General features: G+C 39.7%; 2 protein-coding genes across 3 annotated transcripts; both read right to left on the bottom strand.

The window, feature by feature from the left end:
* Positions 1 to 21,650: 21,650 nt before the first annotated feature.
* On the bottom strand, positions 21,651 to 32,138 carry LOC311066239 (LIM domain transcription factor LMO4). Of its 2 annotated transcripts, XR_014603040.1 has the most exons (6): positions 31,808 to 32,093; positions 29,976 to 30,198; positions 26,649 to 26,745; positions 24,137 to 24,286; positions 22,925 to 23,102; positions 21,654 to 22,247 (listed from the first exon to the last, which is right to left on the bottom strand). XR_014603040.1 is itself a non-coding variant. In XM_084087290.1 (5 exons), the coding sequence occupies exons 2-5, from the start codon at positions 30,188 to 30,190 to the stop codon at positions 23,094 to 23,096; spliced, it is 471 nt and encodes a 156-aa protein (XP_083943416.1). In that variant the 5' UTR covers positions 30,191 to 30,198; positions 31,808 to 32,138; the 3' UTR covers positions 21,651 to 23,093. The 2 variants fall into 2 exon arrangements, 1 of the variants encoding a protein (XP_083943416.1); XM_084087290.1 differs by having other exon boundaries at positions 21,651 to 23,102; positions 31,808 to 32,138.
* Positions 32,139 to 42,845: 10,707 nt separating this feature from the next.
* ccn1l2 (cellular communication network factor 1, like 2) lies at positions 42,846 to 52,481 on the bottom strand. Its single transcript, XM_084087288.1, has 5 exons — positions 52,170 to 52,481; positions 49,383 to 49,596; positions 48,350 to 48,685; positions 45,993 to 46,192; positions 42,846 to 43,391 (listed from the first exon to the last, which is right to left on the bottom strand). The coding sequence occupies exons 1-5, from the start codon at positions 52,248 to 52,250 to the stop codon at positions 43,086 to 43,088; spliced, it is 1,137 nt and encodes a 378-aa protein (XP_083943414.1). The 5' UTR covers positions 52,251 to 52,481; the 3' UTR covers positions 42,846 to 43,085.
* Between the last annotated feature and the right edge of the window lie 8,467 nt (positions 52,482 to 60,948).

Here is a 60,948-nt window from a genome sequence, read left to right on the forward strand (position 1 = left end):
TCACTCACAAAACCTTCGTTGTTCACTCTCAAAACCTTCTTGTTCACTTTCAAAAACTTTGTGTTCACTCACAAAACCTTCGTGTTCACTCTCAAAACCTTCGTGTTCACTCTCAAAACCTTCCCATTCACTCTCAAAACCTTCTTGTTTACTTTCAAAAACTTCGTGTTCACTCGCAAAACCTTCGTTGTTCACTCTCAAAACCTTCTTGTTCACTTTCAAAAACTTTGTGTTCACTCACAAAACCTTCGTGTTCACTCGCAAAACCTTCGTGTTCACTCACAAAACCTTGTGTTCAGTCTCAAAACCTTTGTGTTCACTCACAAAACCTTCGTGTTCACTCGCAAAACCTTCGTTGTTCACTCTCAAAACCTTCTTGTTCACTTTCAAAAACTTTGTGTTCACTCACAAAACCTTCGTGTTCACTCTCAAAACCTTCGTGTTCACTCTCAAAACCTTGTGTTCAGTCTCAAAACCTTTGTGTTTACTCTCAAAACCTTCCCATTCACTCTCATAACCTTCTTGTTCACTTTCAAAAACTTCGTGTTCACTCGCAAAACCTTCGTTGTTCACTCTCAAAACCTTCTTGTTCACTTTCAAAAACTTTGTGTTCACTCACAAAACCTTTGTGTTCACTCTCAAAACCTTCGTGTTCACTCTCAAAACCTTCCCATTCACTCTCAAAACCTTCTTGTTCACTTTCAAAAACTTCGTGTTCACTCGCAAAACCTTCGTGTTCACTAGCAAAACCTTCTTGTTCACTTTCAAAAACTTCGCGTTCACTCGCAAAACCTTCATGTTCACTCGCAAAACCTTCGTGTTCACTTGCAAAACCTTCGTGTTCACTCTCAAAACCTTCTTGTTCACTCTCAAAAACTTCGTGTTCACTCTCAAAAACTTCGTGTTCACTCTCAAAACCTTCGTGTTCACTCACAAAACCTTCGTGTTCACTAGCAAAACCTTCGTGTTCACTCGCAAAAACTTCGTGTTCACTCTCAAAACCTTTGTGTTCACTCACAAAACCTTCGTGTTCACTAGCAAAACCTTCATGTTCACTCGCAAAACCTTCGTGTTCACTTGCAAAACCTTCGTGTTCACTCTCAAAACCTTCCCATTCACTCTCAAAACCTTCTTGTTCACTCTCAAAAACTTCGTGTTCACTCTCAAAACCTTCGTGTTCACTCACAAAACCTTCGTGTTCACTAGCAAAACCTTCGTGTTCACTCGCAAAACCTTGTGTTCAGTCTCAAAACCTTTGTGTTCACTCACAAAACCTTCGTGTTCATTCTCAAAACCTTCGTGTTCACTCTCAAAACCTTCGTGTTCACTTGCAAAACCTTCCCGTTCACTCTCAAAACCTTCCCATTCACTCTCAAAACCTTCTTGTTCACTCTTAAAAACTTCGTGTTCACTCTCAAAACCTTCGTGTTCACTCACAAAACCTTTGTGTTCACTCTCAAAACCTTCGTGTTCACTCGCAAAACCTTGTGTTCAGTCTCAAAACCTTTGTGTTCACTCACAAAACCTTCGTGTTCACTCTCAAAACCTTCGTGTTCACTCTCAAAACCTTCCCATTCACTCTCAAAACCTTCCCATTCACTTTCAAAAACTTCGTGTTCTCACTCGCAAAACCTTCGTGTTCACTCACAAAACCTTCGTGTTCACTCTCAAAACCTTTGTGTTCACTCTCAAAACCTTCCTGTTCACTCTCAAAACCTTTGTGTTCACTCGCAAAACCTTAAGTGTTCAATCGCAAAACCTTAGTGTTCAATCGCAAAACCTTCGTGTTCACTTGCAAAACCTTCGTGTTCACTCTCAAAATCTTCGTGTTCACTCTCAAAATCTTTGTGTTCACTCGCAAAACCTTTCCATTCACTCTCAAAACCTACTTGTTCACTCTCAAAAACTGTGTTCACTCGCAAAACCTTCGTGTTCACTCTCAAAACCTTCGTGTTCACTCTCAAAACCTTCCCGTTCACTCTCAAAACCTTCGTGTTCACTCTCAAAACCTTCTTCTTCACTCGCAAAACCTTTGTGTTCACTCGCAAAACCTTAGTGTTCACTCTCAAAACCTTAGTGTTCACTCGCAAAACCTTAGTGTTCAATCGCAAAACCTTAGTGTTCAATCGCAAAACCTTCGTGTTCACTCGCAAAACCTTCGTGTTCACTCTCAAAATCTTCGTGTTCACTCGCAAAACCTTTCCATTCACTCTCAAAACCTTCCCATTCACTCGCAAAACCTTCGTGTTCACTCTCAAAACCTTCGTGTTCACTCGCAAAACCTTAGTGTTCACTCGCAAAACCTTAGTGTTCACTCGCAAAACCTTCCCATTCACTCGCAAAACCTTCGTGTTCACTCTCAAAACCTTCGTGTTCACTCGCAAAACCTTAGTGTTCACTCGCAAAACCTTAGTGTTCACTCGCAAAACCTTTCCATTCACTCTCAAAACCTTTCCATTCACTCTCAAAACCTTCCCATTCACTCGCAAAACCTTTGTGTTCACTCTCAAAACCTTAGTGTTCACTCTCAAAACCTTAGTGTTCACTCGCAAAACCTTAGTGTTCAATCACAAAACCTTAGTGTTCAATCGCAAAACCTTCGTGTTCACTCGCAAAACCTTCGTGTTCACTCTCAAAATCTTCGTGTTCACTCGCAAAACCTTTCCATTCACTCTCAAAACCTTTCCATTCACTCTCAAAACCTTCGTGTTCACTCTCAAAATCTTCGTGTTCACTCGTAAAACCTTCCCGTTCACTCTCAAAACCTTAGTGTTCACTCGCAAAACCTTAGTGTTCACTCACAAAACCTTCGTGTTCACTCTGAAAACCTTCCCGTTCACTCTCAAAACCTTCCCGTTCACTCTCAAAACCTTCCCGTTCACTCGCAAAACCTTCGTGTTCACTCTCAAAACCTTAGTGTTCAATCGCAAAACCTTAGTGTTCAATCGCAAAACCTTTGTGTTCACTCGCAAAACCTTCGTGTTCACTCTCAAAACCTTCGTGTTCACTCGCAAAACCTTAGTGTTCACTCGCAAAACCTTAGTGTTCAATCGCAAAACCTTTGTGTTCACTCGCAAAACCTTTGTGTTCACTCGCAAAACCTTCGTGTTCACTCTCAAAACCTTCGTGTTCACTCGCAAAACATTCCCGTTCACTCTCAAAACCTTCTTGTTCACTCTCAAAAACTTTGTGTTCACTCGCAAAACTTTCGTGTTCACTCTCAAAACCTTCGTGTTCACTCTCAAAACCTTCGTGTTCACTCGCAAAACCTTCGTGTTCACTCTCAAAACCTTCGTGTTCACTCGCAAAATGAAGTTCCTAAACGCAAGTTAGGGAGGAGTGAGCCCATCTAATCTTTCAATCAACAGCCTGAGTATATAAGCAGCTGCTTACCTCTCTCCAGCATCAGCTGTTCCAGTATCCCTCCACCTCCCCAAACTCCACCTTCATCTCAGGTACCTTGCCCTTCAATTATCATATCCTATACATTTAGCCACTGGGGGGGTATATCAGAGCTCGAGTTGAAGCTGCTTCATCGAGCCCCTCTTCAGTGGACAGCAAGCCAAATAAGTTTAACCTAATATCTTAAAGATTTTATGGGCAAACAAACTCGTTAAACCTTCTTGTTCACTCTCAAAAACTTTGTGTTCACTCGCAAAACCTTAGTGTTCACTCACAAGACCTTTGTGTTCACTCTCAAAACCTTCGTGTTCACTCTCAAAACCTTAGTGTTCACTCGCAAAACCTTAGTGTTCAATCGCAAAACCTTCGTGATCACTCTCAAAACCTTTGTGTTCACTTGCAAAACCTTTGTGTTCACTCTCAAAACCTTCGTGTTCACTCTCAAAACCTTTGTGTTCACTCTCAAAACCTTCCCGTTCACTCTCAAAATCTTTGTGTTCACTCGCAAAACCTTAGTGTTCACTCGCAAAACCTTCGTGTTCACTCCCAAAACCTTCGTGTTCACTCTCAAAACCTTAGTGTTCAATCGCAAAACCTTCGTGTTCACTCCCAAAACCTTCGTGTTCACTCTCAAAACCTTCCCGTTCACTCTCAAAACCTTCGTGTTCACTCTCAAAACCTTCGTGTTCACTCTCAAAACCTTCCCGTTCACTCTCAAAACCTTCGTGTTCACTCTCAAAACCTTCCCGTTCACTCTCAAAACCTTAGTGTTCAATCGCAAAACCTTCGTCTTCACTCTCAAAACCTTCCCGTTCACTCTCAAAACCTTTGTGTTCACTCTCAAAACCTTAGTGTTCAATTGCAAAACCTTCGTGTTCACTCGCAAAACATAATTTTTCCTCATCTCCCATGTCCCTTTAGGGGCTTTGTAACATTCACATATTTACACTGTGTGTTTCAGGTCTACAACAGCACTTTCTGAAATAACTGATACAGGCCACACAAACACATTTACAAGCATAATCGCTGAGGTAAGATGCACTACTGAAAGTTGAAAACCAAAAAGATCTCACACAGAGATACTGAAGTGACTGTTTATCAAGATACTCACAGATGTACACACACTCACTGAAGCAACAAACAAACCACGGTTTGACTGTTTAGAAAAGATGAAAGAGCAGGCGAGGTCAACGCGTTTATGATGGAGATTCTCCTGACCTTGCTAGATCTGTTCTTGTTTCCTTTATAAACACACACACACACACACACACACACACACTTACTGCCCCTATTGTCTGTGTGAGCAGGTGTGTGAACGATGATAACGAGAGAGATGAGCTGTGGTTCAGAGAGGTGGGGCTCCCTCAGAGGAGCTGTACTGGCATTTACATATATTACACACACACACACACACACACACACACACACACACACACACACACACACACTCTCACACACACACTCTCTCTCACACACTCTCTCTCACACACTCTCACACACACACACCTAACCCCAGCCCTGCCATTTCCAGCTTATAGAGAACATTATTCTGCAGTATCTCTGGTTTATCTAATCTGAGTCTGTTCTCTTTCTCACAGGCTCTCGGCTCTCGGGCCACGGGACCCTTCGCTCTCGGCCTTTTACTCTTGTCTGTTTCAGATACACCCCCGTCTGTGTCACACGCACCTGTGAACGCCTCAGCAAGAGTGTGTGTGAGTGTGTGTGTGTGTGTGTGTGTGTGTGTGTGTGTGTGTGTGTGTGTGTGTGTGACAGAGAGTTCGGAGGCCCCAGGAAGGGCTCGCTCCTCTTTTCAACTTTTTGTGAAAGATATCGCTCTCTAAAATGCCAAACCAACTGACATTTAACTACGAGAAGCGTCGACAGCAAAACACCTGACAAAACGTGTGTGTGAAAGTGGGCACTACAAAACTACTGAAGCTTTTAAAGGGTTAGTTCACCCAGAAATGTCATCATTTACTCACCCTCATGTCATTCAAAACCTCCTTCTTTCTATCTTTCTTTCTTCTGTGAAACAAAAGGAGATATTTTGAAGAATGTTCACACTCCTTTTTTCCATATAATAAAAGCAAAACTCTAAATCACTAAGCACTAAATTGCAAGTAAAACAATTGCCATTTGCTAGTTTTTCTAATAAATATATTACCTGCATGATGAAAATTGTTATTCACTAAAAATCTAATTTCTGCATACTCACTAATTGCGTTCTCCATCAATAGCCGCTTTTCCATTACCCTTCAAACTGCACAAACTGAAATTACGAATTGAAAATACGCCCAATGGAAACATGTCAATTTCGCAAAAACTCCCATTTATCGCAAAAAAGCGAAAAACCATTTTTACGTTCGCATGAGGTGGTTTTTCAGGCTATTCAAAAAAGGAATTTTTCACAAAACTGCGATGGAAGCATTTACAGGTCACCTGACATTCGTAAAAGTTGATCATTCTTTAAAGATGACGCTGTATGTTTATTCAGAAGAGACGTGTTCTCATAAAAGTCAAAAAAGACAAAAGTATTACAGGAATACTGGATTCTAAACAACAAAGAAATGGCAGAATTTCTCAAGAGCTTGAAGCAGAAGGAGGGAGAAACACTCATATGGGCCGCTCACAGTATAAGGGTCTTTCCTTGACATTAATGCTTGTATAACACATCTCCTTCCATTAATAATAATGGCTAGTGCGGCGGCTGATATATAAGTAAACCTCCTAACATCTGTTGCCATGATTTTTTATGAATGACTTATCGCTAGAGGAAAAAATTACATTTTAGTCGCATAACATCGGTTAATGTAAACGGCGTCATTTCGCAATCGTTTTTTATCGACATTTAGAAAATATTGCAAATGATATGTGCAAATCTGTAATGGAAACGCGGCTAATGATGTCATGCATCTTCACATATTGTATTCTAATGAGATTTGACAGATATTGACTTTTGAAATGAATTTGCAATTCACGTGTCTTCAGAAGACTTGCATTATAGTGAAAAATTCATATTACCTTATATATTATGGTGCTTTTTGTCTCCATTCGCTTTGGTTGTTTGGAAAAGAGCAGCGTGAACATCCTGCATAATATCTCCTTTTGTGTTTCATGGATGAAATGATATCCTACAGCATGACATTTTGCGTGAACTTCACCTTTAATAATCACAGAACTCAGACAAGGAGTGAGAGAAAGACACTAAAATAAAGTCTTCTAATTGTGAACTGAATCCTGGTGATATTCAGCGTCTTGAAACTGTAATTGTGTGCTCAGTTACTGATGTCAGCCTGCGTGTGTTTGTGTGAAGGTGTTTCTATCTGCATCTGTTCCTCTTCACAGGGTGCTAATGAACAGTCAAACCCACCTGGGCTGGAGGGATATAGATAGATGGATAAAGAGAGGGAAAACGAGAGTGCATGCAAGAGGACAGAAACTGGAGTCCTTTACAATTATAGTATGCGCTTTCACATGCCTCAGTTAGATGATGACCTCGCTAATGTCTGACCCGTCTTTCATGAATCAAGACAAAGAACTGGAATCTGATTGATTGAATCTGAACCTAACCCTAACCGTGTTTGAAGCAAATAAAAATAAAATAATATAGAAATAATATACCTTACTATTTTTTTTTTAAATTATTTAATTTTGTTATAATAATATAATATTAGAAATATAAAAATATGATATTTATTGAACATATTTGTCTTTTATCAGTGGGGTCTTGCTAGTATCTTTTTATAAAAGCAACTCAGTGGCAATGCAATACAGAAATGTTTACCACAGTTAAAGGGTAAAATCACTGTAAAGCATGACTTAATGCTTTAATATACTATATGTGGGAAGTTTGGTGGATTATTTTGTCCCCCAATACCGCATATGTTACATGTTAATCAACTTTCATGCCACATGGCTTTTCATGCATACATGTACCAGAATTAACACTCATTTATAATGAGAATACTTAATTTCAAAAAGCACTTGACAGTTAAATTCCCATGTCCCCAATTATGTTTTCTCAACTTTACTCTGAAGAAAAGGCTACATACTAATATTTCTAAATTAGCAATTTCGAGTATTAGGATTTGCTTATTCTGGTTGACATAGTAGGCTAAAACAAGAATAGGTAGGCTAAAACAAAAAAAATAAAATCTGTAAAACCATTAAATTAGTTTATGTCCCTCAAACTCCAGTCCACCCTGTTACTTTGGTGCTACTTAAAATGTAAAAAGCTTAAGCGTATATATACCCTAAATCATATGACTTGTTAGAAGTGACATCATTTCCTTGGAGGGAAAGAACAAAGTAAGAATCATGTCTGTCTCTCTCTCTCTCTCTCTCTCATGTTCTCTTTTTTCCTCATTTTTAGCACACTTTTCTAACAGAGTAAAACATGATATGTCCATGAAAATCCAGCTTTTAATGTTGTTTATATGTCTATGTGGTGTGTATGTGGTGTTTTTAATATGCTTTAAGACAAACCATGTGTAAATTCATAAGTCGACACCATTGCTGAGTAATTCTCCTTAAAACTGCAGTGAACCAAAGACAGTCTCAAAAACATGCTTTGAAATCGCTGGTGTTTCTGACGTCGCAAACTACCTTGTAACCAATCAGATCAACGTGTGATCGTCAGCGAGTGGATCTCTGAGCTGAGTGAGTGAGTGGAGGCGGGGCTCATTTGCATATTCATAGAACCACGTATACTAAATGAGGCAAGGGTGTCGAGTTACATTCAAGATATTAAAGGGCATGAAGACATTTTCACGATTTCATTTACACGATCACCAGTGAGAGTGCCTGGGATTACCATCAGAGGACACTCCACCACGGACAATACCACTGGGACTCATCACTTCGTTGGGACTCATCACTTCACCACACCGGCTCCAGCCCCAGAGCTCCGCCCAGTGCCTGCTGAGTTCACTCGAGCCCATGAACTCGTACCAGAGTCGGTGCCTCCCCGGCCCCTTGAACGGACAGCGCCTCTCTGCACTACCTCCTCCTCTCCACAGACCTGGCCCTCCACCCTGCCCCCTGGTCCGCCTCCGCTCCACCTCCTGTGACCCTGTTTTCCTGTACCCCTGTGCCCCTGTACCCCTGTGACCCTGTGCCCCTGTGCCCCTGTACCCCTGTGACCCTGTGACCCTGTGCCCCTGTGAACCCTGTGCCCCTGTACCCCTGTGACTCTGTACCCCTGTGCCCCTGTACCCCTGTGCCCCTGTGACCCTGTGACCCTGTGCCCCTGTACCCCTGTGACTCTGTACCCCTGTGCCCCTGTACCCCTGTGACCCTGTGACCCTGTGACTCTGTACCCCTGTGACCCTGTGCCCTTGTACCCCTGTGACCCTGTGCCCTTGTACCCCTGTGACCCTGTGCCCCTGTACCCCTGTGACCCTGTGCCCCTGTACCCATGTCCCTGTGACCCTGTACCCCTGTGACCCTGTACCCCTGTGCCCCTGTACCCCTGTGACCCTGTGAGCCTATTTTCCTGTACCCCTGTGCCCCTGTACCCCTGTGCCCCTGTACTCCTGTGACCCTGTGCCCCTGTGACCCTGTGCCCCTGTGAACCCGTGCCCCTGTGCCCTTGTACCCCTGTGACTCTGTACCCCTGTACCCCTGTGACCCTGTGACCCTGTGACCCTGTACCCCTGTGACCCTGTGACCCTGTGCCCCTGTGAACCCGTGCCCCTGTGCCCTTGTACCCCTGTGACCCCGTGACCCTGTACCCATGTCCCTGTTTTCCTGTACCCCTGTGCCCGTGACCCTGTTTTCCTGTACCCCTGTGATCCTGTGCTCCTGTGACCCCGTGACCCTGTGCCCCTGTTATTGTTTGGACTGATTACCCTGTGTTTATGATTTCTAGCCTGTTTTCTGGATTAAGTCTTTGGATTACCCTCTGTTCAATAAAACTGCATTTGGATCCTCAACCTTCGTGTCTCAGAGCAGTACGTGAAAGAACACTTCGCCACCAATGGATCCAGCAGTGGAAATCGTTAGTTTGCGGCAAGGGTAATCTGTCCCTCGAAAACCACATCCAGGACTTCTTAAACACTGCAAATTTCTCTGGCCTTCCTGACTATGTTCTCGTTGACTTCTTTTGTTAGGGACTCAATGATTATTACCAGACTAAGCTCATCCGTGATGGTCCTCGAGGGTCCCTCGTTGAATTTTTGATTATGCCTTGCTTTTGTGTGGTTCTTCCTTCACTGTTTTGGTGGGGTTGAGGAGGACATGTCCCCTAAAAGTTTTTTGGGGAGGGGCACCACACACCAAGATCCAGTGCCCACGGAGCTTGGCCCGCCACAGTCACCAGCATGCCCAGGTCTGCCTCTCCACTTCGTGTCTACCAAGCCTGAGCATGTTCACAAGATGGCCGCCTCCACGCCTGTGTCTGCGAACAAGATGGCCGCCTCCACGCCTGTGTCTGCGAACAAGATGGCCGCCTCCACGCCTGTGTCTTCGGACAAGATGGCCGCCTCCACGCCTGTGTCTTCGGACAAGATGGCCACCTCCACGACAGTGTCTTTGGACAAGATGGCCACCTCCACGACAGTGTCTTTGGACAAGATGGCCACCTCCACGACAGTGTCTTCGGACAAGATGGCCGCCTCCATGCCTGTGTCTTTGGACAAGATGGCCACCTCCACGACAGTGTCTTTGGACAAGATGGCCGCCTCCACGCCTGTGTCTTTGGACAATATGGCCGTCGCCACGCCTGAGCCCTCAGCCAAGATGGCCACCGCCACGATGTGCCCCTTCACCATCTACGATATTTTTCGATAAAAAACTTCGATAACAAATATGATACAAGCATAATTCTATTTAAGAATTAATTATGACATGACATGCTTGTAAAAATATATATATATATATATATTCTGCCTTATTGCTTAATAACAATTAACAATGTCACAAAACATACCTAAAAATGCAATTTCTTTCACTTTAACTATATAAATAATCAGGATAAAAATAAAAGATTATTACATGAATTAAAGTTTGATTGATTACAATAAGAATCGCGAGAACAGCTTTAGATCAGGCATAATACTGGTGTCCTAAGCTGGGACTTATCACTTCGCTGGGACTCATCTCTTCACCACACCGGCTCCAGCCCCAGAGCTCCGCCTGACCTCTTGCCTGTTTTCTGGATTACGTCTTTGGATTACCCTCTGTTCAATAAAACTGCATTTGGATCCTCAACCTTCGTGTCTCAGAGCAGTTCAAGACAAAAACGTTTAAATGTGTCATTTTGATGATCAAAGGTGAGTTTTAAGGGATAAAATAATTGACTACAGGGGAACTTTAAAACATCCACCCTGTTAAAGGGACAGTTCCCCCAAAAATTTGAATTCTGTCATCAATTACTCACCCTCAAGTTGTTCTTTCTTCAGCTGAACACAAAAGAAGATATTTTGAAGAAATTCTGTAACCAAACAGTTGATGGACCCCATTAACTTCCATAGTATTCGTTTTTTTTTTCCATACTATGGAAGTCAATGGGGTCCAACAACTGTTTGGTTACAGAAATTCTTCAAAATATCATCTTTTGTGTTCATCAGAAGAAAGAAATTAATTCAGGTTTGGAACAATGTAAATAATGACATATTTTTCATTTTTAAATCATCCCTTTAAGGTCCACCCTGTTACACATTGCATAGTAAAAATGTCATGGAAATATGAAATAAAATCTGTAAAAAAATTAATAAAAAAAAGTATTACTGGTTAACCAGTGAGCTTAACCAGTATGTTTTTATGACTGACAGACAGACGTTTTCTCCCTCTGACAAGACTGAAAAATAATTTAATTGAAATTTGAACAAACTGTAGGAATGACCCATGTACATTAATGTTCAATTAATACCAGTAGGTCTTTATTAATTACTTGTCTTGTTTACTTCCCTCACAGGGGAGAACGTACAGGATGACGCTCTGTGTCAAACTCTCCTGACAGTCTAGAGACGAATCTGAATCAACAACATCCTAATCGTGACCCGATACTTGGGAGTGCTTTGAAGCAGCCAATCTTTGTTCGCTGTAGTCGCTGTTAATGTTTTTTATTTAGCCAGGGTCCTCTGTTACACTGCCGTCTCTGGGGTTCATAGCAGCATCTGGTTCCCCGAGGGGAACGAGACGAGAACAGTGATTCTCCCGGGCCCTCGAACCGACACAACACTGACACTATCACTGTAAACCGTCCTAAATCAAGAGGGAAGTGGGAGAAAAAGATGGGCCAAAAATACTGGGATTGATGTTGGGAAAATTTGCCATGCTAGGTGAAGAGAGAGATATTTTAATTAATGCATTAGCTAATATGAAGTAACAATGAGCAATATAACTTCACAGCATTGATTAATCTTTGTTAATGTTAGTTAATAAAAACACTCTTCATTGTTAGTTTATATGCAACTTTTAATTTAAAAAATGTTTTTGTAAATGTTGAAGATTAATAAATGCTGCAGAAGTATTTTTTAGTGTGCATTCATGTTTACTAGTGTTGTAACTCATGCTAACAAATAAAACCGATAAACACTTCACAATAAGGTTCATTTGTTAACATTGGTTAATGAATTAACTAACATGAACTAACCATGAGCAATACATTTGTTACTGTATTTGTTCATCTTTGTTAATGTTAGTTAATAAAAATAAAGCTGTTCATTGTTTGTTCATGTTATAGTTCACAGTGCATTAACTAATGTTTTACTAATGTTGTATTAGTAAATGTTGAAATTAACATTAACAAAGATTAATAAATGCTGTATAAGTGCAGTTCATTATTAGCTCATGCAACATACTGAACTAATGAACCTTATTCTAAAGTGTTACCATAAAACCTTATTGCTACTGAAATTTTCATTGCAATTTTCATTAAAATGTGCAGTTTTTAATTTTCTTCAGCTTTATATCTGGACCTCCTGAATGTTGAATAGGCTAATTGTTTACATCTGTGTGCAAATATATGTATTTTACCCTAAAACCCTAAAATACATACTACCTAAGCTCTATAATGAGTTGATATCACATCAGTTTATGGATTTAAATTCATAATTGAGGATGTGTGCACATAAAAGGTACATAAAAAGTTGTTCCATGGCAGTCTGGGTACACAATTTTCTCTCACCCTCTTTGTAAGCGACTCCTCTGCCAGGCACCATGAAATGTAAGTAGCTGTTAATTTAATATGCAAATCACTTTGTTGTCAGTCTGAATGCATTTTCTAATTAAAAATGTGCCATCAATGTGAGTAAAAAGGATTGGGGGCTGGGGGCACGCAGAAGAAGAGAGGACGTGATCAAGGTCTGGTGTAATGAGATATTACAGGCAAATCAGCCCTTAAAGCGAGAGTTCAGTACAACATGGTGATCGGACTCTGTTAACAGGAACGGAAACTGGCGAGCAGGGCATCATGGGTAATATGGGTAATATAAAGGGCTTATGTTGTGCCTGTGGAAGCCAGCGCCGGTTTTGGACTCGAACTCGAGTAAACAGATATAAAAGCAGATAGTGTAGATGAGCAAAGGCATTGGAGATCTGTGTGCCATTTTTTTTTTAATCTTTTTTTTCTCCAAAATGTTTGCTTTTAGCGAAGAAAAAAAAAAGATTCAAAATAACGTCATTCACAAACATCACTAGGCAAAACCAGTAGTGTGAACGCCCATTAGTGACATAACCGCCAGCCACTTTAAAGTCATTTGAAATCAAAATGTACGTTTTTTTGGCTTTTAGTATGAATATCTTAACATTAAAGTTAGCTATAAGCTAGTTTGCTCCAAAACAATGACAAATTAACATTTAGAAGATATAAGCATTCAAAACTTACAGTCTCTCACTTCCGCCAATGTGGATAAACAATTTTGATGACATCACTCTGCACTTCAGCTTCTCATATTTTCGATTGGACGTCAGATTTTCTGTCCAATCAAATGCTCTCTAGAATCTGAAGCTCCGCCCCCTACATTATAAATAGACGCTGAAGCTGCGGCTGAAATCAGTCACTTGTTCACACATTTACTTTTTTCTACATAGTGAATATCACAAAGTGCACTAGGGGATAGGGAAAGTAAATATGAAATTCATACAGGTCAAGAGAGGACGTGATCAAGGTCTGGTGTAATAAGATATTACAGGCAAATCAATGAGAGTTCAGTTCAACATGGTGATCGGACTCTGTTAACAGGAACGGAAACTGGCGAGCAGGGCATCATGGGTAATATAATATAAAGGGCTTATATTGCGTCTGATGTTGTGCCTGTGGAAGCCAGCGCCGGTCTCGGACTCGAACTCGAGTAAACAGAGATAAAAGCAGATAGTGTAGATGAGCAAAGGCATTGGAGATTTGTGTGTCATGGATTGAAGGTTTAAGCCCCGTTCACACTACCAGCGAAACGCAGCGACAAAACGACATTTCAATAGCTGCGTTTCCATTACCCTTCAAATTGTGCAAATTGAAATTGCGAGCTGAAAATACGGCCAATGGAAATACGTCAATTTTGCAAAAACTCCCATATATCGTAAAAAAGTTTTTACGCTCACATGAGGTGGTTTTTCAGGCAATTCAAAAAAGGAATATTTCGCAAAACTGTAATGGAAACAGTTCACCGGCGTACGTAACAGAGGTCGTTCTTTAAAGATGGCGCGGTAGGCTATGTTTGGACAGAGGACAGAAGACGAGACCGAGTTCTGTATTAAACTCATAAAAGACAAAAGTATTACAGGAATACTGGATTCTAAACAACAAAGAAATGCCACAATTTAAGAAACACTCATATGAGCCGCTCTCAGTATAAGGGTCTTTCCTTGACATTAATGCTTGTATAACACACATACGTCTCCTTACATTAATAATAATGGCTAGTGCGGCGGCTGAGATATACGTAAACCTACTAACATCTGTTGCCATGATTGTTGGAACGACTTATCGCGATAGGAAAAAATAACATTTAAGTCGCATAACATCAATTAATGGAAACGCCGTCTTTTCGCAATAGTTTTTTATCGACATCTAGAAAATATCGCAAAAGATTTGCACAAATCTGTAATGGAAACGCGGCTAACGAGAGCTGGCGATTTCACGAGCGATGTCTAGTGACGTGACAAAGTTGAGATATGTTTAACTTTATGCAGATGAAGAGCAGCTTTCGTGAGCAACAACCAATAGGAGTGAAGTCAGTGAAGCGCACATCCAGTAGTCGATTGGTGGCAAGATGCATCAATTATTTAGTGGTCAGCAACTTTCCTAAAAAAAATTATGTTTTTATATGTCTGTAGCCTGGTTGCCAGCCGAACTTAGCCCCGCCCACAATATTTTTAGGTCGGGAAGAATTCTGACTAGAATCTGAGTATGACGACGTCAGGCTAATATGTCTGGTTCTCGTTGTGCTGACTCCGAGCCTGAATGGTATCGTGAACCCAGATAGACGGTGCTGCGTAACCCATCGGTTCTGCTCGCTCCGAACGTTTTCTGGCATGGGAGGCGGATGTGCTGATTCCACTTATATTTAGTCAGTTTTTCTCCAAAATGTTTGCTTTTAGCGGAAAAAAAAACCCTGATCCGGAATAACATCTGTGAAGTTTCAGTCCAGCTTCGGTTCAGAGACACGATACACAGAGCGGATCATGTGATCGAGTCGCTCAGACCAGAAAACGTATCAGACCCATTGAATTCTGCACAGAATGCTGTATTTTAAAGCGATATGGAGGAGATTAGGAGGAAACTGCGGCTCAACGGCTCTGGCCGAGCTGTAATATAAACTAAACGCTATTGGCTATTTCTAAAAAAGGGGAGGAGCTGTTCGATATTTCCCGCCCTGTCTTCCTGTTTCAGTGGAAATGACATCAGACATCAACACATGCTGCGCATTTCAAGGCACTTCAGTGGGCCTTAAAGGCACAGGTCATTTTAGTGAAAAATTTTGCATGCAAAAAAAGTCCCTTGTTTATTGTGTAGCAATGTACTGTATGAAGAACAACTCAAACTGAGTCACTTTCAAAATGCAGTTTTCTGTAGGTCAATTGAACATGAGAAATTTGCATTGTGAACTTTTTCACCCTCGTGAGAAGATTAAACCTGCCTACACCTAAACACCAGAAAAGTGCATTAAGAAAGCAAACTGGGTAATTTTATTTCATGTTGACAAATGTCCAAAAAACAACAGCTAAAAAACACTGAACAATAGTAAAGGTGCGTCAAAGTTACCGTTGTTCCACCAGTTTTCACGGGCATAATCCAGACATTTCAAAAGTAATCCACACGATTGAGAATTGTGTGAGGAAAAATATTTCCATAATGTGACCACACCATTTTGGACACGTTTCTTGCAGAATACTATGTTGTGACATCAAAACCATAACCATACTTTTACCATAAAGCATGATTTGTAAACTATATTCATTTTGACATTACAAAACCAGCTTTAAATGTACAGCTTTTCTGATGTAGTAAACTTTATTAAGATGCTGAGCACTTGGGTAGACACCAGCTAAAATGACATGGTTGCTTAAGCAAATGCATTTTTATCTCACGTTTGCTTTTGTTAAAACTATCGGTTAAGTTTAGTGTCGGGTTTAGTGAAGGTGGTACGTTTTTTTCAAATGTGCTAGAGAATGAACCTTTTAACAGCACTCATATGGTATTTCATTTTCATTTCATTTCCAATATCGTGCAACGATACATACACCAACCAACCCAATGAAATGTTGCCAGATTCGCACTCATCAGTTTCAGATAAAACTGAACACACTTTTAGCGCCTTCCACTGAAAGTGTCGCAAAACGTGCAAGAAGCAACATAATAATTAGCAGAAATGTCACCATTGGCACATTGTTCATATAGGGTTTAAATGAGGGGAAATAGAAACAAATATGCTTGAGAAAAGAAACCTTAAATGGTTATGAGGAAAAAGAAAAATGTATATTTTGCATATAATGCCTTGTATAAACATCCTTAAAAATGTAACATAGTAACCATGCTTTCTGTCAAAATACCACAGTCACTACTGTAAAACCATAGTAAACGAATATGAAAAAAAAATATATATTACTTCAATTAATTTTTTTGACAACCATGGTCATTAATAGCAATTTGCGACAGTTTTACTGCAGTAAATGGGTGAATCGAAAGGGGTGAAAACAACAATAGTGTTTTTAAAGTAAAATACACAACGCAAAAAGATTTCACAGCTTTCGCAAGCAGTGGTTATAGTTTATAGAGTTATAAATATGGATATATTTTTCTTAATGGATATTATATTATGGATATTAACCCCCTGGAGTCGTATGGATCACTTTTATGATGGATGGATGCACTTTTTTAGCATTTAAAATTCAAGTTGCGGCAGTTTTACTGCAGTAAATGGTATGTTGATGGTGAAAACAACAATAGGGGAGTTTTTAAAGTAAAACACACAATGCACAAAGATTTCACAACTTTCGCATGCGATATTTAGGTGGAAACAAATGTGAGGTAGACCACCGCCCCACCCGCAAGCCATGCAACGGAGATAAAGATAGGAGAGGCGTGTGGGAGAGTGTTTGTGTTGGGGGGGGGGTGTCAACTCAAGCAGGCTTCCATGTAGCTAATTTATTTACAGATTTAATTAGACCGATTGAGCCCTCACAGTTCTGAGAGAGTGAGAGAGAGAGAGAAATGTTGCCAGCGCTACACTACTTTAATTACTCTCTCCTGCACCAGATCCCCTCTCACTGACGTCTGGGGAAAAGCTTAATTAAAATCCTCATTATTTTACTTTTAATTAGTTCCCCCCTCTTTTGTTTCCTTTCACCATATGGCCATGTTCCGTGGTCAAATTAACGTAATTGAGCTAATTAAGCCGATTGCCTTAATTATTCAGAGCGCTCTGATTGGACGAGGAGCTGGGTTTTTTTCTCTCCTTCTCTGACATCTTCTGCTCTGGGAAGTTCACAGTTGTCAAGTCTGTCTTTCTGTCGCAGAGGCCCCACTGATTCACTGCACAAGTGGCTCATTACTGGCTAACGCTGAGGAGACATGTTCTAGAAAGCGATCTGATGGAGACCTGAGGGACAACCGACCGCACCCTCCTGTGATATGACAGTCTAATGAGTTGATATTACATGTAGGATCACCAAGCACGAAGTGTTGTTTTGTCAAAACGTCGAGACTCGTCGAGATAGAGACTGTGAGGGAACGTTTACACGACAAGGAAATGCTTAAAACGGGGAAGTTTTTCCTTTGAGTTTTCCACGCACAGACGACAACATTGTCAAAACGATCCCCATTCACATGGATACGCGAAAACGACTAAAAACTCTGTATTCTGCTGCCAGGCCAGTAGATGGCGATGAAACACTATAGACTGAACATGTCATTTGCATGTGCTTGACGAATCTCTGTAGAAGATGGTGCGGTTTTGTTGTTTACACAGAGACCGTTTTGACCTTTGAAACCCGTCTTCAAAAGGTCGCGTTTTCAGGCACTCAAAACGCCGTTGTCGTGTAAACGAACGACTGAAACAGCTATCGAATGCTCCATCATAAAAGTAACATCCTCACTCGTCATGCGTCGGGTCAGAGGTCACTCGTCATGCGTCGGGTTAGAGGTCACTCGTTATGCGTCGGGTCAGAGGTCACTCGTCATGCATCGGATCAGAGGTCACTCGTCAGGCGTCGGGTCAGAGGTCACTCGTCATGCTTCGGGTCAGAGGTCACTCATCACGCGTCAGGTCAGAGGTCACTCGTCAGGCGTCGGGTCAGAGGTTACTCGTCATGCTTCGGGTCAGAGGTCACTCATCATGCGTCAGGTCAGAGGTCACTCGTAATGCTTCGGGTCAGAGGTCACTCATCATGCGTCGGGTCAGAGGTCACTCGTCAGGTCAGAGGTCACTCGTCAGGCGTCATGCGTCGAGTCAGAGGTCACTCATCATGCGTCGGGTCAGAGGTCACTCATCGAGTCAGAGGTCACTCGTCATGCAACAGGTCAGAGGTCACTCTTCATGCGTCGGGTCAGAGGTCACTCGTCATGCAACAGGTCAGAGGTCACTCTTCATGCGTCGGGTCAGAGGTCACTCGTCAGGCGTCATGCGTCGGGTCAGAGGCAGGGGGTCAATCTAGCGCTCGAAAACCGTACCACCCCCGGGCGCCGCCACTGGCTAACAAGCCATCACCTGCTGTTAGCATCACATTGACTCCCATTCATTTTGGCGTCACTTTGACAGCGAATAACTTTACATCTGAGGCGTTTAAAGACTCCATTTGTCCATTATTTATTTCTAAAGAAACACGACAATGTATAAAAGGCTCCATTACCTTCTATCTTACGCTATGGCCCCGTTTTACAGTTTTTGTAAAAATAGGCTAACGATTGCGTCATAACCACGCGACTCTCTGGAAATTACCGTATAGACAGGAGGAGAAGCTCGCAGTCAATCGGGTGGACGTGGAGGCATAAAGTCCGATAAAGTCAAGGGAGAAGCCCATAGAGAGTCATAAAGTTGCTCCTGCTCCTAGCTCATGGTCAGCTCCTCACGCTCTCCGTCTCTGCAAGATTCGGAAGGGAATGATTCAGATTTCTCTTGGCACAGCTACTAGAAGACAGACGGGTTGCTCACGTCACATCTACGTCATCAAGCTCAGTTTGAGTCCGTGCAGTCGCTCAGCCATCAGGAAGTGAGTGCTTCTAATTTGCTTCACTTTCCTCCGTTGAAGCCTATGGGGTCGCTGTGTCCAGTTTATATACTGTCTATGGTCAGAGGTCACTCGTCAAAGGTCAGAGGTCACTCCTCGTCATGCGTCGGGGCAAAGGTCACTCTTCCACCGTAACTAGACTCACATACGGCCATCACCATAAGCCAGTGATTATAAATAGTTTGATATAAAGTCAGGATTTCGAGTTTATTTCTCGCAATTCTGACTTTATATCCTGCAATTCTGACTTTATAACACACAGTTGCGACCTTATATGACGCAATTGTGAGATAAAAAGTCACAGTTACCTTTTTCATTTTCATTCTGTGGCGGAAACAAGCTTCCATAGCTGATATATGATGAAATCACAGCAAGCATTAGAAATGCGGAATAAGTGAATGTTTTGAAATGGCAGACAGCGGCCCTGTGCAAGATACAGAACGTGTGAGAAGACAAACAAAGCGTTCCTAAATGTTCTTTGTCGGTAGCTGGTAAAAATATCCATACTCTTCTCTCTCCCACTTTTTCACAGCGTGAGGCATGGAAACTCTGCCAATTAGACTCATTTGCATGTGTTAATATGATTAATTAGTGAGTATAAACACTTTTTCCATGAGAGAAGCAGCATAGCAATTCATACACCTGCAAACTTTTTCCTGATAGATGATAATGCCTGTTGACTAAGAGGCTTTTTTTCTCAGACCCTCTAATTGGCATGTGAATATGCGTGGTTAATTAGGAATATGCAGATGAAGCTTGATTGGTTTGAATGCAGAGTGTAAGTTGAGGCACGGTGGGATTCAAATTGTGCCGAGGTTTTGATTTCCTTACTTATCAAGATATGAAGATAATTGCAATTGTGATCATTTGCATACGTTAATGAATTTGCCTGATGCTTTTCAATCGAATGTGAAATAAATAATTGATGCAGTATCAGCACCTACACCGACGTCAGGGGACAAAACTAAGCGCATTAAGGTGCCAATTTGGAGCTCACTAATTTACAGAACGTATCGCCGCATCTTTCCTACAAGATTCAGTCCTTATGAATTTCATGGTGCCTTTTGCTGTCATGAGACATTAAAAAGTATTAATGCAAATACAATGCATTTAATTTGACTAATGCAGATTAGTCATTTTCTGTACACACACACACACACACACACACACACACTGCAGTTCAAAAGTTTGGGATCTGTAAGATTTTTTATGTTTTTGAAAGAAGTCTCTTCTGCTCTCCAAGGCTGCATTTATTTGATAAAAACAAAACAAAAACAGCAATCTTGTTAAATATTATGAAAATTTAAATTAACTTTTATATTTTAATGTTTTAAAATGTAATTTATTCCTGTGATCAAAGCTGAATTTTCAGCATCATTTCTCCAGTCTTCAGTGTCACATGATCCTTCAGTAACATTCACTTTTTAAATATATACTTTTATTCAGCAAGGATGCATTAAATTGATTAAAAATGTAATAAAGACATTTATAATGTTACAAAAGATTCTATTTCAAATAAATGAAACAGAAATTTTCATTCATCAAAGAATCCTGAAAAAAATTGTCCACAACTGTTTTCAAGATTGATAATAATAGATAATAATGACGAATGTTTTTTGATCATCAAATCATCATATTAGAATGATTTCTGAAGGATCATGTGACACTGAAGACTGGAGTAATGATGCTGAAAATTCAGCTTTGATCACAGGAGTATATTAGTGTATGTATGTATATATGAATGTGTGTATACGCATGTATGCGTGTGTACACACATACAGTAGGCTAGCCTACATACACATAGGCTATATATATATATATAGTGTGTGTATACACACACTCAATATGTATGTTAGAAAGTCATTTACCCCAATTAAATCTCTTTCAGTTAGTGTAATAACATTACATGTTTACTAGTCAACTTATTGTCATTCAAAAGGCATTAACCTGTATAAATACAACCGCAGAAAAATTCTGTGATGTGAGAAATTCACACTAAAATAACGCACTATTAACGTTATTTTTATATATTTTTATAACGTTGTTAACGTATATATTAACGGGGTATCAATTCCACAAACAGTATATTTCTGCACGTCAATAAAAAGTGAGAAGAGCAATGTCCCAGTGGTTTATCAGCAGCTTCCTCAAGGGCAGGAGGTTGCGAGGAGGAGACGGGGTGAAGAAGTGGGTCTGTACTTTAATTGTGACATGGTAAACATTTAACGCGTGTGATTGTTTGGAGGCAGCGAACGGAAAGCAGCGACTGCCTCTTAATTAACCAGGCGTTAGATTAGGCCTTATTAAACTCAAACACAGGATCAGAGCAGAGTTCAGTCTCCCCAGTGATACACCAGCACAGATACGACACTCACAATGAACTTACACACTCCACGCTCACATTTAATTGCTTCTGTAATGGTCCGAGCTCAAGCCCTTTTCATGCCAAGCCTTTGGGTAATCAGGTCTGCGCCACCGAGACCACACTATTAACTACAGCAGAAAGAGCCATAAACAATGAACACTGAAATCTGGAGGGTAAAACGGGACAACAAATTCATTCTTGACGCCTGGGTTTTGTTGCATTTCCCATTTATTGGATAAGTACACCTTAAATAGACATCACATGTTGAGCAGATAATTCAACCGTTACAGAGAGGGTATAAAAACATATTTACAATTCACTTCTACACCCTGAACGATGTCCAAACCCTGTTTTTGATGTCAACATGAAATCAATTGACCCAATTTACTTTCTTAATGCACTTTTTAGGTGTTAAAGTGCGGTCACGTTTATTGTTGCTCGGTGAAATCCAGTTATTGTAATAGCAATCTGTGAGAATTCACCAACAGAAAGCGACTTATGTGTGATCTGTGCTTCACACGTCGCTATTCATAGTTTTCAGTCATGTCATGTGACTGGTGCAGAGACCCGGATGTTTAAACATCCGCAGAACTGCAGCACAGGAATGTTAGTTTTCCATCTCAAAAGAAGAAAAACAATGATATGTGAACAAAATTGTGCCCTTGTGATCCATATCCAGCACCTGCTGCAGTATTTCAGTCACTAAAAACAGCGGGACGTTCTTAAACGCTTAACGTGAAAAACACTTAAGTGCCTTAAAACACTGAAATTAAAAGATAAAATTCAATATAAAGCTTATTAATGATGCATACTATATACAGGCGATCAGATGAGCCCACAACGTGCTAAATGGTTAGGTGTTTTCTTCCTTATAATGGTTTTCTATGGGAAACGTTTAACGAGAAACAAATTTATATTCGTGGGTTCATCTGCTCACCTGTGTATAGTATGCATCATCAATAAGGTGTTTATTGAATTTGGGCTTTTAATATCATAAGTACTTAGTAAAAATAACTGGCAGGCCTAGTTTCAACTCCAGGCGGGTGTTCCTCACGTGAAAACTATGAAGTGACAACGGAGCTTTTTTACCCTTTCAAAGGGAGAAAAAAAGTGTCATAAAAACGAAAGAAAATGTAATAACCTCTAAAATAACTTTTTTTTTTATAACGTCACCAGCTTTCTTACTTTTCAACCTCTCCATTTTAGATTGTAATAGCATTTCTTTATTTTCTAAAGTCCTGCCCTACATGTTTTCTGGATCCTGTTTAAATCAGACACATGGAAGAAAAATAGCTTGAGAACGCAGTTTTCATGTTGACTTCACTGCTTTCAGATGAAGTCTTCTCTGTGAGGTTAGATTTGAGACAGACAGGATTTCCTGTGAGTAAATAGACGTGTTACTTCTGTTTTCAGGAGGTGAGAAAGCCACAATATCACCATCAGAGACACTGCAGAGTCCACCACAGAGTCAGATATGATGTCAGATACACAGAAATGTTTCCATCCCAAGCTCGTTCTCGCTCTCTTAAAGAAACTCTTAAGTCTGTAAATTTAGGCTGTAAAACTGTAAGTGCATCGTGTCTGAAGGATGGCAGTGATGAAAAGGACACTGGAGGGTAAATAGAGAGAGGAAGAGGCGAAGACGGAGGGGAGCTCTTCAGCAAACCTACAAAACAAGAATTGGTCAAAATTAATGTTCATCCACAGTGACACTTTGATAGTCATACTCAGGGCTTGACATTAGCTTTTTTGCTCAGCAGCCGCTGTGGCTAGTGGTTTTCCAAAGTTATTCAGCATTTTCACTGGCCACAATTTTGACAACGATACCATGGGGGAAAAACTGCCATATAGATATTTTTAATATTATATCATAATTTGGCAGCCGGAATATTAGGCTACTGTCACTTTAAGACCTGACGCACGGATCCATTATACTGTACCGTCTCTTCCTCGACTGTTTATGTTCACTTAAAACATAACTGGCTGTTTATGTGAATACTCGCCAAGACTGGCATTTTGACATTATTTTGTGTGTATTTGACTGTTTAAGTGCAATTAGCAGCGAAAAATAACTCAGTTTAGTTCTGAGAGGCGGCTTTATGTGTCGCACTTTGGGTGTTTGTCCACAAAATCTGTGGGAATGAGTAAAATTATGCTGAATACTCGCAATCCCACGGCAAATTCAAGCTCTGTAACACCAAAAATAGTCATCCGGAGCAAATGAAAGGAGTGAGTGAGGAGAGGCGGGTTTGTGTGTCACTCGCTGTCGGAGAGATGAGAGAGAGAGAGAGAGAGAGAGAGAGAGATGAGAGGATGAGAGAGAGAGAGAGAGAGAGAGAGAGAGAGAGAGAGAGAGAGAGAGAGAGAGAGAGACGCTGGTATCGTGTGTCTATTCTGTGGGAAATGAGTATTGGAAGCGTTTCAGATATTTCAGTATCGATATGTATTGAAAAATCTATATTATTGACAACACTACATTGCACTTAATTTATTATTTCAGAAGCCTTTTTAAAAGACTACAGTTAATAATTATATATAAAATTCAACCTGCCAAAGTGTCTAGTAGGAGTGACTGCGTTACACACCACCGCTGAAATACACACACATTTGGTTGGAGGGTGTTAATGTCAAGCCCTGGTTATGGCCTACAGTCTAAACATCATATTGACCTTAAAGAGTAAAATAAAAGCATGTACTCACTTTCTGGTCGGGCAGGACCGGGTTGCTCTGCAGGTGTGTATTAAGGAGTGCAGCTCCTGGCCGGTCGTGTTCGCAAAATATGGTGCCGTTCACGTAGTGGAATCGGTCACCGGGGACCAACTGGTTTCTGCACGTCGCACAGGAGAAGCACTGGAACAGATGAGAGAGGAATGACTACATGTATCCCTTAAACCTTGCTTCAAGTGCTGAATTATTAGCAGTGCATTTCATTAGAGCACGCAGAGCTGCTAGTCAGGGTTAGCCTTCACTGCACACACTGCCTGGGCTCAGTGCGCAAAATGGGTTTTAATAAGGTGATCAATGTGCAACCAAGGTCAGCTCAATTTTAAACGAATGAGAACACTATTATTATGAGAAGCTGTAATATAGCTAGGCTTTATGCAGAGATGTATTGTAGCATACTATTATGAGACAAAAATAAATAAATAAGGATGTTTCACACATTTAATTCAGCTCTAATGAGCATCTGCTATTTAGAAACACACAAAAAGCAGAACTAAAGGGACAGTTCACCAAAGAAATTAAAATTCTGTTATCCCTCATGTCGTCCAAACCTGTCTGACTTTCAACTGTGGAACATAAAACAAGTTTTTAATGTTTTTTGTATACAATTATTGGACCTTATTAGATAACACGTTGTTTTACAGTTATACACTTTACATGGAATTTCTGTAGTAATAATAAAGTGAATTATGCATAATTACATGCAATTAGGGCTGCATGATATTGAAGACAAATGCGATAATTCGTTAATGCAATATTCCATTTGCGATATGATAATGCTTTAAGTGTGTAAAGTGTATTTAAACTACATTTAAAAACTGAACCAATAACCAACATACATGTTTCACATTATTTTTGTGAGGAGAAAGCATCCCTACAACCTCTGAAAGTAAACAGCAGTTCATTACATAAAAAGTAAATGTCATTTTTACGTCAGTGTAAGATTTAAGGTTTTTAAGTAAGCCTACATTAGGTGTATAAAACAGAAATTTAATAATCAAATGTACAAATAAAACACTGCTTAGTCTTCATTGTATGAATTAAATATATACTGATTCTTATTAAAGCTACAAAAGTTATTCAGTCAAGAGCAGTGAGTGATTTTCTCTGTCTTTTGTTGTTTGATTATCATTAATGACAGATGGCATCGGGTTAATTAGGCTCCTGTCACTTTAAGAGCTGCACAGATCCAATATACTGATACACACGCTTTCTTTCTCAACCGTTTACCCTAATTAACACATAACTGACTGGGTTTATGTGAAAACTTACCAAGACGGGCATTTTGACATAATTGTGTGTATTTGGCCCGGAGAACTGAATTCGGGATCATGTGCCGTCCTGTGCCGTGAGACGGCTTCCTATGCGCGCACGAGTCCTTCTCTTATTGCACTTAATAACATTAAGCATGTCACACGTATGTAACGGTCATGAGTCCAGTCTACTCTGTGTCAACCTAAAACTTGGACTTTTTGATTCAAATCAGGCGGTTATCACAAGCCTTTGCGATATGCATATCTTGATATGTAGCCTACATTTGTGATATTTTGATCATTTTGATATTTCATGCAGCGAACACCGTGTCCTAACCAGACGTGATGCGATAAGATTCCAGGGACAAATAATTTGTCTGTCCACACTAGATGCAACGCGACTGTGAGATCAATCAAAACCCACAGCCAATCAGAACAGTGTGGGCGGAGTCAGCCAATAAGAACAGTGTGTGGGCGGAGTCAGCCAATCAGAACAGCGTGTGGGCGGAGTCTCGCGGCACCAGAGAGTAATCTTGACGGCACTCGCAAGAAAATGGATAAGTAGCTACATAATCAAATTCACAAATATTTCACCTTTTAAACATTATTAAAAACACATAGGCTACTGAGTTACTAAAATCATCTTTGTCAAAGAATTCACTTGTTTGTTCACAGTTTGAACTTTGTTGTTTCCATTTGTTTAATTTAAAGATCTGAGGTGAATTATCCACTGTTGCTTTTACACCCACAAAGCTGGAGCACTAAATGATATTCAAAGTCACATGACACGCTTTTAACATTAAATAAAGCACATAAACAGTACCTGAGATTATCATCGCCACACTTTGTGTTTGTTGTTCCAGCGCGACGTCGCAGAAAAATAGAAACCGTTTCTAAAATCGAATCGTCACATGTCACTGTCGCGGCTGGTTAGGACAAACACTGATTAACAAGGAAAATACTTTTTATCGCAGCATCGCGGCGCTTGTAGTTTGGACACGGTGTAACCCTAAACCAAACCAAACTCTATTCCTAACCCTATAGTGATATGTTGCTACTCTGTACTTAAACGTAAAATTAGACTATAACAAAGACACCTTAAAACAAAGTGTAATCATAATCTTTTGTGTTCCTCAGAAGAAAATAATTCAGGGTTTGGAGAGACGTGGGTGAGTAAATGACAGAATCTTTATTTTGGGGTGAACTGGCCCTTTACAACGCATCACGTAACCAACCTTGAGGTGGTAGACGTTGCCTTGCGCTCGCATGACCATTTCACTGGCGGGAATGGACTGACCACATGCGCTGCAAGCCCCGGTGTGCCCGAACAACCTGCAACACACGAAGGAGAAGAAACACACTGAATATCCTTTACAAATGTAGTTTGCTTTATTGCAGGAGTGCAGCTGTGACTTCAGCAGTGTTGACACACACCAGGCTTAACATTAAACGATGGTGTGTGACGCATCTACGTCTCTGATGTTGTCTGTGGAAGCATGAGAGAGAGAACGCATCTGTAGAGATCATCAACACCCGCTGGATGCAAATGAGACCAATGCAAATCAGCACAAGAACAAAATGCTCGTCAGCATAGCATGACAACTACAGCTTCAGAAAACTTTTGAATTGCAAATGACTGTGGAGACTCTCGTCTCAAACGGTCTCATTATCGACTCGCGTCTTTGTTATAATGATTAAGATTTTGAACGTGGTCACTGCTAAATGTGGAAGTGAAAAAAAAGGAAAAATACGGGTCTATGAGTTAAAAGCCTTTTTCACACTCATTATTAGTTGTTAAAACTAAATCACTTCATGGTATTTTAAGAGTGCGAGATGAGTTTTTAAATTATGCAGACTACCTGATGAATTTATGCTTTTCAGCGAGCAATTAAATGACTTCTAAAAATATATAAGCAACTCCAAACAGCATTTTTGTGCTTAATCTGTGAAATTAGGTTCTTTAAAAGGTGAAAAAAAAATATATATTTTCAGTTTATTTTATTTGTGGTTTTCTATATTTCCAACCCTGTTACTAATATTATGTGCATGTCTAAACACAGATTAACACCCTGGTTTCTGCGATCTTGTGTTTTTAGCAATAAACAAAACATCACATTTAAACAGACAAAACAATTAATCAGACTTACACAATTTTAAAAAATATTAATAATTTATTAATAATAATAATAAAATGTAAACATGGTTACAAGTAACAAGGCTACAAATTAAACCTAAATCATGGTATAACTCCATAGGACCAGATGGTACAGGACCAAATGCTGGTTTGCAATAAGTGATAGACTTATTTAAAAGAATGGGTAACACTTTATTTTACAGTATCATTGTTACACATTTTACATGTAGTTACTAGAGTAATAACTATAGATTGTGCATAATTACATGCAACCTATACCTTAAAACCAAACCCTAACCCTATAGTAAGTACATGCAGTTACTTAATATTAATCAGTACTTACCGGTAAATGTATAATTACAGTGTTACAAAGACACCTTAAAATAAGGTGTAACTGAAAAATGTGTTTGTACACCAAAAAGGTAGTTAATAATTAAAAGAGATTTCAATGCATTACAAGGCATAATTTAATGCCTTAAAAATACTATATAATTAAGCCTTTATATATAATGCATTATAAAAGGTATTCATAATATATATTATAAATAATGCATTGTATCTTTTCATAAATAACTGTAACCAAAGTTAAAATGCATACAAATATTTGCAGATTCCTTGTTACACTTGAAATTGGTTGACTGAAATGCATTTTAATGCATTATACTCTCTAAAGGTGTAACAATAAGTATTATAACTGTGGTTATAATTATTCATGAGACCATACAATGCATTATTATAATATGTAAATTACAAGGCATAATTTAAAACATTAAAAATGCATTATAAAAGTGTTGTGTTTCCAGATTTACTAAAATAATTGACCATCCGATTATGTAAATAATGTCAATAAACATTATTTATTTACAGTATTGTGAAAATCGCTGTATATATAAATGTGAATTGAATTGAATATGATGAATTGCTGGATGGAGTTGAAAAGGTCATGACCTCTGAGCTAGGATCCCAGCTTGAGCCATACAGAAATACTCTGATTTTAAAACTAGCTAAAGTGTCATCTGATCTTAGTTGAATCAATCTAAGGGTGTATTCACACCGGTCACACTCAAGTTCGTTTCCCCCCTTGGCGTGGATCTTTTGGGCATGTGTGAATACAGCAATCACACTCGTGCGGACCAAACAACCGTACCGAGACTAGTGTTGTCAAAAGTACCGATTTCCGTACCAAATCGATACTGAAATTTGATGCTTTGAGCGGAATTGTAAACACCTCTGATTGGCTATAGCGTTCACGCGCTCATCAAATGTCTGTGATTGGCTACAATGATCAGCGCTTCAGAAACATGTTGTAAATATGCATCAATGACGCTCTTCAGCGAGCGCTTGCACAGACACACACTCGAGCATTTGAAATCAGTGGATTTCAAAACACTTTCAAACACTTCGGTGCGTTGATCATTGTAGCCAATCACAGACATATCCGATGAGCTCGTGAACACAATGGCCAATCAGAGGTGTTTATGATTCGCCCAATAGCGCTAAAGTGGCACATTTTTTAAATTTCAGTACCGACTTGGTACCGAAGTCGATACTTTTGACAACACTAAGCGAGACCCAGCTGAAGAGGGGATCTCAGTCCAGTTCCAAACTAAGGGCGTTTTCACACCTGAAAGTCTGCACCAAAGTTCATGTTTTGATACATTGTATACATTCGGTTAGTTTTGGTTTAGTTTCACATTGCAATTATGCGAGCACACTAAAGAACTTTACATGACGCACTCGCGTCCTGTCGGCATCATCTACATGGCTGCATCTTGACATTGATTGGTTTGTAAACGGATGTGCGTCTGACGTCAGCGTGGTGTCAGTTCGGCGGGTAACTTTGACAAGGATGAATGAACAGACGCATATCGCTGCCACTATACTGTTATTATTACAGCATTACGACCTGCAGCACCAGCTATACTTGAGGCAAATTCGCCAAATGAACGTCCTCGCTGTGCGAACACTTGATCGTCGCCGGCAGGAAAGGAGGAGAAGAGCGAGCAATCCTGCGGGAACCACCGGAACCTCCTGTAAACCGTCTGAAAGTCTGAAAATGCGTTCACACTAGAAACGAACCAAACCTTTGGTCTGTTTGGTGCGGACCGTGATCCGGGGGAGGTTTCACACCTGTCATTTTGATTCTGATCAAACTGAAAAGTCTGAAAACCCGGACCAAACAAGGCAGGTGTGAAAGGGCCCCAACTCCGGTACGGTTCGAAAATCTGTCCAAAGAATGGATGACCTCAGCACACGTGTGGTTTGGGTTCACTTGCAAAAAGGGCAGTGTGAAAGCGAACCACAAAAAAAAAAAAAAAGAAAGAAAATATTAACATTGTATTTGGTCCGGACCAAACCAAAGCAAGTGAACTAGCGGACTTTCCCGGTGTGAAAACACCCTAAATGAAGCCCTCATGTTGGGTTGTACCTGATGTAGTCGGTCCTGCAGAGGATCATTCCTCCTTTGCTGTAGCAGGAGGACCCGATGTCTCCCAGCTGAGCCTGACAGCACGAGCACTTCAGGCAGTGTGTGTGCCAGTAGCGCTCCATGGAGAAGAGCAGGAACCGGTCCGCGATGCGACCCCCGCAGCCCGCGCACGACCTGGACACACACACACCGCCCGCAGCCTGGCTGTTCACCATAGCAGAGGCTGAGGAGGCAAGGCACGCTTGTTCATCATACAGCACACTTCATACACGGCGGCAATTCAAAGTGCTTTACACAAAAATAATCACAAAATAAAAGCAGGGGAACTTAAAACAGTTAGCCAATAAAAGGAATTAAAGGAGATATGTGACCCTGGACCACATGGTCACATGTCGCACGGGTATATTTGTGGCAATAGCCAACAACACATTGTATGGGTCAAAATTATCAATTTTTCTTTTATGCCAAAAATCATTAGGATATTAAGTAAAGATCATGTTCCATGAAGATATTTTGCAAATTTCCTATCGTAAATATATAAAACATTTATTTTTGTGAGTGAATGCAGCACAATCGCGGACATGATCAACTTTAAAGGAGATTTTCTCAATGTTTCGATTTTTTTGCACCCTCAGATTCCAGATTATCAATAGTTGCATCTCGGCCAAATATTGTCCTATCCTAACAAATATGATACACTGATGTTTTGCATTTTATAACTGTATCATATATGTGACCCTGGACCACAAAAAACACTCACGTTGGTTAATTTTGGGGAAACTGAGATTTATACATCGTCTGAAAGCATCATCAGTGGAAAGCTTATTTATTCAGCTTTCAGATGATGTATAAATCTTAAATTTCCAAAAACTGACCCATGTGAGTGTTTTTTGTGGTCCAGGGTCACATATATGATGCAGTTATAAAATTAATTAAAAGATGATACACAGATAAACTTCTCATCTGGCCAAACACCAGTGTATCATATTTTTCACAACTCCCAGTTTTACTCTGGGATTTTCCCACTGTGTGTCACTGAGACTTTTACGACTCTCTGACTTCAATCCAGAGCAATCGTAAAGCTGTAAAGACTCAGCTGTGGAAGAGGATATTTAATGTATTAGATGTATAATTCATTTTTTTTAATACAAATATAAATTTAATATATTTTTCAAGTGTTTTATATGACTCTGTATTCCCCTATTGTTTTTGTTATTGCAATAAAAACTTATTTTTTTATGCTATAACTGTATGGTGTGCAAATCACTTGTTTTGATGATGGATTCTTTGGTAACACTTTACAATAAGGTTTCATCAGTTAACATTAGTTTACTACATTACTTAACATGAATTAATAATCAACGCCTCTTCTACAGCATTTATTAATCTTTGTTAATGGTAATTTCAACATTTACTAATATATTACTAAAATCGAAGCTAGTTAACATTAGTTAATGCACTGTGAACTAACATGAACAAACGATGAACAGCTGTATTCTTATTAACTACTGTTAACAAACATGAACAAATACAGTAACAAATGTATTGATCATGGTTAGTTCATGTTAGTTAATACATTACCTATGGTTAACTAATGCGATTTGAATCGAATATCTCCACCTTTATATACTATAAGTCGTAAGTAAAGAATATAATTGAATGCAACGATACGTGTCTTGAACATGAACGTGTCTTGAACATGAACATGTCTTGATGAATCCAGTGCATTTTAAACTTTAAATTCTCGCCTCATACATCGCAACTTCGTCAACTTGAATGTATAGCGCAAATCAATATCAACTCAATTTGTGAACATAAAGACTGCGACTCACCTCGAAGAGTTTCCAGAGTCCAGTGAGCTCTAAGACTTTATAAATGTGAAGTTATTATCCTCCTCTAGACCTCGCGCTCTTCTGAGTGTCCTCCTGCTGCTCACGCGCGCATCGCGCTCTAATTAACGACGCTTTGTTAATGAATGAACAGCGCGTGCGAAAGTTACTGGTCCCGTTGCATCGTGCAGCAAACAAACCGTCACAGTCACAGTCACAGTCATCCAAAACAAGACCTTATTCCGTGAGCGACTTCATCATCCAGGACCCGCGTCGCGTCAAGCTCAACGAGCGACGGACGCGTCGCGGGTCTTTTTTATCGTTGGCGTGACGTAACAGAGCAGCACTTCACCTTGATAGGTTTGATCATTTAGGGGCGTGGCATAGCCTACTCTAGCTATTTGTCTGTCACGTGCCTATTAAAACTCTTTACAAAAATATATTTTTTTAAAAATTATCGCTTAAAACTGATAGTATTATTCTCAAATGAAACATATTTATCAAGTAACCCTAATGAAAGTTCACAGTAATTGAGAAAACACTTAATGTTCAACAATATTATCTTATGAGAACTGAACTGAGCTGGATGATCATATGTATTTATTTGCAGAACTGTTTTATAGATGAAATTAACTCATTTAAATACAGCTCAATTTGAAAACCTCGTTCTGAAAATGCTGACCAAGGTTGGATGTTCGAATCTTTTATTGGAAGCGGTTCTTTTGAACGGTTCGTTTTAAAGAACCGGTTCAAAATACTTTTTTTTTTTTTTTTTTATTTATTATTATTATTATTTCCAGAATTATACATTGTATAATACAGCATGAACATATTTCACATATAAGGTTCAAAATGAATCCAGAGCATCATAAGATACGAAGAACATTACAGGTAACATTTATATCAAACATGCTAAACAGTAAATTCACACATTAAGGAAAATAAGAAAAAAAGAAAGAAAAAAACATGTCGGAGAGGAGGTATACATGTATAATTAAAGTAAAGAATAGGAATTTAATTTTTTATAGATTACCATAGTTCTGGTTGCTTTGCGGTTTGAGAGTCCTTGCAGTGTTTCAAAGTAAATCTTCATATCAGCCTTAAAATGGTAAATGTTAGGAATCCTTTCAGATCATTTACATTTGTGTATATAAAACTTACCAAGTAATATAATGAGATTTAACATAAAAACGTGATTCTTGTCTATATCTTTTTTGTCATAATAAAAAAAACATCCCTTTTCTCTATGTGAATTTTGATTCCACTTAACATATTAAATAAATATTCCACATCAATCCCCAAAAAATTCACATACATGTATTCAAAGAAAAGATGCAAAATAGTTTCAGTATCCTGTTTACAAAATACACAAGATTCAGAAAGGTCATTCTTATACCTTTTTAGGAACTGGTTTGTTGGATAAATGTTATGTATAATTTTAAAGTATATTTCGTCAAAATACTAATTTAGTGATTATTTTACGTCAGGGCTCTTTTACATCACCACGTGTTCCTTAGATTAATATTCTAAAACACTTTTTTACTGTCTATGGTTCCCCGTCAGTCCAACACAATTGTTTCAACACATTAATATAGATTGTTTTAATATATTACAATTATTAAAATAATGTATATATTTAAAATAATGATATGATATTTAAAATAATTTTAAGTCATTAATGAGGCCTCTTAGTGGCCCCCGGCACCCTGGTTGAGAACCACAGTTCTAAAAATCGATTATATTTGATTAATAACAGCCACATAACCTCTGTTCTGAATTCATAACCTTCACTGAAGACAAGGAGAGAGGGTCACATTTTTACACTGTTTATTAATGCTTTTGCACTGGTGTGTTCTTGTGTGAACCACTAGAGGACAGTGTTGTCTAAGTTTGAATTCCTGTGCTGCGTCTTATACTTATACTATGCCCTAAAAGTATGTACTGTTTATGTGAAGATATATTATCATGTATTTATATTTGGCAAGTTGTGGGATACACTACTTCGTCATCTTTAACGGACAGCTCTGTCGTTTTAGTTACATTCATCCTATCACCGTTTAAACTTCCCTGTCAATCATCTTTCACAGTTAAAATCATCCACATTCAATTTAAGTCAATTTTTTATTTGACTTAACTTAAATTCCAACCGTTTCAGAGAGAGATTTAGTAGCACGTTGATGCAGTCGTGGGTGGGTCTTTCATTCGGAGACTCTCCGCGTGTGTTTACAGTTTGCAATTGCAAATTAATAATGCATTTAAAAGTTAATGACCAAACGTATCTTTAAAAAAAGCTCACAATGCTGTTGCAGATTAAATATGATGCGGAATAAATGTATTTTCGTCAGGTTATTACTCAAACCCCTTTATCTAAACCTCTGCACTTCACCGTCGGACTCGCACATCCGCCATTTTGTAGTTTTTTTAAACACTTTTTATTCGTGTTTGTAGTTCTAATCGAATCCTACTCCAAGTTGTGGGCAATATTAGCGATAGATTATTATTATTATTAAAAGTAAACACGGATCTGCACTTCGGATTTTAATCGAAAAAGTAGACCATCCGGGCATCTTTTGAGTAAGCTAGTACTCAACATAGCCTACTAGGCTACTATTTATATGTAGACTTCATCTGCTAGTTGATTTTTAATGTTAACATTATTTGACCATTTTAAGCAATTTTTTTCTTTTTAATTGTAGTTTTTTAAGTATTTTTACTGTTCCACCAAGTCTTAATTTATCCTTAATGTGATATTATACAGGCTAATAGCCTATGTTTTTCCTGTTTAAGCATCAATATGCTCATTGTTGCTAACCTGAGATTCATGTTATTTATTGTGGTGAAAGTTAAATGTGTGTGTGCTAGCCTTTAACCCTGTGGCTCTGTTCTGGTTTCTGACATACTTCCAGTTCCTCTGTCAGATCTGTGCTGAAACTCACATTTCGCTGTTGATCTTCCTCTATCTCTCTCTGTGCTGCACACAAAGCCAGCTTGACCTGATTGATTTTTTTAAGTGATTTTAGTACTTCAACAAGAACTTATTTTACTTTAGTTAGTTGTCAAGGCAGGATTTCTAATTTTGCAAGTTTAAAGTGCCCTATTATGGTTTTAGAATATTCCCTTTCATGCAGTGTGTAATATAGGCTAACTGTTTGTGAATGTAAACGTTGTGCAAAGTAGTAAATTTGCACGATAAATAAAGTTTGTCTCCCAAAAGAAAGAATTGAATCTGAACCGCCAATACGAGTCGTTTGTGTTTCGAATTGCGTGACGGTTCTACATCACTAGAAAAGACAAACGCTTGCTCATGAAATATGGGTCAGTACCTAGTTTATTTGGACCAGCTTAATTGCTTTGCGTTCAAAATACGTAGTTTTGTGAAGGTCTTCTGCTAACCGGCGAACTCACGCTATTTCTGTCTTAATGAAATACTTCTGCTAATCAGCTTTGGGCCACTGTTATCTAAAACTGTGTCTATTAATGCAGATTGTCTGTCGTTCTTACTACTTTGAGTAAACTTAAAGGATTGAGTAAGATTTGTTTTGTAAACCTTAATGTTACATCAGTCACTGAAGTTAGTGCTAAATTATTGCATAATTATGCAACGTTATTAATACAGTTAAAGGTGGGGTATGTGATTCTCTTTTTTGTCCATTTTTTCAAAATCACTTGAAATCCTATTCCTAACCCACTTACAGCCACTGAGTTAGAAGCACTGAAATGAAAATTAAGCAATTTAATCATCTGTGGAACGGGCAGGACTCGAAAAACTCCAGCCAATCATTTCCAAGACCACCTAGAATCATTGGACAGTAAGTTTGTCAATCAAACGGTCGTACCCCCTCCCCCCATCCCCCTTCCATCCATTGCGTCGAATGGGTGGAGTCAGGGCCAGCGTTGGAGGAAAGAAGGTAGGACCATTTGAGTTGTGTATTTTCAAAATCTGCCGGCCGTTTTGAAAATCCCATACCCTACCTTAAATACAGTTCCCGCAACGCAATACAATTAGAAATATACACATTGGTAAGTTGATGGATGTACTCTTGTTAATGCTGATGGTGAGGAGTTACAGTTGAAACATCTCATAATGTTCCTCAAACTGAGTAGCGTATCACTGAGAAACGTCCTGCTCAAGTCGCCCTTGCGATGGAGGGTCAGGTTGAATAACTAGATCTTCTAATGTTTCATCATGGGACTCGCTCTCGGATTGATATGGTAAAAAATCGACGTCATCATTACTGTCTTTACAGGAGGCGCGTTTCCATTACAGATTTGCGCTAAACTTTTGCGATTTTTTCTAAATGTCGAGCAAAATGACGGCGTTTCCATTAACCGATGTTATGCGACTAAAATGTAAATTTTTCCTCTCGCGAGTCATTCCAAAAATCATGGCGATGGATGTTGGGAGGTTTATGCGCAGCCACTGCACTGGCCATTATTATTAATATAAGGAGACGTATGTGTGTTATCCAAGCATTAATGTTAAGGAAAGACCCTTATACTGGGAGCGGCTCATATGAGGTGTTTCTGGGTGTTTCTCCCTCATTTCTGCTTCAAACTCTTGATTGTGGCATTTCTTTGTGGTTTAGAATCCATTATTCCTGTAATTCTTTTGTCTTTTATGAATTTAATAAAGAACTCTGTCTCGTATTCTGTCCAAACACACCGCGTCATCTACGTCAGGTCACTGTAAATGCGCAAAAACTGTTTCCATTGCAGTTTTGCGAAATATTTCTTTTTCGAATTGCCTGAAAAACTTTTTTGCGATAAATGGGAGTTTTTGCGATCGTATTTTCAATTCACAATTTCAATTTGCGCGATTTGAAGGGTAATAGAAACAGGGCTAGTGTGTTCAGTCGCTGATGACTGAGGACACCTTGTGACCAGTTATGGTAATGGCATTAGCTTTCGAAATGCGCTGTACGCGCTTGACCAATTACAACAGACTGGGCCGTCTGGCCAATCAGAGCAGAGTAGCTCACAGAAAAGAGGGATTTAGAGAGATTGATTCATCCATGGAGTCGTTTGAGAATGAACACTGAACAATGTGGTGATGTGCAATGTATATTATGAGAAAATTGTAAACCTGTTGTAGGAGACTCCAACACAAAATTAGGAAACGTTAAAGCAGTGATATGCAGTTTTGGCAATTTCTTTGCTGTTTTCTCGCTTTTTGCTCGCGGGTTTCTCTATAGAGCTCCCCTTACAGCTTCGGAATAGATATTTGACAACACTTTCGTCAAAACTCGTTGGCGACTCTCTCCCCTCCCATCTTCTCCCTCTGGTCATGTGCATTTGTTTTCAAAGAAGCCGGGGAACGCACGGAGCCATGTCCACTGAGGCATGTATGATACACAGAAGGCTAGCATATAAATGTTTAGATAGTGTATGTGTATGCGGCCCGCCGGCCCAAAGTTGCAAAGGTGGTTTTTCCGCTCATAGGCGCTAGGGGGGTGCGAGAAGACCACCATTCAACCCGAAAAAAGTCATATAACCATTCCAATGACCCCAAAGCTGTTAAGTTAAGGTAAATTAAGCTAAAAAAAACTGCATAGTTCACCTTTAAAATAGCATAATAGTGGCACTTTAAGTCTTTCATGTAGATAATATTTATGTTATGTTAATACAGCTTTCCCTGCGGCCGAAATCGTAACTGTCTGAGTAGGTACTACATTACTGTTAAAAAAGTCCTAGTATGAATATGGGTGGTATGAATCATAGATATCCATATAAAGGCTAGATGTCTTAAGGTGGAGTCACTTCCGGCAACGACTCATAAAACATTTAGTTTGACCACCTGAGGTGGATAAACAACATTTTCTGAACATTTTATTGAGGGAAAAAGATCTTTCAGGTTTGTAAACCATTCATGAAAAGCGCTGCTATGGATCCTTTACTGTGTCACATGACACTAAAACCCAAAGGTCCACTGCTATTTAATGTCATGAATTGTGCTACTATGGCGTCTTTTCTCTTTGTTTTCAGATTGTTGTTGTCAAGGTACATATCTTAAAGTTTACAGTGGCTTCTAGGAGCTGTCTCTAGATCAGTTACTCCGACTTGGCAAACAAGTTCCTTTAGGGATATGTGAGGCCCTTAAAGCAAACAGGCACATTTTACATCAGCGATGACGTCGGCAGTCCAGACAGGCTGGTGTCCATGGCGATGGCAAGCAGTTACAGTATATGAAGTATATTCTTTAACTTTATTTAATAAAAAACATCCTGTGAAATGAAGTTTTTTGGCTTTTAGTATGAACATGTTAGCCTTACTGTTATCTATAAGCTAGTTTGCTCCAAAACAATGACAAAATTCACATTTAGAAGATATAAGCGTTCAAAACTTACAGTCTCTCACTTCCGCCAATAAGGATCAATGATTTTAATGACATCACTCTGCACTTCAGCTTCTAATCAGATTTTCTGTCCAATCAAATGCTCTCTAGAATCTGAAGCTCCATTATAAAATGAAGCTGTGGCTGAAATCGGTCACTTGTTCACACATTTACTGTTTTCTACATGGTTAATGGCACAAAGTACACTATATATATACACTTTATTCCATCGGGGTGGATGAAGTCTGGTTTCACGTTTGTGTCACTCGAACCGCCGCAGCTCGAGTCGCTCAGACCAGAAAATGCATCGGACCCATTTGAGCTCTGCACAGAATGCTGTATTTTAAAGTGATATGGAGGAGATTATGAGGTAACTGCTGGTCAGCGGCTCTGGCCGAGCTGTGATATAAACTAAACGCTATTGGCTATTTCCAAAAAAAGGGGAGGAGCTGTTCGATATGCCCCGCCCTGTCTTCCTGTTTCAGTGGAAATTAACGTCAACACACTGAACAATGATGCGCGTTTAAAGGCACTTCAGTGGGCCTTAAAGATCTGTTCATACTACTATAAAGATGAAGATATTACTGTATTCGTTTGCACACCAGCGGACAATATCGTTCTGTTTATTATAAGCTCACTGCAGTTTTGTCGTCTGTCACTTTAAATGCTCGCGCTGGTTAAAGCAGGACGGATTCTGACTGGCTGTCAATGTTTTCATGGTTCACCAGCTGAAAAAAAAAAAAACGTTCTGAAAGTGATTCCAACGATATCAATCCTCTGTGTCATTCTCATTATAGTTGTGCTGGACTGCTTTTCATATTTAGAATGACTATCGTCCTTAGTGTGAACAGGCCTTTATGTGGTTTGGGTTTTAGTGATCCTCTAAACTGCATAAAGAGATGATCGAGGGCAATATGCATATGAGTATAATGGAGGAAGAAGAGCTTAGCGGAGGAGAGTGAGGAATCTGAAAGCTGGCTGTGATGTTTGTATTGCAAAGCCAAAAGAGTGAGAGACCTCAACCAACAGTCATTATCTCTCTCTCTCTCTCTCTCTCTCTCTCTCTCTCTGTGTCCTTTTGTCTTTTTCTCTTGAATGTAAAGTAAGTTTAAAGGGATAGTCCAAAAATAAAAGCCTTTCATTATCTATTCAAAGGTTATTCTGAAAAATTGTTATCATTGCTGTATTTTTCAAACAAGAAAAGTTAAAACAAATGTGACTACGCCATAAGGAACCAATGAACCATAATATTAGAAACAGTCAGTCAGACAGACAGTCAAAATCAGTATTTTATATCAATAGTAAAATACATTTTTATTAATAAAAAAAAATTATATTTATAAAAATAAATGTAAGGTGACTGACTACCAGGGTTAAGGTTAGGTTTAGGTTCAGGGTTATTAGGCAGTTAATGTAATTACTATATTTAGTACAAAGTACAGTATATGTATGTACTGTACATGGGGAAGAGGACTGTAAAATAAAGTGATACCAATGAAAACTTCTGACAATAAAGCCAACATCAAAGTCTGTCATCAAACCCTACTCATCTAGTTTTTGTATGTTCTTTAATAAGACAACAGTTCAAAAAAGATGTACCCCCAGCTTCACAGACAAGGCTTAGGTCTAGTCCCAGACTATAATGCATGTTTGAGCTGTTTTAACTGAAAGCAACTTCCCTGACATGTCTTAAAATATATCAGTGCCAGTGTTTATTGTCTCAAGTTTCACACCAGTAAGGTTTTGTTTTTTTTTGTTTTTTTTTTGAGGCACGCTTCTTAGCGTCGTTAGTCATTTAATATAATTTAATTTAAAGCATTTTAAGTCATCCTGAAGTTTGTTGAGGTGCCCTAGTTGAGAACCACAGAAACAATCAGTTACAGACAAGCATCTTTCCTGAAAATGTTTTATTTTTTGTGACACAAACTGATCAGCAAAGTCATTATTCAACATCTTAATACATATAGTCGTTCACTCCTATACAAGAGAGCGTCTAGGATTTAAAGTATGCCCCGAAAAATGAAGCAGTCTCAAAGTGTCACTCCACCGGTAGTGAAGCCTGTACACTGTACAAAAGACCAACGCAAGTCTCCGTCACACACAAACTCGTTAAAGACATCTGTATACAGAGTAAAAACTCTGCAGTATAAAGAATGGACAGAAAATATATTAGTTTAAAAGCAAAAAATGATATATATATAAAAAAAAGTCTTATCTTCATTTTACCCCTTAATCGGGTAACTATGGAGGCTTGTTTTCCGCCACGGAATAAAACAATTTAAAAGATAATTGCGACTTTTTCTCTCACAATTCTGACTTTTATCACAATTGCGAAATAAGTCAGAATTGCATTAAAGTCAGAGTTGTGAGTTATAAAGTCGCAAATTGCGAGAAATAAAGTCAGAATTGCGAGAAATAAAGTCAGAGTTGTGAGTTATAAAGTCACAAATTTCGAGAAATAAAGTCAGAATTGCAAGAAATAAAGTCAGAGTTGTGAGTTGTAAAGTCAGAATTGCAAGAAATAAAGTCAGAGTTGCGGTTATAAAGCCAGAATTGCGAGAAATAAAGTCAGAATTGCGAGAAATAAAGTCAGAATTGCGAGAAATAAAGTCAGAGTTGTGAGTTATAAAGTCAGAATTACGAGTTGTAAAGTCAGAATTCGTGATATAATGTCAGAATTGCAAGTTATAATGTCAGAATTGCAAGTTATAATGTCAGAATTACGAGTTATAATGTCAGAATTGTGAGTTATAATGTCAGAATTACGAGTTATAATGTCAGAATTACGAGTTGTAAAGTCAGAATTGTGAGTTATAATGTCAGAATTGTGAGTTATAATGTCAGAATTGCGAGTTATAATGTCAGAATTGTGAGTTATAATGTCAGAATTGCGAGTTATAATGTCAGAATTGTGAGTTATAATGTCAGAATTACGAGTTGTAAAGTCAGAATTGCGTGATATAAAGTCAGAATTACGAGTTATAATGTCAGAATTGCAAGTTATAATGTCAGAATTGCGAGTTATAATGTCAGAATTGTGAGTTATAATGTCAGAATTACGAGTTGTAAAGTCAGAATTGCGTGATATAAAGTCAGAATTGCGAGTTGTAAAGTCAGAATTGCGAGTTATAATGTCAGAATTGCGAGTTATAATGTCAGAATTGCGAGTTATAATGTCAGAATTGCGTGATATAATGTCAGAATTGCGAGTTATAATGTCAGAATTACGAGTTGTAAAGTCTGAATTGCGAGTTGTAAAGTCTGAATTGCGAGCAAATCTGATGGTATAACTTGCAATTGTGAATATATCTCACAATTTTAGGAAAAAAGTCGACCTTTTTTAGCCTATTTTTTATTCTGTGTCGGAAACAGTTTCCATTGGTAACTCACTCAATGATGTACATAATATCTGTAACACAATCTCACCACCCTCATTACTAGTGCATTTTCTTAACATTCGAGTGCCAGGAAGTCATTAATCTCAAGCCAAATAAATTCACTTATCCTTCGAGATACAATAAAACACTTCAAAGCCAAAGACAGCAGAATAAATAAAAGCAGAAAGATGTGGAAACAACAGTATATCCAGGTGCCTATGAGGACAGTATTGGGCAAATCTCACGAAACCTGTCAAGAAATGTGACCCGGGCATGTTTCAATGTTTCGATCACACTGGAACAGGCCAAAGCAAACGAGAAATACATAAAGTGCAATAACTGTATACAAATCTAGAGCAGAAATGCTGCAGCTGAGAGGGGAAGATCACTATTCTATAGTTCAGGAAACATCCCTGAGAACGGGAGACGTCCATTGAGTGTTAAAGGGTTAGTTCACCCAAAAATGAAAATTAGCCCATGATTTACTCACCCTCAAGTCATCATATGACATTCTTCTTTCAGACGAATACAATCAGAGTTATATTAAAAAATGTCCTGGCTTTTCCAAGCTTTATAATTGCAGTGAATGGCTGTTTCTGTTTTGAAGTCCACCAAAGCTCATCCATCCATCATAAAAGTGCATCCATCCATCATAAAAGTGCATCTATCCATCATAAAAGTGCATCTATCCAATATAAAAGTGCTCCACAGGCTCTGGCGGGTTAATAAAGGCCTTCTGAAGAGAAGCGATGCGTTTGTGTAAGATATCCATAATTATGACGTCGGATGTTGGAGTAGCGAAAGCTCTTGCGGTTCAAACAAACTCAAGCTCCTCCCATATTTCTCTTTAAAAATTGTCGTTTTAGACTTTTAATTTGTGACTGGTGTTTTGTTTTGCTCTTTCTTCTACTTTCGTCATTACACTGTGCTTCAAGTTCAAGTGTTACTCTTTCGCCATAAATCAATGCTTACGGCCGTCTGCCGGAAGCTAGTTATTTTAGTCGATAAAGTTTTAAATATGGATATTTTTCTTACACAAACGCATCTCTTCACTTCAGAAGGCCTTTATTAACCCTAACCCTAACCCTAACCCTGCACTTTTATGATTGATAGATGCACTTTAATGATGGATAGATGCACTTCTATGATGGATAGATGCACTTCTATGATGGATAGATGCACTTCTATGATGGATAGATGCACTTTTATGATTGATAGATGCACTTTTATGATGGATAGATGCACTTTAATGATGGATAGATGCACTTCTATGATGGATAGATGCACTTTAATGATGGATAGATGCACTTTTATGATGGATAGATGCACTTTTATGATTGATAGATGCACTTTAATGATGGATAGATACACTTTAATGATGGATAGATACACTTTTATGATGGATAGATGCACTTTTATGATGGATAGATGCACTTCTATGATGGATAGAGGTCATATACACCTAGGACGACTTGAGGGTGAGTAAATCATGGGCTAATTTAAATTTTTGGGTGAACTAACCCTTTAAAAAGTGAGTTTTAGCCATCATGCAACAATGGCGCGTTATGTGTGTTCAGCGAGAGAAGGTGTGTGTGTCGTTGTGAAGGCTGACGGTAGGCGAGGAGCGCTCTCTCTGAGCCCTGCAGGAGCTTCTGCTGCAGCGGCAGCGCTGGATCCACATGACGTTACGTGTGACGCTCTCTCCGTCCGGGCAGAGGAACCGCAGACGCACCGTTCGGGAAGCGGACGGCTGACAGCATCTGCCATCCACACACACACCACACACACGAGGCCGGTAGCGGCGGGCCGTGGAGCAGCCGGCAAACGTGATCCGCTCAGGTTCCCGAGACCTCACTGTCCGTCGACACTTCTTTCCTCTCTGAATGACATTACAAAGCAACAGGAAACATTAATAATAGAGATAATACCTCCATATGAAGACATTAATTTAATATTCAACAATATTATTGATCGGCCTGCATTGACACCATTATATTTACAAGGCAGGGCTTATTCCGCCATATTGCGTGTTGCATTAGGCTTGTTCGACTTGAACCGGCGCTGCACAGACCGATCGGTTTATGACATCAAAGTACAGCGAGAGCAATTCAAATGCACAGGAGCCGTCTACTTTCTATTCGCTCTCGCGGTACTTTGATGTCATTCACCGATCGGTCTGTGCAGCGCCGGTTCAAGCCGAACAAGCCTATTTTCTCACATTCATAGTCATATGAGTCAGTGCACCATCTTGGGCCGCGTTCCAGTCTACTTTTAGACACACACTTGCTAACTTCCCTAAGCACTTCCCCTCGGGGTAATCCCGTTGAATGTGATTTCACAAAGTACTGTACCACATGTTCCTGGATCAACATCTTTGTTGATCCTGGAACAACTTTCCAATCAACCAATCAGATTTGAGGGACAAGTTTACAGTTTATGTCAAGTTTAGGCTTAGAACCAGGGTGAGGTGCTTCAATGTCATTTCCCTCTGATTTTAGGGAATAGTTAAGGCTAGGGTTAGGTTTAGGGGTAGGGATATGGTAAGGACTTAATTTTGGGACAGGAATGTTATTCCAGGATCAACAAAATATGTTGATCCAGGAACATGTCTTACTTGGCAAAATCACGGTGACCAGGGAATCCCTGCCACCATTTTGAAGTGCGTTCCACTTCGTGAAGTGGATGAGGGGGGTTTATATGGACAGACCCTCGCTCCCTCGATTTTGACAGAGGGAGTGAGTCTACTTCATATGTACACTTCAGGCAGCTCCATATACCACAATGCAACACGATTCTGACGTCAACGCATATTGCGTTTAATTTACCCCACCATAAACAACTCTGTGATATATTATTAATTATTTAAAAAAAAAAAATAAACAACTCAAACACACCTATACATATAGAATGGTGCATTAAACAATTTCGTAAGGGAAGAAAATAAATAATACATCAACCCCATAGTGGATTCTAACCCCTAGTTTCCACCAACTGCGGAACGGCTGCGGATCCGCTCCGGAACGGCGGCGGAGTCAATAGGTTTCCATTAAAGTCAATGTGTGTATTTTCACTGACTGTGGAACGGCTGCGTTCCGACTCCGGCGATCCGCAGCCCTCCGGAGCAGATACGCAGAGCTTCTATTTTTGCTGGATGCCGGAGAGCTCCGCAGCAATTCAGCACTTATATCGCGCGATCATGCGTGAATTCGCGAGATCTTGTGGGTCCTCGTGACTTCAGCTGTCAGTCATGGCCGCAGCCGTTCCACAAACAAATCCGGACCTGGTGGGTACTGAAGGACGACGGAGCACGGAGCCGACACGCAGTGGAGCCGTTCCACAGCCGTTCCGGATTTTGGTGGAAATCCGGGGTAAGTGATCAAGGGCTTATACGTTCCAGTTCAGCCTATTGCAGTTTCTGCCAGTAGTGGGCACTCATGCAACGTAAGCAATGACGTACATCCACGTGAATGAGACGGAGGGAAGTTAGCGAGTGAAGGGCATGACAATTTTGGACTAGGGCTGTGTTCCAGTCCACTTTTAGAAACGCACTTGCGAACTTCCCTAAGCACTTCCCCTCGGGGGAATCCCTGCCGCCATTTTGAAGTGCGTTCCACTTCGTGAAGTGGACGAGGGAAGTTTATATGGACAGACCCTCGTTCCCTCGATTTTGACCGAGGGACCGAGTCTACTTCATATGTACACTTCAGGCACCTATATGTCCCAGAATGCAGTACGATTGTGACGTCACCACAGATCTCGTCTAATCACCACCACAACAAACAACTCTATGATATATTAATTATATATTTTTAAATTTAAAACAACCCAAATACACCTATATACATTTGGATGCTGCATTAAACAAATTCTTAAAGGGAATTTTTTTTTAAATAATCAACTCCACTTAGGACGTTCCAGTTCAGCCCATTGCAGTTTCCGCCAGTTGCACTCGTGCAACGTAAGCAACGGCGTACATCCGCGTGAACGAGACGGAGGGAAGTTAGCGAGTGAAGGGCATGACAATTTTGGACTGGAACGCAGCCCGGGTATATCTAAAGTCTTTGGTTTCTCTGACCAGTGATGGGAAATGGAAAACCCGGAGTGAATCCGGATTACTGTGTGATTTTTGTGGAACTTGCTTTCACTCCACTCTCAGCTCTGATCCAGTCCGTGTGTTGCCTTGTGACGTGCAAACTGATATCATTTTAATTTTAACATTAAATATGTGAACTAACTGGACGGATTTAGTCAGAAACTGCTCAATATTTAAGGTAAGGCGGGCGATGTTTTTCATAAGCACTTTAAGTTATATTGGCTGAGACACTCTTCACATCCTGATTGCAATCAATAATAGAAGTGGATAAGAATAATAAGAAAAAAAGTACATATATCTTCTGTGGAAGTCTTAGGAAAAAAGTGTATGGGTATATAGATGATTTAATGTACATTATGTATGTCTACTCATTTCACTACATCTCACCTTCATAGCTGGAGTGATGTCACATTCTCGGATCTGGCAAAGGCGAGTCTCTCGAACCAGCTTGCACTGTGCATTACTATTGCTCACACGACTTGAGATGCCAAACCCGCAGGAAGCAGAACATTCGGACCAGTCGGTGGTCTGTGGGAAACATTCGGATGTTGGGAAGGGGACCAGAGACACCGGCACAGACGCCCACTCTGCAGGGTTAATGAGAAAACAGCCATAAAGAACACATTTCACCTTTGTGGTTGCTAAGGTATTTTAACTGTTGCTAAAGTGGATTCAGAGTGGTTGCTAGGGCATTATGGGTAGTTACTAGGGGGTTCTGGGTGGCTGCTAGGAGGTTGCATACTGGTAAAGTCCCCCTGTAGTCAATTGTATCCCTTAAAACTCATCTTTGATCACCAAAATGACATATTTAAACGTAATGTAACTCTACACCCTTGCCTAATTTAGTATACGCCGTTCTATGAATATGCAAATTAGCCATTTTAAAAACACCACATAGACATATAAAAAACATTAAAAACTTGATTTTCACCACAGGGGGACTTTAAGGTCACATTTCAAGTCAGGTCTTTGTTTATTTTGTATTTTGTTACATGGGTTCTCACTTCAACTTGCTTTCAGTGGACATTCATTACATTTTTCGGTAACACTTCACAATAACAGGGCATGAATAATCATGTACTAAAACCTGAATTAGTTGTTACTTGATTACTGAACTCATGATTAGTGAAGATATGAACTAACCATGAACCAATGAAGAGCGATCCTTAACTATGACAGGAGTCATAATGATTCATGCATGAATAACAGCAGCCTTAAACATGTTAGTACAGTCATGCATTAATTAGCGTTTAGGGTCAAATAAATCAATCAGGCTCTGTAAGAATAAATATGAAATATTTTGACTTTGAAACACATTTAAACTATTTATTAGTCATAATTTAAACTATTGACATCAGCAGCTTCATCATAGACATTACTGAAAGGCACAGGATTAGTTTGTCATTAATTTCACTGGTCCTCCTTATCAAACATAGAAAATACTAAATACACTAATAAGTTATCTTAAATGGTCCTAATCTATTTTGTGATATTCTCTTTCCCATCAAACTAAACCTACTGTGACTTACAACAATTCCTGAGGAATCGGTTCCCAAAAAATAGGCAAACAGGAAACATGAGCTACGGTCAGGGGAACGTTTGCTGGGATCAGTAGTTCACTCTCCATCCAGACACAGGTGTGATGAGACTGTACCTCCGTTCTTGGACCACACAACAACACTTAACTGGGCTGAATACTAGTTGTAGTACATGTGTATTTGATTGTAAGTTTATGATAAATCATGAGCTAGTTAACACTGAATTAATTATGATGTGTCCCCTCAAGTAAAGTCATGACACAGTCATGCTAAACCATTACTTTATGTTTTTAGTGGTAGTTATTAGTCTATTTTCCACCTTTATTTAGATGGATCTGTGTAATTAATGGCAAAATAATCATATGTGCCATTCCAATTATTTGTCAATGCTGCAAATGGCAGATTATGATCTTACAGTTTAAATTGTGGCAGTATTAAATCATATGTTTAATTAAAATTTCTTCTTATTTATTTTTACAGAGACTGATTGATTTAATTTACCCATAAACGTTAATTAATGCATTAACTATCAAACGTACTAACATGTTTAAGGCTGCTGCTATTCATGCATGAATCATTATGACTCCTGTCATAGTTAAGGATCGCTCTTCATTGGTTGATGATTAGTTCATATCTTCACTAATCATGAGTTCATGTTGAAGTAACAATTAATTCAGGTTTTAGTACATGATTATTCATGCCCTGTTACTGTAAAGTGTTACCCATTTTTCATGTAGATGCCAAGGCCGCATTTCTCATTTTTGTTTAATTTAACTCGATGCACTAAAATAACTAGAACTGAAACTGAAATGAAGATTTATAAAAAACTATATATACATATTTTCATAAGTCGACACCATTGCTGAGTATTTTCTCCTTAAAACTGCAGTGAACCAAAGACAGTCTCAAAAACACGCTTTGAAATCGCTGGTGTTTCTGACGTCACAAACTACAATCAGATCAACGTGTGATCGTCAACGAGTGGATCTCTGAGCTGAGTGAGTGAGTGGAGGCGGGGCTCATTTGCATATTCATAGAATCACGTATACTAAATGTTGTACATATTCAAATGTACTATATGAGTTACATTCAAGCTATTTTAAGGCATTTGGATTTTGGGGTTATTTTGGTGATGAAAGATGAGTTTTAAGAGATAAAATTATTGACTACAGGGGGATTTCTAATTTAAATATAGAAGTGTAATACCTTGAAAAGAGCCCCTGGTGGACTGTGAGCTGTCAGGGCTCTGTAAGAGTCTGCTGATGTGGTTGTACGGGGTGTGTTGAGGACGGGGGTCCGACGGCTCTTCCCTGATGCTGTTCTGATGGTCACACACCCACTCCTCACAGCAGCGGCCCGGTGGCGTCTCCAGGCGAGGGTGTGTGCAGTGTGTGTCGGGAACGGGGATGTGCTGTGGACACACAGGCATGCAGCCCAACACACCGTCCATACAACTGCACTGGTGTCTGCAGTCGGGCTGGAAGTCCTCGCCGTGCTGATACACACGCCCTCCAAACTCACACGGGCGGCCCTGGGCGTCAGCTGACACACACACACACACACACACACACACACACACAGTGCTCAGTCAAGAGCCTTTGATGGAGACACTTTCTGCATATTATTTTATGTCATATTAAAAAAAATATCTAATCACTTTTGTAATAACCACTTTATTTGAATGTGAAGGAGAACTGAACTAATTAACAGACTAGAAGATTAACAAACAAACTCAAACCTGAACAGATCAAAAAACAAACTCAAAACGTGACTATACATTTAAAGTTTTTCTCTGCAATGACGGTAATAACATTGTATTGGGGACGATTCTTTACTATCTATCTATCTATCTATCTATCTATCTATCTATCTATCTATCTATCTATCTATCTATCTATCTAAAATTTTACAAACAAACACCAAAATATTTTTTTAATCTTTTTAGTTCAAATTGAAATTAAAGTGAAAATGCCGTGATTTTAACATATTTGACACATTTATTATAAATGTATAGAGCTTATTATATTACATTTCTAAATTATTATTTTACATTTCAAAAATGAGGAAGAAGTAAATAATAAGAGAGAGAAAAAACTTTAAAGTTATGATAATTTTTCCTTTAAAATAATTTTCCTTTTTCTTAAAAATAATCATCGGGAACTGAAAAGTTCTCCTAACTGAAGAATCACCCATTATTTTTTAAAGCAGTCAGTCCCAGAATGCCATGTGTTTGTCGCACCTCTACAGAGTCCCCGGCGCAGGTCCCCTCCGGCCCCCAGGTGGCAGCGCAGGCCCTTGATGTGGTCGCAGGGTCGGTCAGGGCCACATTGCTGGTTAAACTGTTGAGCACAAACCTTACAGCATCCGCACTCGTCCAACACCCGACTGACCCCGAGCGGACAGGAGGGAGGATCCCGAGGGCACGAGCATGGGCGGGAACAGCCTCGGGATCCCTAGGGAACATACACTCAGGTATCACTTTATTTCAATAGTCCACTTTAGACATTCTACTCACTATAAGTAACTTTGCACCTACATGTCAACTAACTATCATTAGAGTATTAGTAAACTGTCTGCTTAATATTTGCTAACACTTTATCTTCTTGCTTCCCAACAGACATTCTACTGACTATAAGTAACTTGGCAACTACAAGTGAACTTATTCTCCTAACCTGAACCCTAACACCTAACCATAACCTAACAGTTTACTGACAGTCTACTAACACTCTAATGAGAGTTAGTTGACATGTAGTTGCAACGTTACTTATAGTGAGTAGAATGTCTAAAGTGGACTATTGAAATAAAGTGTAACCTACACTCACTTCATTACATGAAGATCAGGGGCCTGTTGCATAAACATAGCCATTATGTTGACAGTGTCTGAAGATCTAGCAGTTAGTCAAGGGGTAATCAGACTTACTTTTCGGCATCAGATTAGGCCAATCTACATTTTTTTGTAAATTATTTTAAAGCTGCAGCCCGCAGTTTTTCCTCTTTGTCGCCATCTCTGTTCGAAATCTGCAATTGCAGTTATTCGCGGAATTATCAACTTTGCGTGTGTTGAGCCTCGGCACGGCACAGCGTGGATGAATCCGATGTTTTGAGGGGAATGTGCGTCTGTCAGTGTCGCCAGTGTGGATACTGGCATTCGCAATCACAGATTATACTTTTTGTAAGTATGACCAACATAAGAATTTTCACCGGAAAATGTCGTCTGAACAAGTAACATCCACTTTTGTTCTGACCAACTAAGGGGAAAAAGCATTGCAGTAAATCGCGCTGATTAAATCTTCAAATCTACGATTAAAAACAGCCGATTAAATCTAACGATCGCTTATCATATCACGTCAAACCGTGCAAATTATACTTTGTTCTCAAATTGTTAATGTTAATCAGCATCGCGTGACATTTAATGCCCTTCCGATATTTGTCCTTGTTTTCGCATGGGCCGGTTGCGTTTTACAGCGGGTGAATCTCCTGGCGATCGTCGTTTGAACCTTTCTGGATCCGCCATCAAATTGATAAGTTTAATTATATCAAGTGCTGTGAGAAAAGGTTATAAATCTCCACCTTCAGCATCCTCACACTCATCGCCGACTAGCCGAGACTCTTCTTTATGTGGACAGATGTGACGTAATGACGCAAAGACATGCTCGAATCTCCCGCGGAAATCCACCAGTACCACTGGAATTAAAAACATTATTACAAGCTTACCGTTTTGAATCGAGCTACGGCAAGCAGAGAGTTTTGAACACTGGCTGGTTATGAACTTGCTCAAACATTTATTTTGGATAATTTTTAACCCAAAAAAAGCTACGGACTGCAGCTTTAAAAAGTTATGAACAGTCTTAAAGAGAAAAAAAACTGATGTCTAACTTGGAAGTCTATGGGAACAGCGTGAGAGATGAGCGAGCAGAAGAAATCAAAGGCTTTCACTGTGATGTGTAGGAGTTGCCAGGCCAATGTTTTGTAAGTTTGTATGAGTGGGTCAGGCTGTGTTTATATAAAACACTCTCTTAGGTGTCTGTGTTTGAAATAGTACTGTAGAATTGAATCTTAAATATACACTGTAAGATAAACTGCGCCGCTGTAACCATTAGGAGCTATTTCTGCCTGATCTCCATAGAAATATTTTCCTGAACTAATCTCAAAATGTCATGCTTATAGTTAAAATTTCTATAAATCTTCTAAAAAATTTTATTGAAAAAAGTCTCTTCTGCTCACCAAGACTAAATTTATTTGATCAAAAATTCAGCAAAAAACAGTAATCTTGTGAAATATTCTTGCAATATATATATAAAAAACTTAATAAATAAATGTAATTAATAATAAATTAATTATAAATGCAATTTATTCCTGCGATCAAAGCTGAATTTTCAGCATCATTACTCCAGTCTTCAGTGTCACATGATCCTTCAGAAATCATTCTAATATGATTTGATGCTCAAGAAACATTTATGATTATTATCAATGTTGAAAACAGTTGTGCTGCTTCATATTTTTGTGAAACTGATACATTTATTCAGAATTCTTTGATGAATAAAAAGTTTTTGTAGATCAGTATTTTTTTTAAATAGAAATGTTATATAATTATAAATGTCTTTACTGTCACTTTTCATCAATTTAATGCATCCTTGCCAAATAAAAGCATTAATTTCTTGGCTTTCTGACCCCAAACTTTTGAACAGAAGTGCATATTTTTACATTCAAAAAAATAAAAATGAATGCAATCATATAAAATGGATTTTTAAAATCTTCATATGTCAAGGAAACTGATCAGTTTGCTTCGTCACAAACTATTAGTTTTGAGAATGTCTGAGAATAAAATAGATAGAGCTTGCTGAAATAGAGAGAAATGAATGAGCATTAGGACTTATCAAAGTACAACAACAATAATAGACTGTTTGTAATTTCCCAAAGATCATTTTTTTGGGATCACACAGTTATCAAAGATGAACAGATTTATTTTGCAATGTCGGTGAACTGGCATGTGTGCAACATACAGTACAGGATCAGATCAACTCACCTCTCCTTCAGATGAGCATAAAACAGACAAAAACACAAGGCATATAACGGCCTGGGTCCATTGATTCCTTCCAGAACACATTTCCAAGCTTCCCCCAAGAAATGAATACCAAAATAAATAAAAAATGTAACAAATCCCCAATGCAAGAAGCAGGTTTATCCACTTTCTAATGGACTCCGAAGATCTCAGAGCGTGTCTTCCAGCTCGTCTACTTTTTTAAGTAAGCGATTCAAAAGAAGTGCGGATACAGAGCGCATCAGTCAAACTAGTGTCTAAACGTACAGCAAGACTCAAACTCAGATGCCTTGTCACAGAGCATTTCCAAAGGGGCAGGACACCTTATAGAGGAGAGAGAGAGAGAGAGAGAGAGAGAGAGCAGTGGGAGTGTGTCTTCATAATGAGGGATCCCTTATTTGTGTTGCTGGACCTCTAGGGAACAGGGTGTGAATGCAAAACTGCAAAACGAGACTGCAGGTCTCAGTAGTGTGGATTACACACGACAATGAAATGATACAAAACCACCAAGACACTTAATACAAGCTTAACAAACACTTAAATATAGGGTGTTCACCTGACCACACAATTTAATTGGCCATTTGTTATGTGTTACGAAAGCCGCACTGGAGTGCATAAGAAACATTGTTATGATAGTGGAACAATTGGGAAGGGAACTCCAACCGTTTTCCGTTCGATGGGAAGTCCTGATGCAGATGCGAAGGAAAATCCCCATAAACAACTCAGCAGACACACACACACACACACACACACACGTAACATTCTCATTGTCGTCCTGTAAGAACATGAAAAGTGTTTTCTATTCATTCGCAGGAAGAGCTCTCCACTGGGCCTCAGGTTTGTGTTGTGAAACTCAGGAAGAGAAACATGGGAAAACAGGGAGATCTCCAGAGATTGCTTTCATAGAATTCATATATCAGCCCCGACTGTCACTTTGAGACTTTTCTTTTCACCTTATACAAATCTGAATCAGCATGATTTGTTTATAAGAAATATACACTGTTAAAAAATGAATCAAAGTAAAAAGCCATCAGCTGTAGTTGCCAGAACTTTGCCGTAAAAAAATATGGTAGCAATATTAAACCAATATTAAACCCTATGCTCAAAACAATTCATTGGTTTTAGTTGGGCAAACTTAAACTAAACAAACTAGTTCAATCAAATAAACTTTTTTGAGTATAAAGAACTTTCTTTGTCTTTTGAGTTCACAAAACTGACACATTTTAAGTCATCTGAACTTGTTTCTTTTAATTGAGACCAAATTTAACTGAAACTGGTCTGGGATTTCCATTTACCAGCACGATTTGCCATGGCACTCGAAAGGGAGCGTAAATGCTAAATTTAAGTGTTATATAATGTTTTTTTGTGAATGTCTGTTGAGGAGCATCAAAAGGATGTGGCGTATCTGGTGAAGAAGCCGTCAGCAATCAAAATATTGGTTGAAAATTGGTTGAAAATGATCAAATATGGTTGAGATTGCGAATATTAGCCAGATGCTTAATGTACTGGAGATATGAGCTCTGACGATGACAGTGATGATGTTAAAAAGCATCTGCTCAAATTGAACCCTTCTAGATCAAAAAGATAATGAAATGTGCTTTATTTTATTCTTTTAGTTGTTATTAAAATATCAGGAGAGTTTTATACCCCTGACGTAGAGATCTGTGTTAGATATAGATCCGGGTCGCTGAAGACCTGAATATGTAATAATGATTGGCGAAGCATTCATGCATTTAAGGGTTAATCTGGTAAACTAAGGCTAATAGTTGGGCTCTACTGTGGGGTGCAGTGATACACATGAACTGAACAGGTGATTTGCATCATAGCTGTTATTAACATATTTTAAAATTGAATAAATGACACACTAATCTCCACCTAAATTCAGTGTGGTGGGGCTTTAACACTGTGGAATGAATCATATGAGAGGGCGAGAAATGTGAGCGAGTAACTTTGAGAGACAGGCGAGGAGTGAAGCCAAACATGATCTGCAGGTAGGAGGAGAACAGGTGTGTGTGTGTGCGTGTGTGTGTGTGTGTGTGTGTGAATGCATAAAGACATCACAGTCAGGATTTTAGTACTGATTGTGGATCTGTCAGCTTGAGTGTGTGGTTGTGTGTGTGAGAGAGTGTGCGTTTGTGTGTGTGTGCATGTGTTTGCGTGTGTGGTATGTGAACACACACAGCTCTTTACGCAAATACCCAGACATAGCAATCACAAGAAAGGAGGGTCAGCTCAGTAGTAATTCTTGCACTATTTGGGGGAGCTGTGTATCGGCCTGAAGAGAAGAAGAAGAAGGAAAAAAAAAAGAAGAAGAAGAAGAGAAGGAGGTGGCCAGAATTCCAGAGATTCCTGTCCCACAAAAGCAGGATATGTGCACTGGCTCTCTCACGCTGAATGATGGAGAGAAGAGGTCATTAACACCAGGAGAGAGAGAGCGAGGGTGTTGTGAACATTTGGTATTAGACAGTCTGGCCAAATCCCAGCCATTGTTATCGGACCAGACAAACATGTCCAAGGAAGAGGTCAAGTGGACAAGGTTATATACTGCACACCTCCACAGGTTAAATAATATGCTTTTTATTGTCTAGTTCTTATGAAAATATCAATTTACTAGTGCAGTAAAGAGCCCAGAAACCAAGATAATGATCTGAGAAACCAAATATAGCCAATTCAATTCGACTAGACTATTCTTTGGTAAACCTAAGAACCATTGAGGGATCTTTATTTTGAGGACAACCTTTATGTTTAAAGAGATCCCTTGTGTATAAATGGTTGTCTGTACAGTCAGCAGCAAACTTTAACCATATTTCAGACAATAGATCTATCTATTATTATAAAACACTCTGTAGTCAATAATTGTATCCCTTAAAACTCATCTTTGATCACCAAAATGACATATTTAAAAGTTTTTTCCTTGAAAAAAAATGTCTTCATGCCTTAAAATATCTTGAATGTAACTCGACACCCTTGCCTCATTTAGTATACGCAGTTCTATGAATATGCAAATGAGCCCCACCTCCACTCACTCACTCAGCTCAGAGATCCACTTGTTGACGATCACACGTTGATCTGATTGGTTACAAGGTAGTTTGTGACGTCAGAAACACCAGCGATTTCAAAGCGTGTTTTTGAGACTGTCTTTGGTTCACTGCAGTTTTAAGGAGAAAATACTCAGCAATGGTGTCGACTTATGAATTTACACATGGTTTGTCTTAAAGCATATTAAAAACACCACATAGACACATAAACAACATTAAAAGCTGGATTTACACCATAGGATGACTTTAAATCTTGTAGCAACATGTTAATTAACAATTAACATGTAATTTAGTGTCCAAAAACATTACATTTAGTTCACACTCAAGTAAATTCTTCTTAAGTATATTATATCCATAACAAGTACTCTTTTTAAAAGGATGCTAAAGTACCTCTTCTTCACAAGTGTTAGTTCACCCAAGAATGGAAGTTCTGTCATTATTTACTCATCCTTGTGTCGTTTCAAGACCTTTTTTCTTCTGTGGAATATAAAGGGAGATATTCTGAGAAATGTACGTGATTTATTTTTTTTGAATACGTGAATGAAATAATATGGGAATGAAACACGGGCTTCAATTTGGAGACATGAAAGACGGGATGAATTCTCCTGTAAGCAGGAGGGAGTAAGGACTTTGGTGACATCGGGCCGATGAATTTGGGAGCTAGCTTGTTACATACAGAGCGAAGAGGAATATTCTTGGACTAAAGCCACACCTTTTGACCTACGACGTAAATGGGAGGCTTCGACCAGTGGTGACCGGCCTGAGTCTTAGTGCGCACTGCCACCTGGAGGAGAGTCTCAAGGGCTCTACTGGACCGCGACTTTGGATTCCAGACTCTGAAAAATAGGTGGCTGGTAGCCTAAGCTACACTCAAACAGAGAGAGGCCCGTGGACGACACTGGTAACGAGTTATGTGCGTACTCAACCCATGAGAGTTGCTGGGATGACCTAGAACGATGGGGACCAGCGGAGAGTCCATAAGCATAAAAGACAGCTCCTTCTTGTGGTTCCCCGATGTGATGAGGGTTATGAGACCGGTGGTGAATGAAATGTCAGGAAGTTCTTGTTCGTTAAGTGCACTGACAGTAATCCTGTGAGTGAGGGGAATGATGGGGACCTGAAGGTTGTGCTAATGCTTGGTCCATGAAATTACCTTCAGCTCCCGAATCCAACAAGGCCTGGCAGTGGTGAAACTGGGTTGCCCATTGCAGTCTTACCGGGAGGAGAGTCGAAGATGAGGATTTCTCCAAGGAAAGTCCGCCCGACAGTAGCCTCAGCTCTACTGCCGGGCTTGATCTTTTACCGGGCAGTTCATCAGAAAGTGCTCCACAGTAAAGGCAAAGTCCCTTCATTCTCCGCCGTTCTCTCTCCTCCCGGGAAAGCCAAGCTTTACCCACCTGCATGGGTTCGTGATCCATTGCGGGGCTGACCGTATTGCTGACGCTGGACCTGGAATACTCTGGGTTATCGGAAACCAAAGTCTGGCGTGCTCACTGCTGCCGTCGCTGTAGCCGTGCGTCCATACGCAGTGCCAATTCAATAAGTTTGTCGAGATCCGTGGGGAGTTCCAGCATGAAGATCTCCTTCTGAATACGGTCAGCCAACCCATGCAGGAACATGTCCCACTGCGCCTCCTCGTTCCATTTGCATTCTGCTGCCAATGTCCAAAATTTGTTGGAATAGTCCGAGACGGGTTTGTTATCCTGACAAAGATCGACCCGCTACCGCACGATCATGGACCCGCCTCATCTTCGAGGAACAGCACGGATGTTGGTTCTCCCACACCACTGTTCCCCACTGAGCCGCGCACCCCGACTGTAACGTCATAACCAATGCCACCTTAGACTGTTCCGTGGAAAACGTCAGGGGCTGAAGGGAAAAGAACGAGCATTTGGTTAGAAATGCTCTGCAGAAGTTAGGCTCACCAGAGTATGCTTCAGGAGTAGGTAGTTCAGCACATGCTGATGACTGCTGTTCGGAGGAGTGGGAGGAACGGACGGCGGGGGTGGCACAGTGGGCGCTCTCAGTTGCTGAAGTTGGTTGGTGAGCTCGGAAAGCTGCGCTACCAAGGCTACGCGACCCGTAACAGCCATCTGTTCCTCTTGATGATCCATGCGAGCACTGTTGTTGGACAGAAACTCTCTTAGATCGGACGCACTCGCTAAATCCATTGATGGTCAGATCGTTCTGTCAGGGTCAATGAAAGAGGATTCAGTAGCGAGTGTGAAAACAACTGGATGACGTGGGTCCGATGAATAGAGGAGCCCGGGAACAGTCTCTCTTGGCAGCGCAGGGACGCAAATGGGCAACCCAATCCTCCATGGAAAACCAGGAAGAGCGACCGGATAGACAGAACCCGTAATCCAGACACGAAACGCAGGGACCACAAAGACAGCCGGGACCAGGACACAAACACAGCAAACTCCAAACGATCTGACAAACACAAGGCGGATGGCAAGGACTTTAAATAACAGAGCTGATCAGCAGAAGCTGGCGCTGATGATCTGATCGGCAGCAATCAGCAGCCATACCCATACACACACACACACAGGGAGAGAGAATGAGTCAGTGAATTCATGAACCATGACAGTTGCTGTCAGGGCTTCATAAGTCACATTTAATGACCAGAATATCATATTCATGTATTATATTTGGGGTGGGCTCTAAGTGAGCACCTGCAACCACCCAAACATCCTACTTTTACACTCACACTTCAGAAATTTCTTCAGAAATGACAAAATCTTGTAATGTAACCAGAAACTTTGTTCCACAGAACTTAATAAAGAAATCTCATTAAAGGCTTTATGTGTTTGTGTCTATGTCAATCCAGTGATCTCTGTTAAGGCCAGTGTGCTTGTAAACACATAATTTAATGTCAAAGATGGATAAGAGGGTGCAGTGAGTCAGCCGGACGTTGGGTGTGTGAAGTGTGTTTGATGGCAGGCTTGTTTTTTCCAAAGCACTGTAATGGAATTTGTGCTTCAATGACTGACTCACCGGGAGAAGCAAAACAGAGCGCGAGGATATGTTTACAGAGAGATATTATAGCAACGCTGACACATTATAAACTCTTAAAAGAACCATCTGCAGGATTAGAACACAATTAGGTAATGTTTAAAAGGGTCCTATAATGCCCTTTTCACAAGATGAAAATGAAGTCTCTGATGTCCCCAGAGTGTGTATGTGAAGTTTTAGCTCAAAATACCCCACAGATATTTTTATATAGCATGTTAAAATCACTTTTCGTCACTTTTTGAGGGTGAGCAAAAACAGGCCGTTTTTGTGTTTCTTTAAATGCAAATGAGCTGCTGCTCCCGGCGCAGAGGGCGGAGCTTCAAGAGCTTGTGTGTTAACAGCTCCGATTACCTCACACACACATGCAGTAAAAATGTAAAAAAATATCAGCCTTTTATGTTCAAACAGGAGTTGGACAAAGATGGAGAGACTCAAGAAGAAATGATAACATGTAAAATGCAACAGGACATTGTTAGTTGATGAATTAGCTGATGGGGAGTTAACTATCTTCTAGTCATTGATTAGCATATTCTGTCTTGATAATCTAAAAATCGTGTCCCGGGGGCGGGGTTTATGTACATTTTAGGGTTAGTGATGTCACTAACCAGGGAGGAATGTTGTGTAGTCTCTACCAGCCGTTTATTAGTCCTTAAAAACAAATTTCTGTTAAAGAAAATATCTCCCTTTGCTTTGATCTTTGAGCGTTGTAATTTTGCAGGTGTTGTTTATGCTCAAACACCAACATTACACACTAACTATTTAGGAATATGGCTTGATGAGAAGTTAGCCTTTGATGTTCATATTAATTACTTGGTGAAAAGGCTTAAACCAAGATTGGGTTTTCTTTTTCGGGAAAAAAAATGTTTTTCCTTTACAGCTAGAAAGAGAATAATACAGAGTACTTTTTTACCTATTTTAGACTATGGTGATGTTGTTTATATGCATGCTTCTACATATTTATTGAAAAGGCTGGATGGTGTTTATCATGCTGCACTGCGTTTTATAACAAATTCTTGTTCACGTACTCATCATTGTTTGCTGTACAACTATTTGGGTTAGTGCTCTTTATATCAAAGAAGGAAATCACATATGTTAGTATTTATTGTAAAGACATTGATGGGTATGCTTCCAAATTACATTACTAGTCTTCTATGTTTATGTAGAAAGAACTATAGCACCAGATCATCTAATGGGATTAAATTAGTAGTACCTAGGGTACATTCAGAGCATGGAAAATCATCTTTCTCTTACTATGCTCCATGGCTGTGGAATGAATTTCAAGCTATTGTTCCACTATAAACAATTCCTCCTTTGAATATATTTAAAAATTTACTGCAGTATACAATGAATGAATCATGTTGCTGTTTTACTTAATTTATTGATTTATGATGAATATTGTGCTTTGACTGTCTAGAATGTCTTATACAGTGAGGAAAATAAGTATTTGAACACCCTGCTATTTTGCAAGTTCTCCCACTTAGAAATCATGGAGGGGGCTGAAATTGTCATCGTAGGTGCATGTCCACTGTGAGAGACATAATCTAAAAAAAAAATCCAGAAATCACAATGTATGATTTTTTAACTATTTATTTGTATGATACAGCTGCAAATAAGTATTTGAACACCTGAGAAAATCAATGTTAATATTTGGTACAGTAGCCTTTGTTTGCAATTACAGAGGTCAAACGTTTCCTGTAGTTTTTCACCAGGTTTGCACACACTGCAGGAGGGATTTTGGCCCACTCCTCCACACAGATCTTCTCTAGATCAGTCAGGTTTCTGGGCTGTCGCTGAGAAACACGGAGTTTGAGCTCCCTCCAAAGATTATCTATTGGGTTTAGGTCTGGAGACTGGCTAGGCCACGCCAGAACCTTGATATGCTTCTTACAGAGCCACTCCTTGGTTATCCTGGCTGTGTGCTTCGGGTCATTGTCATGTTGGAAGACCCAGCCTCGACCCATCTTCAATGCTCTAACTGAGGGAAGGAGGTTGTTCCCCAAAATCTCGCAATACATGGCCCCGGTCATCCTCTCCTTAATACAGTGCAGTCGCCCTGTCCCATGTGCAGAAAAACACCCTCAAAGCATGATGCTACCACCCCCATGCTTCACAGTAGGGATGGTGTTCTTGGGATGGTACTCATCATTCTTCTTCCTCCAAACACGTTTAGTGGAATTATGACCAAAAAGTTATATTTTGGTCTCATCTGACCACATGACTTTCTCCCATGACTCCTCTGGATCATCCAAATGGTCATTGGCAAACTTAAGACGGGCCTTGACATGCAGGTTTAAGCAGGGGAACCTTCCGTGCCATGCATGATTTCAAACCATGACGTCTTAGTGTATTACCAACAGTAACCTTGGAAACGGTGGTCCCAGCTCTTTTCAGGTCATTGACCAGTTCCTCCCGTGTAGTTCTGGGCTGATTTCTCTCCTTTCTTAGGATCATTGAGACCCCACGAGGTGAGATCTTGCATGGAGCCCCAGTCCGAGGGAGATTGACAGTCATGTTTAGCTTCTTCCATTTTCTAATGATTGCTCCAACAGTGGACCTTTTTTCACCAAGCTGCTTGGCAATTTCCCCGTAGCCCTTTCCAGCCTTGTGGAGGTGTACAATTTTGTCTCTAGTGTCTTTGGACAGCTCTTTGGTCTTGGCCATGTTAGTAGTTGGATTCTTACTGATAGTATGGGGTGGACAGGTGTCTTTAT

This window comes from Abramis brama, assembly GCF_963993115.1.
Source record: "Abramis brama genome assembly, chromosome: 16".
Lineage (NCBI taxonomy): Eukaryota > Metazoa > Chordata > Actinopteri > Cypriniformes > Leuciscidae > Abramis > Abramis brama.

Coding starts and splice junctions, on each gene's coding strand:
- LOC311066239 (XM_084087290.1), bottom strand. CDS start 30,190: ATGGTGAACAGCCAGGCTGCGGGCGGTGTGTGTGTGTCCAGGTCGTGC. Junction 26,746..29,975: donor TGCAGGACCGACTACATCAG/GTACAACCCAAC, acceptor CGTGTGTTGCAG/GTTGTTCGGGCACACCGGGG. Junction 24,287..26,648: donor GCAACGTCTACCACCTCAAG/GTTGGTTACGTG, acceptor CATCTGTTCCAG/TGCTTCTCCTGTGCGACGTG.
- ccn1l2 (XM_084087288.1), bottom strand. CDS start 52,250: ATGTGTTCTGGAAGGAATCAATGGACCCAGGCCGTTATATGCCTTGTG. Junction 48,686..49,382: donor GCGCCGGGGACTCTGTAGAG/GTGCGACAAACA, acceptor TGTGTGTGTCAG/CTGACGCCCAGGGCCGCCCG. Junction 43,392..45,992: donor ACATCACTCCAGCTATGAAG/GTGAGATGTAGT, acceptor AATGTCATTCAG/AGAGGAAAGAAGTGTCGACG.